Genomic DNA, 67,576 nt, shown 5'->3' with positions numbered 1-67,576 from the left:
AGTAAAACACAGCAGCAAACCTCCAATCAATTATAGGCTACCAACTGATCAGACCATGCTCAAATAAAGCAAACACCTAGCTGTAACCAATCAAGCTGTCTCTGCACCTCACTTCCATTTTCTGTTCATTTGCTGTCAGCCCATATCAGGGAGCAGAGTTCTTTCAACTTCTGCTGGTTCTGAGAGCTGCCCTATTGACAAGTCATTCTTCGCTCAATTAAATTTGGTTAAATTTAACTTATCTAAAGATTTACTTTCAACACTGCACATATACTGTTAGAGACAAGCAGCCTCTCTCTTCAAGCATTGGAATAAATGACTTCCTTATGGTGACTCTGGAGTTTGCAAATGCATTGGTGTGCCTTGGCCTGCAAGCCCTGGCTCGTTAGCACTGATATGCTGCTGTCATAGGAAGCCCAAGGTGTGGCCAACTACGACTTTCCTGTGTAGTCTAGGGTTGCCATTTGTGCTTAATCCAATCCATATCTACTCTCTACAAGCCCTCAGTGTCCCAGATCCTTGTCCACAAACCTGGAGGACCAAGCTGGGGATGGCTGTCCAAGCATGGATCAGCCTGCTTTGCAGACTGCTTTGCAGGGAAATGTTTTGGAACAAACTGTACAGACTTAGTCATGCAAAATGTTATTGTATTGAAGAGGTCAGAATTCAGAGCACACTTGGCTGATCCAGCAACTGAATTTTACTACTACTGACTCTGATGAACAGAAAACAACTCTGCCACCTGTACACAGGCAGTCAACTCTTTCTACCAGAAGAGGAATGGACAGTAAGAGAAGGCAGAACAGGGGGAAGAAATCAAATGGATTTAACTAGATCATCATATAAAAACTGCAAATGTCCTATCATTTTTCAGAAAGATTCAATGTCTGCTTTCAAAGGATTTTACTATATGTATTTTCTTTACACAAGTACATTTTAAAATTTAAGTCCGAGTGATTTCAATTCTGTAAATTTTGAAATTTCACTGAGTAAGAAAAATACTGACTACTGACCCTCAAGAGGCAAGTCTACACAAATAGGCAAATTTGTAAGTTTACTGTTGGGGCTCTGAAAATGATACCCCAAAGTTTGGGGCTTTCATGCAGAGTGCTTTGAACTAAGGGAGAACCAAAAAGCCTCCCTAAACTTCTGCCCTGCTGTCTCTCACCCTTGTTTCAAAAGCACAGGGAAGGGTGGTCTCTGAACTTGCCTCATCTGCCTAAAGATAGGTCTTCCAAAAAGGTACTCAATTGTCATGAGTTTCCTCCCCAGGAATCTCATTAATTAGGAAAAATTAACTGTATCACAGGAGGAGAACAGACTGAAGGTAATTGCCAAGCCCAGACATCATCACAAACTATCACCTGTTCTTCTGAGGGGTGCTCCAAGACAACATTTATTACTCTGGAGACTGTTTATCTGCATAACAAGACAACTTTTATTCACCATGCATTTCCTCTCCCTTCCCTCCCATAATTTGTGTCATGCCCCACCCCCAAATTAAGCTCCAAGCCCCAATTCCTTTCTGTAGCTCAGGATGCTATATAAACTTTAATCATCTAGCCCTTCTTTGAGTCTCATCTTTTGTGAGATTCCCATGCCTATGCACATAATTAAAATTGTTTTTTCCTGTTAATCTATCTACTGTCTATTTACTTCCCAGACTCAATGATCAAACCTTAAGAGGGTAGAGAGAAAGGTTTTCTCCCTTACATTACATTCCACCTAAGATCCACAAAAAGAGAAAATTTTACTTTTAGATAATGAAAAAGCTACCCAAAATATACAAACCCTCATATTTGACTTTACTCTTCTTACTCTGCAAACTGAAGCCACCACTAGCTACTACAATTTGACCACCAAGGTATACATTTTTCTAACAGCCGTAATGAGGTATAGTTCACATACTCTACAAGTGACTCTTTTATGGTGTCTAATTCAACAGGTTTTATACACTTACAGAGTTGTGCACCCATCACCACAATAAATTCTGGAATATTTTCAATACCCCAAAAAGAAACACAGCACCCCTTCACCATCAACACCTGATATGGTTTGCATATTTGTCCCTCCAAATCTCATGTTGAAATTTGATCCCCAATGTTGGAAGTGGGAGCTGATGAGAGCTGTTTGGGTCATGGGAGTGGAACCCTCATGAATGGCTTGAGCCATCCTCTTGGTGATGAGTGAGTTCTTGCTCTATTAGTTTACGTGACAGCTAATTGTTTAAAGGAGCCTGGGACCTCTCCCCTCTCTCTCACTTCCTCTCTTGCCATATGATATGTCAGCTCCCTCTTTGCATTCCACCATAATTGTAAGCTCCCTGAGGCCTCACCAGAAGCAGAGCAGATGCTGACACCATGCTTCCTGGACAGCCACAGAACTGTGAGCTAAATAAACCTCTCTTCTTTACAAACTACTCAGCCTTAGGTATTCCTTTATAGTAATGCAAAACAGACTAACACAAATCACAATCCCAGTATCCCTCCTTCTCTGCATGGTCCTAGGCAACCACAATCTACTTTCTGTCTCTGTGGGTTTGTCTATTCTGGACATTTTATATAAATTGAATTATATAATATGTGGTCCTTTGTGACTTTCTTCTTTTACTTAGCATAATATTTTCAAGGTTCATACATGTTGCAGCATGTATCAGTACTTCATTCCTTTTGTTCCTGAGCAATATTTGATTGCATTGATATGCCACATTTTATTTACCCATTTATCAATTGATGGACATTTGGGTTGTTTCCAGTTTTTTACTATTATGGCTAATGCTGCTATGAATATTCATATACATAAGCATAATTTTAAATTTAAGTAATTCTTGTCTAAGGCTTAGGATACATCCCCCCCAAAAAATGAGAATGAAGCAAGGTTTTGCAGAGCAGCAAAGCAGAACTTTACTGTATCAGTGACTGCCACTCTTAAGTCACCTTTTCCCATGCAAGATAGTCCTTAACAGCCTGATTTAGGAACATCAAAAGAGGTCCATCTAAAAATGTTGTGTTAAGCAGATTCAAACACATTTTGTTTTGGTTTTGTTTTGTTTTGTTTTGTTTTGTTTGAGACCGAGTTTCACTCTTGTTGCCCAGGCTGGAACGCAATGGCATGATCTCAGCTCACTGCAACCTCCACCTCCCGGGTTCAAGTGATTCTCCTGCCTCATGTTGAATACAGTGAGTTCTAAATTTCTCTTCAAAGAATCGGTATGTCAGTATGTTCAGTTCTTTGTTCTCCATTTTAAAGTTTAACTTCCTCTTTCTCCTCGCCCATAGTTTCAGTAAACAACTTTTTCCACCAGTTCTAATCAGCAGTTCACATCTGTTCCCCTGGTCACCTGCTCCGTCCTGAGTCACCCCTGGTCATCTGTTCCATCTGAGTCATCCCTGGTCACCTGCTCTGACCTGAATCATCCTGAGTTCTCTTTTCTGTAACTGCCTTTCCCACCAAACTACTCACCCCACCACTCCGACTTGTTCCCCTTCTCTCTTTAAAATAGCCAATCAGAATTATCTTAGACTGTGTGGTCCAACCCTAGCCAATAGGGGAATGACATAGCAGTAGGGGCTACCTGTGTCAGGAATAAAAAGCCCTTCCCCTCCCTTGTTCAGGTGTGCTCTCACCATTGCTCCATCCACGAGTCACACTCTTCTATAGAAGTAAAATTGCCTTGCTGAGAAAATTAAATTTATGTTTGAGTGCTATTTCTTTTGTGGCACCAAAAGTTTGTTTATAACACTCAGCTTCCCAAGTAGCTGGAATTACAGGCATGCACCACCGTGCCCAGCTAATTTTGTATTTTTAGTAGAGATAAGGTTTCATCATGTTGGTCACGCTGGTCTCGAACTCCTGACCTCAAGTGATCCGCCTGCCTTGACCTCCCAAAGTGCTGGAATTACAGACATGAGCCACTACACCCAGCCTCAAACACACATATTTATTGCATGTCTAATGTAGCAGAGAAAAAATAATTTTTTTTCTACTTTTCATGATTTTTAGCTGATACAACTAAAATTCCTATAACAAAAGACAGATTAACCACAGAAAAACAAACATGTATGTCTCATTTATACCACGGGAGATACACAGGGAAAATGAGTAATTCTCTAAGAGGTGGTTTAAATTCCATCTACTGAAACAAAAAAAAAGGGAGCGGGGTGGGGAAGGTCCAGTTTTGCCAACATGGCCAGGCAAAACACCATAAAACAGCATTAGGTTTGTTATGCAGATTTAAGTCAGTGTCTTCTCCATTGGTATGAATGTATAATGATGTACGGTCATCCTTCTCTTCCTGGTGCAGAGAGGAAAACACCCTTAAATTGGAGATTTCCTTTGTAAATGCAAATTTTCCTTACAAAAGGGTAATTTCTACTCTTGTTTTCAGAGCTTCTCCTAGGTCTATTTCTTAAAATAATTAGATCAACATAATCCTTATGCTAAAGGAGCATATTTGGGGTGATATATTCTAGTCCAGTACACTCATATATTGGGGTGATGTGTCTTGAACCTCATCACTAATAAATAAAAAGTGCTATTTGTAGTGGGTAAATAATTGTAAAATATTTTTTAAAAAATTTCTATATATTTTTTGTACCTCTTGGTCTTCCTCTGCATCCCTACTCCCATTCAGTCATTCATTGCCTCAAGGAATAGATAACTCAAAGAATAGCAGAGAACAAAGGCTTTTGGATTTGTTATTGAACTGAACTTGGGTCTGCTCATTTGGCACAGCAAAGCCAAATGCTGACATCAAGATTTGCTGTGAGATACTGCAGCTGTAGGTAAACAGCAGCGACAAAAACAAAATAAATTATTCATTAATTATAAAAAAAGATATTCAATGAGAGAAAGAAAAGGATTTATTGTAGGATACCAAGCAAGGAGAATTGGTCAGATAATGCTTGAGGCCCAAACTCCCCATGGCTTATCAGCAAGAGATTTTAAGGGCAGGGGTACATTTCTGGAAAGCAGAAGTTATAGGCAAAATTGTAAATCAATACATGGAGGTTATACATTGGTTTGGCTCAAAAAGGCAGGATATGTTGAAGCCAGGGCTTATAGGTCATAAATAGATTCAGTGATTCTTTGATTTGCAATTGGTTAAGAAAATAAAGCTGTGTCTTAAAAACTTGGGGTCCACAGAAAGGAATGTTCAGGTTTGGACTGTGTGCATGACTTTCTTCAGGCCCCTCAGGAAGAAAATTAGAACAAGGAATGGCAGTCAGAGTTCAGTCTGTGTGACAGCCTATGTAACATTTTCCATCTGTTGGGAGTCTGGGTTTCTGAAAAATAACTCAGGGACATATGTCAAGATGTTATCTTTAGTTTTTATAGGGAACCAAATATCTGTGTCTCTAACTTACTTGGGTGGCTATTGTTTTAAGTTATTATTACCTTTTTGCTTATCAGGTTGCTCATTTATTTCTCAAGGCTAGCCAAGTGCCTGGAATTTCCCTTGAGAGGACTCAAAATTTTCCTTTATTTCCATGCTTGGGGGAGGGGGCAGTGGGGCAAAAGGGCCCTGAAAGAGGCCTCCTGCTCTCAGATTTTGAATCTCAGAAACCAGGCAATAAATTTAAGAACATACGTAATGAGTTAGATCAAAGTGATGCATTATATCAAAGTTCTCTATCCTTCCCCACCAATTAAATTAAATTCTTCCAGAATTGAGGAAGAGAGAATGTATGAGGGAAAAGTGAGCCCAGAAAGGAACCCCTGGAGAACAACATGAAGGTTTATGGGATTACAGAGCAAAGTAATTGTGTGTCTCTCTTCCCTGGCAGAGCCTAAAAGAGGTGCCACAACCTCAGAGAAGAAATGACTGCAGGGTGTGCCTAGACAGAGGGAACCTAAACAGCCTTGCAAGAGTTTCCCCTTAACTCAGCACAGAGTGATGACAAAAAGATGACTTTATGCTGCTAAGAGTGGCTCTGAAGTACCACAGGGTTTTAGCTCCACTTAATGTCCTAGGGTTGAGGGAAGCACAGGAATTCTATGCATTCAGCAGAAGTATAGATGTAACAAGGAACATTCATCGACCTGACTTAGAACAAGGGATGATGTAGCAGTGACCTATGTGGATCAGTGGCCAAGGTCCAGGGCAGATTTTGGAGATCTTAGCAGATGCCAGCATGACTAGTGATATGGTTTGGCTCTGTGTCCCCACCCATATCTCATCTTGTAGCTCCCATAATTCCTATGTGTCATGGGAGGGACCTGGTGGGAGATGATTGAATCATGGAGTGGCTCATTCCCATGTTGTTCTCTTGATAGTGAATGAGTCCATGAGATCTGATGGTTTTAAAAATGTGAGTTTCTCTGCACAAGCTCTCTTTGCCTGCTTTCATCCACGTAAGATGTGGCTTGTTCCTCCTTGCCTTCTGCCATGAATGTGAGGCCTCCCCAGCCATGTGGAACTGTAAGACCAATAAACCTCTTTCTTTTGTAAATTGTCCAGTCTCAGGTATGTCATTATCAGCAGTGTGAAAATGGACTAATATAGTGAATCGGCACCAGGAGTGGGGTTCTTATAAAAAGATAACCAAAAGTGTGGCAGTGACTTTGGAACTGGGTAGTAGGCAGAGGCTGGAACAGTTTGGAGGGCTTAGAAGAAGACAGAAAAATGTGGGAAAGCTTGGAACTCCCTAGAGACTTGTTGAATGGCTTTGCCCAAAATGCTGATAGTGATATGGACAATAGAGTCCAGGCTGAGGTGGACTCAGATGGAAATGAGGAACTTGTTGGGAACTGGAGTAAAGGTGACTCTTCTTATATTATAGCAAAGAGACTGGTAGCATTTTGACCCTGTCCTAGAGATCTGTAGAACTTTTAACTTGAGAGAGATGATTTGGGGTATCTGGTGGAAGAAATTTCTAAGCAGCAAAGCATTCAAGAGGTGACTTGGGTGCTGTTAAAGGCATTCAGTTTTATAAGGGAAGCAGAGCATAAAAGTTCAGAAAATTTGCAGCCTGACAATGATAGAAAAGAAAATCCCATTTTCTGAGGAGAAATTCAAGCTGGCTGCAGAAATTTGCATAAGTAACAAGGAGCCAAATGTTAATCCCCAAGATAATGAAGAAAATGTCTCCAAGGCATGTCAGAGGTCTTCACAGCATCCCCTCCCATCACAGGCCGGGAGGCCTAGGAGGAAAAGATAGTTTCATGGGCCAGGCCCAGGGTCCCCATGCTGTGTGCAGCCTAGGGACTTGGGGCCCTGTGTCCCAACCACTCCAGCCATGGCTGAAAGGGGCTAATGTACAGCTCAGTCTGTGGCTTCAGAGGGTCCACGCCTCAAGCCTTGGCAGCTTCCACATGATGTTGAGCCTGCAAGTGCACAGAAGTCAAGAACTGAGGTTTGGGAACCTGTGCCTGGATTTCAGAAAATGTATGAAAATGCCTGGATGCCCAGGCAGAAGTTTGCTGCAGGAGTGGAGTCCTCATGGAGAACCTCTGCTAGGGCAGTGCGGAAGGGGATTATGGGGTGGGACCCACCGCACAGAGTTCCTACTGGGGCACAACCTAGTGAAGCTGTGAGAAAAAGGCCACCATCCTCCAGACCGCAGAATGGTAGATCCACTGACAGCTTGCACTGTGCACCTGGAAAAGCTGCAGACACTCAATGCCAGATTGTGAAGGCAGCCGGGAGAGAGGCTGTACCTTGCAAAGTCACAGGGGCAGAGCTGCCCAAGACCTCGGGAACCTACTTCAGCGTGACCTGAATGTGAGACATGGAGTCGAAGGAGATCATTCTGGAGCTTTAAGATTTGACTGCTCTGCTGGATTTTAGAATTGCATGGGGCCTGTAGCCCCTTTGTTTTGGCCAATTTCTCTTATTTGGAATGGCTGTATTTATGCAATGCCTGTACCCCCATTTTATCTAAGAAGTAACTAACTTGCTTCTGATTTCACAAGTTCATAAGTGGAAGACACTTGACTTGCCTTGGATGAGACTTTGTTCTGTGAACTTTTGAGTTAATGCTGAAATGAGTTGAGACTTTGGGGGACTAATGGGAAGGCATGATGGTTTTGAAATATGAAGATATGAGATTTGGAATGGGTCGGGGGCAGAATGATATTGTTAGGTTCTGTGTCCCTACCCAGATTTCATCTTGTAGCTCCTATAATTTCTACTTGTTGTGGGAAGGACCCAGTAGGAGATGATTGAATCATGGGGCAGGTCTTCCCCATACTGTTCTCTTGATAGTGAATGGGTCTCACAAGATCTGATAGTTTTAAAAATGAGAGTTTCTCTGCAAAAGCCTTCTTTGCCTGCTGCCATCCATGTAAGATGTGACTTGCTCCTCCTTGCCTTCCACCCTGATTGTGAGGCCTCCTCAGCCATGTGGAACTGTAAGTCCATAAACCTTTCTTTTTTTTTTTTTTTTGAGATGGAGTTTCTCTCTTGTTGCCCAGGCTGGAGCGCAATGGTGCGATCTTGGCTCACTGCAACCTCCACCTCCCGGGTTCAAGCAATTCTCCTGCCTCAGCCTCCCAAGTAGCTGGTATTACAGGCAAGCACCACCACACCCAGCTAATTTTTTCTATTTATAGTAGAGACGGGGTTTCTCCATGTTGGTCAGGCTGGTCTCAAACTCCTGACCTCAGGTGATCCACCCACTTCAGCTTCCCAAAGTGCTGGGATTACAGGCATGAGCCACCGCACTCGGCTCATAAACCTCTTTCTTTTGTAAATTGCCCAGTCTCGGGTATGTCTTTACCAGCAGCTTGAAAACAGACTAATACACTAGGTGACTACTAAAGACCAGATACCTCTTCATCTCAATTCCATATACCCAATGTCTTGGCATGATGTAAGACCCCAGTGCTTAGACCCAACACTGGGAAAAAGACAGGAAACCTCATATTGACCAAGATTAAGTTCCTGCTACTCAGAAAAATAAGGGATCTTAAAATAAATTTTCTAATAGAAAAATACAATCTTATTTCTGAATTAACAGTCTGAGATTTGTACATGTGAATTTTTTAAGAGTAATTTCAAGATCCCAGGAACTTGGCTCCAATGTTGTCCAAGTTCTGATTCCCCAGATCCTAAGATTTCACTTCTTTTCTAGAGATGGCCTAACTCTTCTCATATGACCTCAAAATCTTGCTTATCTTCCTGTGCTTGGGTGTGACCTCACCTCTCCCTCCTCCCTACTATGTTATGTCCTCCTATAATATACACCCCATACTCAAAATTATTCTTTTAATACATGTAATTTTAATGGCTGTGAGCTCCATGAGGGAAGGAACCATATATGTCTTATTCACCTGGCACATAACACAATGTCATATATGTAATAAGCTGTCTATAAATGGCTGTACAACTTTTTCCTACAAAAACACAAAAGAGCATAAGAATATGTCTAGAAGGATGTCCTCTGCAGCATTGCTGGTAATAGTAAAAATTAGATTCAAACTAAGAGTCCATCAATGGGGAGAGAGTAAATAAATTAGGGTAATTAGCTGTGATATGGAATAATATGTGTGCGCAGAACAATCAGGGAAAGAAAAACTCTTTATAACAAAGTCAAGTTAGATATTTTCCTGAATTATATCCTGCCTTAGATAATCAATTCCATCACCCTTCTCTCCATGTCATGCAGATAACTGAGTTGACCATTATCCTTTGAGAGAGTCAAATTCAAAACTTGAAATTCCTCATATTGTGGTGAGTCCTTAGAAAGACATATATGATTTAAGGAGATTATAGGCATTTATCAGGATATCCACTGGTTATCACCATGATTATCATCTTTACCATCATCAGTGACATTTATTGAATGCTCACTATGTGCCAGGTACCACGTAAACACTCGATATATGTTATCTTGTTTTGAATTCACATAACAACCCTCTAAAGTAGGTATTTTTATACCAACTTTTTAAAGAATGGATTCAGGGATTGTGGCAAACAGACTGTACCATAACCCTCAATGTTTCTACCTTCTGCTGTTCACACATTTGTGTAATCCCCTCTCCTGAGTGTAGGTGGGACCTGTCACTTGACTCTAAGAGAATATGGCAAACGTGATGAGATGTCACTTCCATAATTATTTCACGTAATACAAGACAACTCCATTTCAGCAGACTGGAGTCAGAAACTCTCTTGAGGTAGGAAAGCAGCCATATTAGAGGTTCATGTGGCAAGGATCCTTGCTCATGTGGCAAGGATCATGGGAACCTCAGGGCAGCTAAAACTGACAACAAGGCACAGGCTTCAGACATACGTTCAGTCACATGATCTCAAGGAACTGAAGTCTGCCAACAATCCACAGGAGTCTGGAAGCAGATTCTTGCCCAGTCAAGCTTTCAGATGGACACAAGCCTGGCCGACACCTTGATTGCAGGCTTGTGAGACCCTGAACAGAGGATCCAGCTAAGCTGATCCTGACTGATGAAGCTACAAGATAATAAATGTGTGATTATAAGACACCAGCTATGTGGTAACTGGTTATGCAGCAATAGAAAACTAATACAGGAAGGTGAAGTTTCTAGCCCTAAATCCCACACGAGTCTGGGACTAGATATCCATCCCAGGTCTGTTCGCCTCAAAGCCCATGTTCAACAGGGCATCCATGCCCTGCCCTCTTGCTCCCAGATGGTACTTTCAAGATTGTTCTAGGTATGAGCCTGCATCCTAAAACATGACTCAGCTGAATTCCCCTCATCAACTCAAATCAAAGGATCTTCCCTCATCTGTATCACCTAGCAGATTCCACTATCTTTTCATATATATTGAGCTTCCTGATAGAGGAACAATAATACGGGTTCACCGTGGGCACTATCGGAGAAGTTTTAGTAACCTGTGGCCCTGGTAGGACCTCCTTGAAGATATGGGGCTTCCATACATGTTCACAGCACCCCACTGTGGGGTTGGATGTGTGACTGCTTAGTTAGTTACTCAGTGAACTGGATGGCAGCCAGCAAATTGTAGCACTTGGCTTTAAATGATTTGCTGCTCGACAGCACCAGCATAACACCTACCAGTGTCCTATTAACCAGGATGGACGATAATCTCAAGCTCCCAGAATTCCCAGAGAATAACAATTTATGATAAATAATTATGGCATTTAGATATGGTGCTGTGCCTTTCCATTTTTTTTTTTTTTTTTTTTTTGAGAAGGAGTCCCGCCTTGCCACCCAGGCCGGAGTGCAGTGGCGCGATCTCGGCTCATTGCAATCTCCACCTCCCAGGTTCACGCCATTCTCCTGCCTCAGCCTCCCAAGTAGCTGGGACTATAGGCACATGCCATCACACCCGGCTAATTTTTTTTTGTATTTTTAGTAGAGACGGGGTTTCACCGTGTTAGCCAGGACGGTCTCGATCTCCTGACCTCATGAACTGCCCACCTCGGCCTCCCAAAGTGCCAGGATTACAGGCTGAGCCACCGCACCTGGCCTGTGCCCTTCTATTATTCTCTTGTGAAAGCATTTGTAAACTACATGAATCAATTGACTATTACACTAAAGGCAGAATGCATTTAAGAGATGAATGAAAATATCCCTCATACATCACGGAGACATAAAACTATAGTAGTTCACCCATCCAACATTACATCAGTAACCAGAATTTTAAAATTTTCTCTTGTAATAAGCTGTCATAAAAATATTTTCCTTATATCAATATATCCTCCTAAATGGTAGACTGAAAAATCAATAAGCCAGGATGCAAAAAGAAAAGGGAAATAAATATGTGTTATATATTTGTCATTACTCTCAACACAGAGGGAAGCATTTAAAGAAGCAAATGTTATTAAAACAGTGACATTAAATAAGTACCTGTTTTATGGCTTGTCTGTTTATACATTCATTTGTTAATTCAACTCAGGTTGATCATATATCTATCAAGTTCAAAGGCTTACTATGTACCTGGGAAGAATACAAAAAAAAATAGACATACAGTCTTTGCTTCCTGAGGCTTTCAACTATATGCATCTAACAATAACCATTTGGACTAATTTAAGCACAGAGAGCCACTGAGACATACCTATCCATTTTTGCACATATATTTTATCAGTACACATAGGCATAGAAAAAAGCCCAGAGGGATGTATATCACAATGTAAACCATTGTTACCTGTGGGTGGTGAGATTACATGTAATGAAAAAAAAATTGTATTTCTTAAACAAATAGAAATTGCCCATAAAAATAAAAATAATCATGTATAGCTATTAAAGATTGTTAAGGCTCGGAACACTATACTCCAAAGCATGACACTTTGGCATGCTGAGTACTTTGAACTGTAAAAGATGGGAAGGACCCTGGAAGCAAGAAGTTCCCTTTGGCCTTCTCCACACTCCTTTCTCCTTCTCCCGTTTTCCTCCCAAGCAGGTCATGGGAATGAGGATCCCTCTTCTCCAAAGCGGGTCATAGAAACTAGAACCCCTCTCTCCCGAAGCAAGCCATAAAACCTCGAGAGGTCATTCTCTGACCTACCTCCTCTGAAAATAGGTCATAAGACCCTCATTCCAGAAGGGTCTTGCCCCACACCCAGCAGGGAAAAAATCCTGTATGAAGAGGCCAAGAAGAATCCAAACAAACAGGCCTTGCTGGGGTCCCCTGTTTATTACCGTTAGAGCATAGCCTTTTTGTCCGATCACATTTCTACATGGCTGTCCATTCTTCATTGAACCTAAGCATAAAAATACAATTTTCCCTGGGTCTTTGGGCCTTCATTTCTGAAGGCTCTTGTGTCACATGAAACTTGATTGAGTTTGTTATGCTTTTCTCTTGCTAACCTGTATTTCCTATAGAAATGTTGGCTGTGGACCTCAAAATGAGTGAGGAAAAGTTATTACACCTTTTTGCTCCAAGATCTTTTAAACCATCAGGTCTGACATTAATTAAACAGGTCTACCAAATCCACCAAAACAATGATGCAAATTTTTCTTTGAGCAAAGAACCAACTAACGGAAAATAAAGAATATTTAGTCCACATTCTTTTTTTATTATTATTATAAGTTATGGGGTACATGTGCAGAACTTCCAGGTTTATTACATAGGCATACACACGCCATGGTGGTTTGCTGCACCCATCAGCCTGACATCTACATTAGGTATTTCTCCTAATGTATCCCTCCCCTAGCCTTCCACCCTCTGACAGGCCCCAGTGTGTGATGTTCCCCTCCCTGTGTCTATGTGTCCACATATACCCTCCCAAGACTAAACAAGGAAGAAGTCAAATCCCTAGACAGGCCAATAACAAGTTCTGAAATTGAGGCAGTAATTAATAGCCTACCAAGCAAAAAAGTTCAGGACCAGATGGATTCACACCCAAATTCTACCAGAGGTACAAAGAGGAGGTGGTACCGTTCCTTCTGAAACTATTCCAAACTATAGAAAAAGAGGGAATCCTCCCTAACTCATTTTATGAGGCCAGCATCACCCTGATACCAAAACCTGGCAGAAACACACCAAAAAAAGAAAATTTCAGCCCAGTATCCCTGATGAACGTCGATGTGAAAATCCTCAATAAAATACTGGCAAACCGAATCCAGCAGCACATCAAAAAGCTTATCCACCATGATCAAGTCGGCTTCATCCCTGGGATGCAAGGCAGGTTCAACATATGCAAATCAATAAACATAATCCATCACATAAACAGAACCAAGGACAAAAACACGTGATTATCTCAATAGATGCAGAAAAGGCCTTTGACAAAATTCAACAACCCTTCATGCTAAAAACTCTCAACAAACTAGGTATTGATGGAATGTATCTCAAAATAATAAGAGCTATTTATGACAAACCCACAGCTCATATCGTACTGAATGGGAAAAAACTGGAGGCATTCCCTTTGAAAACTGGCACAAGACAAGGATGCCCTCTCTCACCACTCCTATTCAACATAGTATTGGAAGTTCTGGCCCAGGCAATCAGGCAAGAGAAAGAAATAAAGGGTATTCAAACAGGAAGAGAGGAAGTCAAATTGTTTCTGTTTTCAGATAACATGACTGTCTATTTAGAAAACCCCATCTTCTCAGTCCAAAATCTCCTTAAGCTGATAAGCAACTTCAGCAAAGTCTCAGGATACAAAATCGATGTGCAAAAATCGCAAGCATTCCTATACACCAATAATAGTCAAACAGAGAGCCAAATCATGAGTGAACTCCCATTCACAATTGCTACAAAGAGAATAAAATACCTAGGAATACAACTTACAAGGGATGTGAAGGCCCTCTTCAAGGAGAACTACAAACCACTGCTCAAGGAAATAAGAGAGGACACAAACAAATGGAAAAACATTCCATGCTCATGGATAGGAAGAATCAGTCTCATGAAAATGGCCATACTGCCCAAAGTAATTTATAGATTCAATGCTACCCCCATCAAGCTACGATTGACTTTCTTCACAGAATTAGAAAAAACTACTTTAAATTTCATATGAAATCAAAAGAGAGCCTACATAGCCAAGACAATCCTAAGCAAAAAGAACAAAACTGGATGCATCACGCTACCTGACTTCAAACTATACTACAAGGCTACAGTAACCAAAACAGCGTGGTACTGGTACCAAAACAGATATACAGACTACCATCAGAGAATACTAGAAACACCTCTGTGTAAATAAACTAGAAAATCTAGAAGAAATAGATAAATTTCTGGACATGTACACCCTTCCAAGTCTAAACCAGGAAGTAGTCCACATTCTTTTAAAAAAAAACATGTCTTCTTAAAATTAAGCATTATCTGCAATAGTGCTTAAGAGCTCCTTCATTATTTTCCCCTCAGGGGATGTTTAGGCTTATATTTTTGCTTTTGTTTTTTGCTTTGACTAAAATTTCAAAAGCTTTATAGCAGTATGTGTCCTGAAAGATCAGATTGCAACAAAGCACCTTTGAATCAGTTTGCAAGATGAGCCACAGGAATGCTGGAGGGAGGGGTTCGGGGCATCAGGAGCTGGAGGAAACTTCTGGCAGCAGAATTTAACCACGAACAGAGTACACGCTGCAGCCCCCATTAGGTACTGGGGGAGAAATAACGAGTGAAAGTGTACAAATGCAAAATGCTCTGTAAATGACTATTTCTTGGTTGTCCATGTGTGAAATAGCTAGAAGGGGATGTTCTTGCTGGAACACTGTGGAGAGGAGAAATGGAAGGGGGCCTTTGATCTATCTTCCTATGTGTGCAGACCTCTGCTGTGCCCCTGCTGGCATAGGCCATGCATGCCCAAGCTGGACACTTAATCCTGGGTCTGGCCTCTGGGCAGGAGGGTTGGGTGGAATCACAGGGGGCTTTTTCATTGTGGGCATAGGTGGGTGAGAAACATTTTTCATATGCTGACTTTGATATATTGAGTTTCTATTCTTCAAATCACATCACTTACCCAGTGGTAAAGCTGGAAGGGCTAAGTTTGTGGTGCACACAGTCTTGCAGCTGCATGCTCCCATAGGGCAGGGGTCATATCTGTCTTCTTTACCATGGAAGATGTGGCACCTCACACGTGGCCTGGTATAGCACAGGGGCTCAATAGGTAGCTGGAAGATGATGCTACAAGGGAGTGAAGAAATGCATACTTTCTCCTGGTCACATTGAACATCTCTCATCTCCTAATGGGTCTTGTCCTTTCTACTTTTGCCCTTTGATAACCCATTCTCACACAAGAACCAGAATGATCCTTTTAAAAACAAATCAGGTTCTAAAATTAGCTTACAGTGATGGTTGTACAGCTCTCTAAATACACTAAAAACCATTGAACTGCATACATCAAATGGGTAAATTTGTGATATGTAAATTCTATCTCAATAAGGCTGTTAAAAAAAATTAGATTGTCATTCTATGCTTAACACCCTTCATTGGTTCCTGACACTTCACGTAGAATTCGCCAGACTGCTTGTGGTGATGTACAACATCCTACCTTTCCCACGGGCTCTGCCTGCCTCTCCAACCTCACCTCGCACCAGGCCACAGCTTACTTCCCACTCTTACCTGAATCTGCCTAGCTTGATCCTGCCTTCCACAATATTCTTCTCCATACTTTTGTACTTTTTTCGTTTCTTCCTTTTATTTGTCCCTTAAGATTTCCACATCCTCTCTCTGCACATTCCAAATGGTGGCTTTCATTCAGATCTCAGCTCAAATTCCATCTTCCCACCTTAGGTCATGTAATGTGAATCACCATCATTTTCTCTCATATTATTATATTTTTATAGGACCTCTATTTGAAATTATCTTGTTTCTTCATTGTTTCCCTCACTCAAATATAAGCTCCGTGAGGGTAGAAAAATCTTGTGTTTAACCCTTGAAGAACAGTGCCTCAGATATAGTAGGAACTAATAAATATACATTAAATGTTGACTGCCTGCTTCCTGCATGGTTTATTCTGCCAAACTTGTCAGAAAAAACAAACAAACAAACAAACAAAACCCATGAATGTTTACACCTTAGCATATATTTACAAGAAAAAAAAGGTTTTAAAACTCATTGCTTTTGAATGACTTTTCATTTTTACATGGCATGGCAAAATAAGCAAGCTTCTATCTGGGAACAATTGATTTCCAAAGTTAGAAGATTAAAATCATGTAAATATTTCACCATAAAAAAGGTATTATAATGCTGTTAAGGTTCAGTCATAGTCACTTTAAGGATGGGGGTGGAGGGAGAGGGACAGCTGGACTTCCAGTCCAGACCAATACTAAATGGAATTTGCAGACGTAAAAGCAGCTGGATACTTACCAAAAGATCTAGGTCTTCAGAGGTTTCCTTATTCTCCTTTCCTTGATTATTTAGAAATCTTAGGAAAACCAAGATAGTATTTGTAAAATTATCAAGAAAAGTCTTCCTTTTAAGATTTCACTTTTGGTAACTATATTTCAGGAATGATAGGGCTCGATGATAGCCACATGCTCTGTGCTACTTTTAACATCTGACATTCACATAAGCCTTTGCTGCTTCCAAGTCCTTCCATGGGAACTGTCTCATTTGACTTTGCCACAGCCTATGGGAAAGGCAGACAGGTGCAGAATTTTTTTAAGTAGAAGGAAGCAAAAGTTCAATGAGTTGAAGTGACTTGCCCAAGGTCCTGTTGCCAATAAAGAGGGATTTTAGTCACATGTTTTTCTGACAAACCACTGGCTCTTTCAAAAGCCTTATTTAGGAAGCTACAGCAGTTCTCCTCACAGATTATCCAACAAGAAGTGATAGCAATCAGTGCTCCAGAGAATTAAGAACTGGGAATAAAAGTAAGAGGGATTTGTATTCAATTAAATAATTGATTTACCTCTAGATTCCTGAAAAGTCATCAGTTTGGCCTTTAGTGTAACAAATTATACACATACACTAATGTGTGTTCATCATAGCCATATTGGTTTATGGGAACATCATTAAAGCTTAGCAGTCTTTGTTTTTGATATTTTTAAGGTTTTGTTTCTACTGTTTACAAATGTTCTTAAAAGCTGTTAAGTTCAGCTTTTAAAGCTTTTTGGAAGCAAACCAGCATTTTAATGAGTAACAGTTCATATCAGGAAATATCCTTATGTTTGCATTTAAGTGCTTGCTTACTTCCAAAGTGTTTTTACGAAATTATTAATGTGGGAGGCGTGCAAGATTTTAAACACTTTACATGGAAGCTCATTGACATTACTAGATAGATAACTGACACCATTTTTAGCCCTACAGGATGCTTCGTATTGATTTCAGTTCTTATAAGGCACTAATTTCTCAGAAGTCTTTGCTAAATCTATGAAACTAATTACAAAAAGATTCTCTTAAGATTTAAACACTAAGCACTCTGAAGAGATGCCTGCAATCCCACGATCACTGCAGCATTATTTACAATAGCCAAGATATAGAAAAAAACAAAGTACTTATCAAGGGATGAATGGATTTTTAAAATATGGTGTATATATATATGGATACTATTCAGCCTTAAAAAACTCAGGAAATTCTGTCATTTGTGACATGGATGAAGCTAAAGGACATTATGCTAAATGAAATAAGCCAGGTACAGAGAGACACAATACTATCTCACTTATACGTAGAATCTAAAAGGTCAAACTCACAGAAGCAGAGAGTAAAAGCGGTTACCAGAGGTTGGGGAGGGCGGTGGTGGTGGATGGGGAAAGAGGAGATGTTGGTCAAAGGGTACAAAGTTTCAGTTAAATAAGAGGAATACATTCTGGTGATCTATTGCACAGCATAGTGACTACAGTTAATAATAATGTATACTTCAAAACAGCTAAAAAAGAGGATTTAAAATGTTTTCACTACCAGGAAATGATAAATATTTGAGGTGAATATGCTAATTAGCCTGATTCAATCATTCCACATTGGATATATGTATCAAAACACTATATTGTACCCCATAAACAATTGTCAATTAAAAATTTAAAATATTCAGATGTCTCACCAAGACTCACGTAGCAAAACTAAATCTTTACATAAATATCTAAGCATTTAATCTTCACAGACATTTCTTGGGCTAGTTCATAAGAAGATTGAATTTTGATGTAAAATACTTCATTGGAGACCATAACAGTTTGTCCCTTGAGAGAGCTCTGTTGAGTACTTGGGATGAGAAAACTCAACAGTTTATTATTCATGTTTTATTACCATTCTGACCACCCAATTGTTATTAATACCTAAAAACCAAGCAATAACCTAAAATGCAACTAATCTGCATTTTTTTGCATATCCTTTTTTCCCAGTCCCTGTCCTGTAGTTCCTCTTCCTCTCAAGGAACTATTTTACTTTCCATGAATAAAGAATAAGTTTCAATTGCTTACTGTAACAACCTGTTTTTCCATTCCTTACCTTTTACACTGAAGAGCTGCTATAGGTATCATTAGTCCAATAACTGATTTCCGTAACAAAGACCTGAGGGGAAACTAGAAACTTCCCTCTGAATCAAAGATTTACTGATGTTCTGTAGTTTTTAGGCTAAATATACTTCGTATAATACTGTTTTGATGCTTAACACATGTATCTGGTAAAAATAATTTGTGGTTTCACCAAAATATGCATCCAAATTAAGTGATCTATTGATTCAATTGTGTGTGCCACACACATAGATATATAGAGATGGAGCTGTTCAATAAGCCATGAGATGCAGAAGACAAATGAAAACTCCCACACTCCATAATGGTATTAATCACATACAGCACGTTATCTCAACAAGCTCAATGACAATGTTCTCCAGAGTGGCTTAATTAAGCACAGCAGCTAAGAAGCTTTGGTTTGGGCACCACCTAATGGCAGAAAATGTTTTTGTAAAATTCTACTTTGCTCCCTGTGATTTGCTAACTTTTGTATTTTAGTTTATACTGATTTAGAAAATGTCTGCCCGTTCTTGACCTATGTTAATAGTTTAAGTGTTCCATTTTCTTGAGAAGATTAAGTCCTTCCCATGCGTACTTTGGAATAAGTTGTCTTTTACAGTGGGAAAAATGTACCAATGAAAAATGAATACTCTAAAATTTCTGTTCTATCCTTAAATATTTAAATTTTACTTCATAATTAAGAAATATATTTTAATTGAATCACTTTAGAGTCCTCAAACTCTTCTTCACTGTATATCCTCATAAACTGTCACAAAGAAAATAGTATATATTTCTGAAAAAAAGGTACTTATTAGAATTAAGTAATTTTATGTATCTGATAGCTGCTAAAACTACTCCTGAATGTATAAATAGTGATATACACACCTTTAACATCACCATACACATTTAAGTTTTTGCAAGAGATCCTTGCCTGAATATAATGTTCATTTTGTCATTCAACAGAGGTAAAATATATGTGGTAATATAGAACAGATAACGAATGTTTTAAGAAAAGATATTTATTATTTACACCACTGAAATTAGTCCTGTAAGAACAATATACACCATGTTTCTTTAAAAGGATCAATTCCTTTCAAATACAAGAACTGTATAAAGCAATATTGTCAACACAAAACAGTGGTCACATTACGTATCTGCAGGCTTAAGCATTGCAAATAATATTTTTTTTAATCTTATGGCTAGATATTTTCACTGAAACAGTGTTAGCACTTAGACAAGATATAGCTGGAACAGAACAAAAACTTTTTGTTCATGCTTTTTAGGAATGAATCAGTGATATGTCCCTTTTAAAAATTTATTGCCTTTAACTGCTTTTATGACAATGGTTTTAGGAAGATTCTACTTAGCCACCAAAAAGAGACTCATTCTTGTTCCTTAGTTTTTATTCTTCAGTCTTCTGTTTCTCATACTAAGACACAGCTGTGTCAAGACTGACGTTTTCCAGCTTTACTTGGACATGTACACACATACAGGCCTAACTCAGACCGCTCAGAATTTAGAAATGTAACTAGTGGCATACAGAAGAGAAATTGTGTCTATGACAAAGAAATAAAAAATTCTTGGTAATTTTAAGCATAGCAAACTAGGTTCTTTAATTAAAAAGTTTTTTTTTGTTTTTTTTTTGTTTGTTTTTAAAGGGAAAAGTACTAGTTTCAACATGGGTTTGGTTTTAGATTTAGTCAGACAATAACACAATGAGACAAAAACACAAAACATAACTTGTTTCCAAAGTCACAAAATGACATTGTTGAGTATACATTTTTCTCCACTTTGTGTGTGTGTGTGTGTGTGTGTGTGTGTGTGTGTGTGTGTGGTGGGAGGGTGGGGTGGTCAGTAACCAACGCTGGAGAAAATATTTTTCAAGCATAACAGAATATTCATATAGGGGACAAGCATTTTTTAGCATATTGCTATCATCTTCAAAAAATATAAAATTAAATTTACAAAAAACTGGAAGACCAAGTATAAGCAGTATGGTATTTGCTTCAGTGTCCAGCACTATCATAATGATTTCTAGCATAAAAGCAAGAAGTTCTTGGATCTTAAGTATCTTCAATAACTGCCAGTATAACTTGTAACTACTGTCCTTGCTTCTTTGAGAGATATCTGCAAGAAATAAAATAAAGATGTCAAAGCTGTATCACGCTAAATTCATGAAGATAACCTAACTTTGTTCCCAAAGGAGTCTGTTCTAATAACAAAACATTTCAAGATGAGTATTCTTAATAGTCACTTACATCTACTGATTATGTGCACGCACAGTTCTAAGTACATGTATTAATTCATTTAGTCTTCACAACAGCTCTGAGGAGTTACTATTAGAATTATTCCTATTTTACAGGCACAAAGAGGTTAAGCAATTTGCCCAAATTCACACAGCTAGAAAGTGGAAGAGCCTAGATTCAAAACAAGGCTCCAGAGCTCATACTCATTGACTACCACTCCATACTGCCTTACTTCCAATGTGAAAGTCACTATATTAACTAGTATTGTAACTTCCAAATACAGATCAAACTCCATAAAGATCTTATTTTTGTTACATCAAGACAGTGGGCAAAAGATGCTAAAGGTCTTTGATCAAGAGTGTAAAAGATATAAGACATTAATTTACTAAGCAAACAAGTGTTTTTCATATTGTTTAATAGAAATCTAACACTAAATTAAAAACTTGATCTCTATTTCTAACATTTACAAACTACTGTAATTGGTGGTGTGGGGATGGGGAAAGAGTTCCTAAAATCAGCAAACTTGGACATGTTTTGCTGGTACAATTTGCTCACTTTGTGGCACTGCACTAAGTATTTACTATCTCCATGACTCAGTTACATCATTTGCAATTTAAAGATGGGGGTAAAAATGTCTGCTTTATCTTCCTATTAGGATTATAGACTCTTAGAAGACTTGTGTCAAACTGATCTGAAAAGTCAAAAGTGGAATCTGAAAAGCCAAAGTGTTATTATTACACAAATAGTTTCTTTTGGTGCTGTATTACTGGAACCAGATCCTCAAAGATCTAATTCCCCCCCAAATACTGTAATACATAGTAATACCTTCCACTTCTCTGGGGACTTTTCTCTGTCTCAAAACCTTGATGTTTATAGGCAACGTCTATATAGATTTATGCATACATTTGGGTTTAGATAAAAGACTGAAAGACTATATACCAAGATGGTAACAGTGGTTATCTTTAAAAAGGAAAATTATGAGTAATTGTTTTTTTAGTGGGATAAACTTTTCTAATTTCTCTGCTACACACAAGTTACTTGTAATTTTTAATACTATTTATGAAATTTTTACATGTGTTTTATTTTATCCTGACATTAAGTTACAGTATGAGAAGAGGGATTATATTCCATGTGATTCATAAAGGAGTAGCTTACCTAACATCACAAAATAATTTACAGGCAGCATCACCAACATATGCTAGTCTCTTAAGTTCTCTCTTCTAGAAGTATTAAAGAGTTTACAAGAGGTATGTTTATGAACAAGTTAGAGGTTAAGATGAAAGGGGAAAATACTTTTGGGGGTAGGTCACTGGATTAGAAAATGTTTTTAGAAGTCACCTATTTTAAATAAAAATTAAGACAGCTATATATATACTGGGGTCACTGATGAAAAATGATAATTTTTTCTTCATTGATGTAAAGAGAAAATAAATAAGCAATTAAAACTTACCTTTCCCAATATTTGTGATTTAGATCCAAAAAGTCATCTAATTTTGCTATCTCCTTGAGGTACTGAGTTAATTTTAAAAGTTCTTTGTCTTTATCACGATTTAGGTGCGCTTTCATAAAAGGCCTTATCTATTAGGAAACAAACATTACTCAACACATCACAATGTGATAAGGAAAACTAACAAATCTATACTATCATTTCAGTTAGAGTTAATGAGGTTAAAATATCACCAAGAACATAAATACTAAAAATTACTTTTATATTAGCCTAAATAGAAAGTCATGTATGTTTACAAATTACAAACTCTTCTACCTATTTTACCTAACATTATCTTTTCAATCTGAACATGACAACACCAGCTTTCTTATTGCACTTGAATCCATACATAGCTACTCTACTTTGCAAAACTACTTAGCCTTTCCCGCCTCGTATCACTCTAGTTGCTTCTAATTAATTTCATTCACATTATTTTATTCATAAAAATTTAACCCAAATACCAGCTTGATCTAACAGTACAGTGAGATAAATTTTAACAATTATGATTTTTATTTTATTTTTCTATTAAATTTTTATATAGCTGAGATATCATTATACATTTATATAACCTGTTTCCTCCTACATTTTATCATAAGCATTTTTCTTTATCATTAAATTCTCCCTTAAAATCATTTTTAATTATGCAAGAGTTTTCCATAAAAAGAACTGCCATATTTTCCAAATGTTTAAGGCTGATCTATTTTATGATGAAAAAGAGTTTAAAAAGCATTATTTCAAACCACACATGTCAGAATAATAGACCGAGGTAGGGGGCTGCAATTAGTAAGGAATATCATATCTTGACTTGAGTGGCGGTGCTATGAATGCATATGTTTATATGCAATCTTCATCTAGATTTGTGCATAAATCTATGCTTAAAAAAGACTAGAGGACTATAAATCAAGATGGTAATAGTGTTTATCTTTGGAAAGGAAAATCATGAGTAATTTTAGTGGAATAAAATTTTTTACAAGAATTATCTTTACAGTTTGTTAAACTATAAATTTATGCACTTTTCCTTATTTTATAGCTTCAATAAAGAATTCTGCTGTTTTGTAAAAGACACCTGCTCAAATATCTTTATACAACTCAAGATAGTCTTTCAATAATTTTAAATTAATTTTAGATAATATGATATGACTAAGATTTACTTCAAAATATTAAGGAGAGGGAAGTAGGGTATAGAGCAAACAATAACCATCCATGAATTAATAAGCTAATTTAAACTGAATGATATCTACATGGGGGTTTAAGCAATTTTATATAGTTCTGTTTACATTTGAATTTTTCTGTTATCATTAAAAAAAAATCATACATATTCCTAAAGCACACATGTAAGGACTGATTTCATCATACTTAGCAAAGTATTAGTATATTCTTTTGATCTGGAGAAAATGCAAATTGGTCATTAGTTTTTTTTTTTTTTTTTGGTCATTAGTTATTAATTTTACACAGTTAACACTGAAAAATGAAGGATATTTAATCATTGTCACTTACTGAGAAGCAAGAACAATGAGTGAGCCCAAAGGAGTCTACTACCATACCTATTAAGTGTAGGGAAGGGTTTAAGTATTTTTTATATACTTTTCTTCTCTCATTGGAAAAACACCACCAGTCTGAAATGGACAGAAGAAAATTTTCCCAGGTGTTCTACTCTCATCAGAACAGCTTGGTGCCAGTGACCTCCACACTGTTAGCTGGCTCCCATACTGCTTGAAGGGCACCAGTCAGAGCTGTCAAAGGGAATCTCCTCAGAAATCAGCATTTGTGGGAGATCCCACTTCCAAAAAGGTAGTGCAGCAGTGCTGTTTCCCAGCAGCAGTGAATGTGGGGGCTGAAGACGACGCTTTACAGGGCCTTGCTTAGGTCCTGGGGATGGGAGTAAACAGAGTCATGATATGAGGATGTAGTGAAATGAGTTTCTGCATAATCCTGGGTGATATGGTAATGTTTTAAAGTATTCCTTCATTCACTTCCTAAGGACTGAAAGGCAACAAATTAACTTTTAAACAATTAATATATAATGTACCAAAGTGTCCAAATTTAAACAGCAGGAAATTACAGGGTTGGTGGGTAGTAAATAAGATTTTCAACCCAAGGCTCTGCTAAGTTATTTTTACTTTCCAAACATTTGCTCTTAAGCACTATTAAACAACAAAACTAAAATATTCTAATGATTCTGGTTCTAAAATTTTAAATAAACAAATTAAGGGTGAAAATCTATGCACCTAACTGACTTCACTTGCTCCAGTATAACCACTGTTTACTGTACATTTTTAAAAACTGATCTAAGTGATCACTAAAAGGACAGGAAACCATCATCTTGTCTCAGGTCAAGGAAGCATTTTTAGAAACTTAAGACTGTCTAGATTAGCTGAATTCTCCTATATCATAATTTCCTTGTACAGACAATAAAAATGGAGTTTTCAGCCGATAAGCTGCTTTATCCATGACCAAGATTCACATTCTTTTAGTGTAATTCTAAATTCATATTCACAGTACCTTCCATGTACTTCAAACCTTATGACTGACAAGCTTATGTTTAATAGAAGTTAACTATTTTAAAAATAAGCAGTCTTATTTTTAAGATCTACATGAAATCTTTGAGATTTCTACCAAGTGCATTATGAAAGCATGATAACAAAACACAGCATCTGAGGATATTTCTCCATTTTAGAACTCTTTCTGGGCTGGGCGCAGTGGCTCATGCCTGTAATCCCGCACTTTGAGAGGCCGAGATAGGTGGATCACTTGAGCGCAGGACCTCGAGACCAGCCTAGGCAACGTGGCGAAACCTTGTCTCTACCAAAAATACAAAAATTAGCCAGGTGTGGTAACGTGCGCCTGTAGTCCCAGTTACTCGGGAGGCTGACATGTGAGGATCACTGGAGCAAGGGAAGTCGAGGCTGCAATGAGCTGTGATCATGCCACTGCACTCCAGCCTGGGTGACAGAGCAAGACCCTGTCAAAAAACCCCACCTGTTTCTATGCCGACGTGGGCAGATCTTTAATCTTAATCTTAACCTTTAATCTTTAACCTTAAAAGAGGTTTTCATGAAGTGTTATCTTGGGTAGATTAATTTTATAAAAAAGAGGTTTTCAATAAAAGACACACAAGGACTGCCTGTGGAGTGTCTAAATCTACCTCTGGAATTAGAATTTAGGGGATGGGGACATACGTATTTTTAGGAATTCCTTCAGTGGGTCTACTGAGTACAGTCTTTTAAAAACCCTACTGTAAAGTAACATAAAGAACTAGACATTTACAATAACATCTCTCCCTGCATCAAGAGATGAATGGAGCTCAAATGTTGGTTAGGAAAACAAAGTTTCTTTTAAACAAACACGAAACTAATGATTGTATTTTTTTTTTAAAGTTAAACGTCTCCTCCAAAATTATTCCTTGACCATCATGGGATCACCTCCTTGCAAGAACAGGTAATAACCAGTAGTTTCACAAACAATTAGGTTTACATCAACCACATTTCTTCTCAAGACTCAAGAATACATTTTTGTACCTTATACCTGGTGCAGTACATATAAGAAAAGCACTTCTCTCCAAGTCTTAAACAGAAACCATTAAGGACAACATAACTACTTTTCTTCCAAGTCAACAGTTTTTATACTTACGGCAATTCACTATCTAGATTAGTATTCTTTCCCTAAAATATCCTCATTGTAAACAAAAAATCAAATCAACAGTCTGTAAGAAAGGTTTAAAAAATGTACTTTAAGTTTTTCTCTCTTGTCTTTTAAAACTACCAAGGACCAAGCTAGTAGAAAAGTTTAGGACTGAGAATGAAAACATCTCAGTGTCAGGACTGCCACTTCGAATGGAGACTCCATATGCAATAGCGCCATAGTATAGAGCTATCTTTTCCATTTTCATATTGCGCCAACATGTAATCAACTATGGGTACCAGAAACTTTTAAGTTTCAAATTTCACTCTTACCAATTTTACAGTTACCAGGATGAAATGTCACATAAGACTGCATGCAATTGCATGCTAAGATTGTCACTGACCTAGGAACCAAGTCACTAGAGTCTAACCCAAATTCTGTCATTAGCCAGTTACATATACAATCTTGGGCAAGTCAGGAACTTCTTCAACCTCAGACTGTTTCCAAAGTTAAGAAGTAGGCAAGAGATGACTGTGGTTCCTTCTAGCTCTGGCAATGTCTAATTCTAAGATCTGTACTTGCTGTCTAGGAATTTTCAAAAACGTCTTTAGTTTCAGTTTAAAAAGAAAAAACAAAGTACCCTTACTGCCATTTCTCAAGCTAACCAGAATGTTTAAGATGCCAAGATTTGTATACCTAAAAAAATAACTAATGATTTCACTTTGGATGCTAAAAGTCAATGTTGGGAAGCCCATGTTGCTCCCACAGAGCTAATTAAAAATAAAACACTTGGGCCGGGCACAGTGGCTCATGCCTGTAATCCCAGCACTTGTGGGAGGTCGAGGTGGGCAGATCACGAGGACAGGAGCCTGAGATCAGCCTGGTCAACATGGTGAAACCCTGTCTCTACTAAAAATACAAAAATTAGCTGGGTGTGGTGGTGCGTGCCTGTAATCCTAGCTACTCAGGAGGCTGAGGCAGGAGAATCACTTGAACCCAGGAGGTGGAGGTTGCAGTGAACCGAGATCGCACCACCACACTCCAGCCTGGGCGACAGAGTGAGATCCCGTCTCAAAAATAAATAAATAAATAAACAAACAAATACTTGGATGAACTAGCTAACTATGGAGATATCAATGCAAAAAAGACAAAGTTCAATTTCTATATGAATTGTTCTTAAACTTTTCTTGCCTATGACATAAGAATACAGTACTTCCAAAAATATATGAAATTCAACAGTGCTTACTACAAAAGTTCTACCACACAGTCCAGATTACATGAGCACATAACAAGTAAAAGTATGTCTTACCTTTAGTCCATTCTGTGGGTTCATTAGAAAATTTCTCCCTATGTCATCAAACATAATGGTGTTTTTCTTGCTGTAAAACTCCGAAAACTTTCCCCATATAACACCAAGAGGCTTTACCTTAGAATAAAAGTTTACATTTAACTCAAATTTTATGAATATTTCATCCTGTCTTAAAAGCAGGAATACTGCAAACTGCCCTACAGAACAATGCCAAAGCGTTCCTTTCCCCCTGTAAGACAGGTGTGAGCTAATCATTAAATGCAACCCACTTTAAAGCACAATGCATTTTGCAATATGAAACTTCTGAAAGGTTTGTTCATGTCCAACTGAACTAAACCCATTATAAAACTTTCCATAATTTTAACGTTAAGATTTTGGGTAAAATAAATTAATTATTTAATTTTTTAAAAATCCAAAGTAATTGTTTAGATGTCTGCTATGCAGTCACATGACTTCCTTGGTTAACACATTCCTTCTCAGAGCCTGGGAGTCGCATGGAGTCTGCTTTCAAAACTAGAACACCCTAGTCAAAAAAAAAAAAATTTATTTGGCTCTTTCAATTGATAATTTGAATATTTTATAGAGGAAAAACTCGTTTTGTCTTTAACTCAGTGGCACAGGTGCATAATTTCTAGGGAATTTGATTGCTTAACTTCGGAAGCACCATATTTTACAAATTCTTACTCTTATTTCTGAATTCTTAAACTGAAGCTTCAAAGAAATAATTTCTTTATATAGTCTTACCTGTTGGTATTTGTGTAAAGTCTCTGTAAGACCACACAGGAAATAACACTGATTGTGGCTAGGTACCAGGTGAAAGATGACTTTTCATTATGTACTTTAGTATTTTTTTAGTCATGCAAATGTATTACACATTCAGAAAATTTTTTAAATTAATTTTTAGAAAATTACTTTTGCTGAAGACAGAAGTCTTACGGTATTATGAGAACAGAATGTAATAATATATGAGATTAAGTGGTAAGAAATAAATAGTGATAAAAGTTGTAACTTAAAAATTTTTTTTCCTCCTATAATTTAATTTGGAGAAAGCTTTTTCCTTCCTATTGTCCTGCCTATTACAAAAAATGTTAATGAAATATTTTAATTTACTAAAATTTTACTTTCCTGATTTTTTTTTTCTGCTACTGATCTTGTTTACTACCGAAATAGAAACCGGCCCCTACTCCCCCCACGAAATGAAGACAAATATATAAGAATTAATACAATAAGTCATATTTTACAGATTTTTAGCTAACAAAAGCCTCAAGAAATATAACAACAGAGGTCATTTTTTATGATATCCAGAATAAAAATCCTACATCCTCTTAAAAAGTGCTGTCATTTGGTAATTAGGTCAAGCACCTATGTTCCCCAAAACACAAACTACTTTGCTCTCAATTAGAAAAGTAATATTGCTAACTACAGAAAAACATGAAAATACTGAAAAGCACAAAGGAAAATTTTAAATCATCAATAATCTAGTCAGTACCAAGGGCAACAACTCAATATTCTGCTATATTGACTCTAGGCATTTTTATAAACAAGAGCAGCCTCAGAGAGTTGACAGGTTCTTTGTTAAATTAAGGGTAATCCTGAACCAAACAAAGGTTAAGAACTATTTTCTAACGGCTTACGACAGTGTTCTCTAAAATACTTCTTTCACTTAAATGTGTCATGAAAATTTCTAAATCATTACATATCCTACTACATCAAATGACGAGCTACAGTCCCTTATATGGGTAGCAGTAATTTATATATCCAATGCCCTATTGCTGGATATTGAGGATTTTTATTCCTTTAATTTTTCACTGTTATAAAACATGTTTAACATTTCCCTAAGTATTTCCCTATGTATTATTTTACTTTAGTATATAGTAAGTTATCTTTTTCTCGATACATGCAGTATTTCCTTTACAGAACAAGTCCCCATGCCCTTAAATCATTCTATTTACAGTTTTGATAATTTTAATACTGTCTCCCCTAAGGTTTCCTCGTATCCTAAGTTCTCCTCAATTCCTATTAGTTTGGGTGCTTTTATTTTATTTTTACTTTATTTTGTTGAGACAGAGTCTTGCTCTGTCACCCAGGCTGGAGTGCAGTGGCTCAATCTCAGCTCACTGCAACCACCACCCCCTGGGTTTGAGCAATTCTCCTGCCTCAGCCTCCTGAGTAGCTGGGATTACAGGCATGCATTATCCAGCCCAGCTAACGGTTTGGGTGCTTTCAAATGGTATGGACTGTGTCTCACTCATCTCTTTATTCCCAACAGTGCCTATCACAGGGCCTTCCAGACAGTAGATACTTAATAGTATGAGTAGTTACTTGATGAGTAAAATAACTGGTTAGCCAAACCCTTTTCTCTGATTGTTCTTGTTGCTATTCTTCAGCATCATCCCAAAGTACATGCATCATGATGCATCTGCTTTTATTACCAGTTTCATACAGGGCAGGGTGAGTGTTTTCGCTTGTTTCTAGTATCTTCCTTGATAATATTCAGTATTTTTCTCACCTACTCTGCCCAGTAACATTGTGCTGTCATCAACACAGGTCAATTACCCACAATCACAAGTTCCTTTCTTGACAGTCCTACTTCAAGATCCTTAATTTTATCATTAAAATTCAAATCTTTTAACCTTGGCTGGGCACAGTGGCTCACGCCCATAATCCCAGCACTTTGGGAGGCCGAGGCAGGCAGATCACGAGGTCAGGAGATCGAGACCATCCTGGCTAACAACAGTGAAACTCCGTCTCTACTGAAAATACGAAAAAATTAGCCGGGCGTGGTGGCAGGTGCCTCTAGTCCCAGCTACTCGGGAGGCTGAGGCAGGAGAATGGCGTGAACCCGGGAGGTGGAGCTTGCATGAGCGAGATTGCGCCACTGCACTCCAGCCTGGGTGACACAGTGAGACTCCATCTCAAAAAAAAAAAAAAAAAAAAAAAATCTTTTAACCTTAAATACATTTTCCTATGTCAAAACTCAACCACTTCATTATTCACTCAGATGAATCTCTACACTCTTTATTTACTCCATCGGTATAAACATAAAAAGTACACTGGAAAATAACCATGGTGTCATTAAATAGAAATAAAATGACTTCTTACGTCTATTAATCCTCTCCTTGGAGTATGTACTGTTATCATAGCAGCACTATCCAACATGAAAGTAATCTTATAATTTGCATTTGTGCTCACTCCCAGCTCCTATAAACACAAATATTCGTGAGGTTAAAACATAGTAATGTGGAAAATTTCAGATTTTCTGAATATTCTAGCTGCAATTTCTCATAATGCCAACTTTCTACACCACTGGCCACTACATCTTGCTAAACAACTAGAAAGTATTTTAGTTTCACTTAGCTAAGTCAATAAATGGTAAACCAAGGAAAATAGAAATAGATTACTTCCTAATTTACCATTTTAGGAGAATACTGACTCTTTAAGTATTGCGCACTAGAGCAAAAGAAGGAAAATAAAGTATTATTGTAAAATGAGGAAGAATGTGGGGGAGGGGACAAGCTTAGTTATACTTTTTCTTAAAAAAGACTCAGGGATTCAGTACAATCCACTTATTAAACACACTTTAAAAACACCTCTACTCCCAATAATGGCATTTATCTATCTACTAAGTGCCCTCCAGTAAGAATAAAATTAATTCAGTTCTAGAACTTTTAACAAGACAAATGCAGTTTGAAAATATTTTTAAATGGATTGCTTTCTAACACTTACTTTCATTTTAGCTTCAATCCACTTCATATTTGTTGCAGCTAAAACACGAGGAATGATAATACAATACATATGAAAAGCTTGAATTTCTTTAAAAAAAATCTGTATAAGTAAGTTTTCTAAGCAAAACTAAAAGTTTAAATGCATCAGAATTAACAGTCCCTAGCATATTTATGGTAATTTTCTTTTAAATATTGATAAAAGTAAACTTACTGCAGTGTGTCTTCAAGACAGAATAAATTTTAAACAACTTTTATCTGTAAGATACAGGTAATCCATGCTCAAAAGAACTCTGAACCTAGGAAATTTATAAATCAAGACCTAAACTCTCTTTTTAAATCAGCCCTGACACTCTATCAATTCCAAACTTAAACTTGGGTGCCTGGATCACTTTTTTCCATGTTCCTACTTCTAGGCAATGCACAGGTATACATAGTGTCAATATAAGCATATTGTTATGTGTCAAAAGTTTATGTTGAAAACCAGCTAGTCAGGTTCAGTGAAAATCTGCATTTTGTCAGTCTCAGCAAATTAAAGCTCACTGAGTCTAGCAGCTTCTAACAAGAAATGAGACAAATTCATGAAGTATACCTGCATCATGTATCTGCTCATTGTCAGACATTAACCAGCTTTGAGATCATTAACACTAAAATTAAATCCTCATCTTTATGTGCTCTCCTGGTTTACTGGACTAAACTATACAGGTATAACCAAGTAAAATGTTTAAAAAGAGAAAAAGCAATTTAATTATTTGAAGTGTGTGTGTGTGTGTGTGTGTGTGATTTTTAAAAGCAAATGAGGAACCTGAGTTCTCAAAATAAAAAATCTTCAGCATGCACACATACAAAAAAACAGAAGAATCACCTTACACGTACAAAACTGGTCAGTTGAGCTAAAATTTTAAAGACTATTGTATCTCCAATGAAAATAATCATAAGATAGAAAAAAAATTTAATCCAGTACTTACTTTGTATCTGTAATTATCAGATGAAAAACAAAAAGACCCACAGCTAATAAAAAGTTTCTAATTATTAAGTAACTATATGTCAGACATAATACTAGTTGCTATATTGATACTTCTATTCTTACAACTAACCTGTAATATGTATTTAGATATCTTCATTTCTCAAATGAGGGAACTAAGGCTCAGAAAGATTAAGTGACCTGTCCAGTGTCACACAGTAAGAACAGAGCCAGAATTAAAATCCTAGTCTATTTAGCTCCAGAGTGAAGTACTCTTTTCAATGAACTACCACGAAATATCACAGTTTATAAAAATAATTTAAATATACTATTGTAAAAGGTTCTCAAATTTTATAAGTCTAGTTTAATAACATTTAAAGGATAAACTTTTTTCTCAAATATCATCTTAGATGTCAAAGTTGCTAAACAAACCAGCAAGCTTTCTTCACCTTATCTTACTAAACCAGAAAATTATATACTTTGACAATAATTTTAATCTTAACAGCTGTGAACTCACATGGAACTCACATATCACAAACAACGGAAGTACTCGGATTATAAGGAAAAATACAAAATGAATTTACAGACTGCAACAACTACATAATTTCTCTCAAAGACCTAGTACAATGAAATGTAGCACCTTTACTTGATGGGACTTCATTTAATTCAGTCAGGATAACTCTTCTCTGCTTACGACATTGCCAAGAGGCAACTTTAAATATTTGTGGGGAGGAGGGATGTAAATCAATGCATTGCTTCATTTTCCAAGAAAATCTTGCTACCAGAAAACGTTAATTGAACTGAATAGTGTGCTTACTATTACAGTAGATTTACTTCTCGGAGCAAACTCAGTATCTTATCACAGACCTGTACATTCTTGAAATGGTCCACAGACCACAATTTCAATGTCACTGGCTTTAGTCCACATATTAATTTTTCCTTAAGTAATTCAAGTTGCCTTTATTTCCAGAGAACTATATCACTGTGATTTTGTTTTAAACACCTTTTTCCAAGTATTTTAAAACTGGAGTCAGGAAAAAAGGAGAAAACAAAAATATTCTGAAGCATCAAGAATTTCACAGCAAAGATCAGAAGGAAAGGCTGGGCACATTGGCTTATGCCTGTAATCCAGCACTTTGGGAGGCCAAGGCCGGAGGATCACTTGAGCCCAGGAGTTCAAGACCAGCCTGGGCAACACAGCAAGACCCTAAAGATATGTGCCTAGTTTAAAAAAAAAAAAATCAGAAGGAAAAACTTCAAATCAAGGTGGGGTCATTGGGAAAATTAGTCATTTTTATTCTTACACTATAATGTACTCATGTCCTATAGTTAAATTAACTATGTCACTGGTATTTGGCCAATATATGTTTAAGTTTATATTGTGATACATGCTTCATTTTAGAAATTTGCTAAAAAATGAAAACTATTTCATATTTAAACACAGGTCATTTTAAGTCACATTTTATACAGCACAATAATATAAGGAACAAGCTATTTCCACGGAAATCTAAACAAAAAAATACAGCTTACACCAAATAACAATGTCATAATCTTCATAGGCAGATGTTAGAAATTCATGAAGATATGGCCGCATTAATTCCACCCCAGTCTCTGCACAAGACCTGTGGTCTAAAAGAAAATTGATCATAAATAATTATTAGTTTACCATCATGAACAAGTACCTAATACCAATTATTATTAAATGTAATATATTACGAAATGCAAACATAAACATTTCATTGCAAACTGCTTCAGACTGAATTACGCTGGCTGACAAAAAGATGTCTTTCAAAACATACAATTTAAAATCCTTAAGATCCAATTTTAGTCGATCAATTTTGTTCAATTTGCAAAAAGCAATACTGAAAATTCAGGCTTAAGTAGTAAACTGAAAATTTTTTTCTCACCTAGTCTCTAAAGTTTAGATGTTATTTTTTAATAATGAAAAACAAACTATGTCCACTTATACTCACCTTTAGTCATCTACCTTGCAGATATAATCACATTTCATCAAAATGACAGGCCAATTAACCAATTAATTAAATTTTTAAAAACTACATTAACTTATGTTTTAGGTTTAGGGTTAGAAATAAATTCCAATATCAGAAGTTAACTATTTCTTGCCAACATTAGACATAAAAGGAACATCTTTCTTTTTCAATGAACACAAAACATTTTTTTCTTTCTTTTTTTTTTTTGAGACAGGGTCTTACTCTGTCACCCAGGTTGGAGTGCAGTGGCACTCCATAGCTCACTGCAGTCTTAATCCAGGCTCAAGTGATCCTCCCACCTCAGCCTCCTAAAGTAGCTGGGACTAGGTGCATACCACCACATCCAGCGAGTATTTTTAGTTTTTAGTAGAGATGAGGTCTTGCTCTGTTGCCCAGGTTGATTTCCAACTCCTGAGCTCAAGCAATCCTCCCACCTCAGCCTTCCAAAGTGCCAGGATACATATGTGAGCCACTGCACCTAGCCTACATGAGAAATTTTAAATTCAAGAATCTGCTTGAATATAACTAAACAGAAAACTAGTGATAAAATATCAAACATAATTTTTAAAATATTCCTTATAAAAATTATTTATAATCAACAGGGAATAACATGGTTAAATGATGATGCATCCATAAACTAGAATATTTTCTGGCCAAAAAAATAAAAAAATATATATATACACACACACACACATATATATATCATTCATAATAAACAATGTTTTACTGAGAAGATGTTCAATGTGTTATTAAATAAAAGAATTAGAGGAGATCCATACAAACAGTCTAGAAGATATATATCAAATTACTAAGAGTGGTCATCTTTGGGTATCAGGATTACAGATGACTTTTTTTTTTGCTTATCTGTATTTTTTACAATGAGCAATTTACTTTTGTAATAAGAAAAGTTTTCAAGTATTTCACGAGAACCATGAGTTGCTAAGAAAAAAAAAAAAAAGAAAAGAAAAAAAAGAGTTGTTGTGGGTAATAGAAAATGAAAAGCATTCTTAACTGACTTACCAAATAATGTATAATCAACATCTAGTACCAAAAGCTTTTTCCCTTCCCTGGGAGGATTCAAAATTTCCACTTTGTACTCTTTCACTCTGCGAGAAATTTTCAGTAGGTTTTCTTCCCTAATGGAAAACATATAATTAGATAAAATATTCACTTGTTCTCACATGACAACTGATTACTTCTAAAGCGAAAAGCACTTACCTATTTTCTACTTCAACTACTTCATCTTCAATATCAAAGTCATTAACAACATCATCATTGTCAGGGGGTGGACCTAAGACATCTTCCTATTAAGATGGAAAAAGTTTTGTTCTACCATATTATCCTTAATATAACAAATACATGCATAGCATAAAAATAAAATGAGAGATACAATTTGAGTTCCAGAGTCTTTTAAGCCCATACTGGAAAATTTCCACAATTAATAATTTGTTATGTATGTTTCCTGGGCAGATTTACCATATTAAATTTGATCATTTGTGCTACTACTATACTTACACAGTTAATACCACATTCATGGTGCGGGTTTTATTTTTCATTGATTGCTAGACTGACAATTTTACCACAATTAAAACTATAATACCACAGTGTAGTATAAATCATAATATCTTCAAATGGACAAATGGTAACAAAAAGTAAACATTTACCAAGCTCTCCTCACGAGTTCCCATCATCATGATTTTAGTATTTGGTTTCAGTTTGAGAGCTCCAAGCTTAACATCATTTTCTGCAGGTTTGCCTACAATACAAGCAAATGACTGTTTTCTCACTAAAGTTCAGGTGCTGGTTTCACTATTCCATTATATAAAACCCTAACATTAAAAGGTTTGGTACAGATGTCACAGCAATTTTTGTTGTTTTGTTTTTTTCCTACATTAACAAATTGTTTCTGCTGAATTAGTCATATCTAAGACATGAAGAAGTCAAAATTAATACAAGGGTTATTTTCTCCCCAATTCTATGTTAGACGAACACCTTTATTCAACTACCTAAACAAAATTAATTCATGTTTTATTCTGTTGTTCAAGACGAATATTACTGTTTTCCAGGAAGCCTTAAAAATTGAGTGCCTAAGAAAACTGCAGATTTACTGTTACTCAAAACTCACTCTTCAATATGATAATCACAAAACACCATAAAAAAACCCTTTTAAACTGGATATGAATGTTGCCTGTAATTTTTAAATGTCGTCTTTACTTTTGAAACAGAAAAGATAATTTGGGAAGAGTACAAGGCCCTCGGTATAACGAAACACTGTGCTAAAAGGTAGCTATCAGAAAATAAATGAGTTTCATCCGGGACTTCTGTGCCAAAGGTTTAACAAGCAAATACTGACTGTCTAAAACATCAAAAGTAATCTTAATAATCATGGTATTTTCGAGGACACTTTAATATTCTTACTTTTACCACTAAAACAATTTTAAGAATATTTCTACCAGAGAAATCTCGAGAGGGAAAGACTTACTAAACTACAAATAGCAAGTATAAATTATTAAACAATTATATTCAAAATAATTATTAAAATTCATAATACTAAAAATTCAATGCAAAAAATCTGAAGAGGGGAGAGAATTACCTTTAACTTTGAGTCCAAGTAACTTTTGGCGTTCTGGAAGAACTCCTGTAAGGGTCTTGAGAAACTGTTTGAGATCAAGCACAGTATCATCTTCTGAAAGTGTAGTCACTGAATACTCCTGTCCACCCCATTTTACAATGATAGGGAGAGCCATTCTTGAAACATATGAGGAAGCAGCTTTCCTTCAGAAAAAAAAAATACCTGGAAAGGAAGACAAAAAGTGAACAAGTTAAAACAGATACTGTCTATTGAAGCTAAACTTTTAAGTTTTATGTGTACAGTTTAAGCCCTATTTTACAACTTATGATAGAGAGGATTTTTGTCCATACAGGAGTGCTACCAGAACACCAAAAGATACTAGGACTCAAAGTTAAATTCCCCCACACTCCTAATTTTTGGCTTAGAGTTACTACTTTCTAATACTCTGAGTCTCACTGTTCAACTGGAAATGTGCAATTATGAGCTACCATTCCTCCTGCTCTATTTGGTCAGGTTGATGCTACAAGCAAGTCCTTCCCTGACAGACCATCCATGTTCATTTAACATTTGAAAGGTAGTGTGGTGTAGTTAAGAACACAGATTCTAGAGCCAGATGACCTGGGTTCAGATCCCAGATCTCTCCCATTTAGCTATCTGACTTTGAGAAGTTACTTGACTCTCAGTGCCTAGGTTTCCTCATCTGTAAAATAGGGATGATGATACTACCTACTTCTTAGGGCTTTTATGAGGATTAACTTAATTAACATTTACAAGGTACATAGTGCCTGGCACCTAGTAAACACTACATAAATTAAGTATTGGTTAAACAAAAATCTTTTTAAACTAAAAGCTTACTAGGTTCTAGGCAGGCACTGTGCTAAATAAATAGTAGCCATTCTTTGTTTCATATTTTATGAATTGAAGTTTTTACACAATCTCATTAGAGAAAGTAATTTGGTAAGTTTTCCCTCTTTTACAATTAAGGAAACAGGAGTTTTGAAAGGCTATACAATCTGTACATAGACACATAGCTAGTTACAGAACAGGTCTTCTGACTAAATCTTATGTTTCTTCTCCTCCACAATTGTAGCTCTTCAGTTGAACATACAAGAGTTAAGGCATCAAAGATCAGTGTATTAGTCTGTTTTCACACTGTCAATAAAGACGTACCCAAGACTGGGAAGAGAAAGAGGTTTAATTGGACTTTACAGTTCCAGAATGGCTGGGGAGGCCTCAGAATCATGGTGGAAGGCAAAAAGCACTTCTTACATGGCAGTGGCAAGACAGAATGAGGAAGAAGCAAAAGCGGAAACCCCTGATAAACCCATCAGATCTCATGAGACTTACTCACTGCCAAGAGAATAGCGTGGGAAAGACCACCCCCCAAGATTCAATTACCTTCCCCTGGGTCCCTCTCATAACACATAGGAATTATGGGAGATACAATTCAAGTTGAGATTTTGGTGGGCACACAGCCAAACTGTACCATTCTGCCCCTGGCCCCTCCAAATCTCATGTCCTCACATTTCAAAACCAATCATGCCTTCCCAACAGTCCCCCAAAGTCTGAATTCATTTCAGCATTCACAGTCCAAAGTCTCATCTAAGACAAGTTAAGTCCTTTCTGCCTATGAGCCTGTAAAATCAAAAGAAAGCTATTTACTTCCTAGGTATAATGGGGGTACAGGTATTGAGTAAATATAGCCATTCCAAATGGGAGAAATTGGCCAAAACAAAGGGGTTACAGGGCCCATGCAAGTCCGAAATCCAGTGGGGCAGTCAAATGTTAAAGCTCCGAAATGATCTCCTTTGACTCCAGATCTCACATCCAGGTCACGCTGATGCAAGAGGTGGGTTCCTATGGTCTTGGACAGCTCCACCCCTGTGGCTTTGCAATGTACACCCTCCCTCCCAGCTGCTTTCACGGGCTGGCATTGAGTGTCTGTGGATTTTCCAGGCACACGGTACAAGCTGTCGTCAGATCTGCCATTCTGGGGTCTGGAGGGTGGTGGCCCTCTTCTCTCAGCTCCACTAGGCAGTGCCCCAGTAGGGACTCTGTATGGGGGCTCTGACCCCACAATTCCCTTCCACACTGTCCTAGCAGAGGTTCCCCATGAGGGCCCCACCCCTGCAGCAAACTTTTGCCAGGGCGTCCAAGAGTTTCCATATATCTTCTGAAATCTAGGCACAGGTTCCCAAACCTCAATTCTTGACTTCTGTGTACCCACAGGCTCAACACCATATGGAAGCTACCAAGGCTTGAGGCTTCCACCCTCTGAAGCCACAGCCCAAGCTGTACGTTGGCCCCTTTTAGCCATGGCTGGAGTGGTTGGGATATAGGACACCAAGTCCCTAGGCTGCACACAGTGCGGGGACCCTGGGCCGGGCCCACGAAACCTTTTTTCCTTCCTGGGCCTCCAGGCCTGTGCTGGAAGAGGCTGCCATGAAGGTCTTTGACATAGCCTGGAGACATTTTCCCCACGGTCTAGGGGATTAACATTAGGCTCCTTGATACTTACGCAGATTTCTGCAGCCAGCTTGAATTTCTCCACAGAAAATGGGTTTTTCTTTTCTACTGCATAGTCAGGTGCTAATTTTCCAAACTTCTATGCTCTGCTTCCCTTATAAAACTGAGTGCCTTTAACAGTACCCAAATCACCTCTTCAGTGCTTTGCTGCTTAGAAATTTCTTCTGCCAGATACCCTAAATCATCTTTCTGAAGTTCAAAGTTCCACAAATCTCTACAGCAGGGGCAAAATGTCGCCAGTACCTTTGCTAATACATAACAAGAGTCACTTTTACTCCAGTTCCCAACAAGTTCCTCATTTCCATCTGAGACCACCTCAGCCTGGACCTTATGGTTCATATAGCTATCAGAATTTTGGGCAAAGCCATTCAACAAGTCTCTAGGAAGTTCCAAACTTTCCCACATTTTCCTGTCTTCTTCTGAGCCCTCCAAACTGTTCCAACCTCTGCCTGTTACCCAGTTCCAAAGTTGCTTCCACGTTTTCGGGTATCTTTTCAGCAATGCCCCACTCTACTAGTACCAATTTACCGTATTAGTCTGTTTTCATGCTGCTAAGACATACCCGAGGCTGGCCACAGTGGCTCATGCCTGTAATCCCAGAACTTTGGGAGGCTGAGGCAGGTGGATCACCTTAGGTCAGGAGTTCAAGACCAGCCTGGCCAATGTGGTGAAACCCCATCTCTACTAAAAATACAAAAAAAAATTAGCCAGGCGTGGTGGTGGGCGCCTGTAATCCCAGCTACTTACAGTTCCACAATGGCTAGGGAGGCCTCAGAATCATGGCAGAAGGTAAAAAGCACTTCTTACATGGCAGTGGCAAGAGAGAATGAGGAAGACAGAAAAGCGGAAACCCCTGATAAATCCATCAGATCTCATGAGACTTATTCACTTATTCACAAGAATAGCATGGGAAAAACCGGCCCCCATGATTCAATTACCTCCCACTGGGTCCCTCCCACAACAAGTGGGAATTCTGGGAGATACAATTCAAGTTGAGATTTTGGTAGGGACACAGCCAAACCATATCAATCAGAAAATACAAAACCCATGGGTACAGATCTAAGCACACAAAGATTATATAGTGGCTGCCACTCATGTAAATAACCAAACATATGTCTCTTCCTGCATAAAGCTTTCTACTTTTCACTAAACTCATTCCTCCCACAGTCCAGAGAACTGGATTTTCTAATCTCAAGGTATTGGTATTTCCAATGCTTTCACTTATTTGATGAAATATTTGATTGCACTCTTCATGCAACTATTAGGACCAGCTGCAAGAAAGAGGGCAAATTTTTAATCTCCACTTCCAAAAATAATTTAAAAACAGTGTCTCCTACTAAAAGGCCAATTAGAAGAGAGAGCCATAAATTCATATTTATATTTACTCATATATGAATACAAATATGAACTATAAATGTATATTTACTCCTATGTTTACAATGTGTTCTACTGAAAATGTAAAGCAAGTGTCTTAATTTAGGGTAACATATTCCATTTTAGACAGAACTATAACAAATGTTATATTCTTCAATTAAAAGTGGACCTTTTGAGTTAAACTGAAATACAGTTTAAATATTTTCTGTAAGACATAAGAATAAAAGGGAATCCTACGAGAGCTAGAAAGGCAACCAGCACTAATATCGCATATATTGTGATGAGTAGTAATGCAGAGTTTGGAGTGAGATCATCTGAGTTCCAGGTGACCCTGGACAAGTGATTGCTCTTCTAGACTAGTGGTTTTCAAAGCGTGGTCCCTGGGCCAACCAACAGCATTGACCTCACTTGGTAATTTGGTAGAAATGTAATTGGGGTGGAGAGAAGGGACCCAGGAATCTGTGTTTTAATAAGGTCAGTCCTACTCACCTCTGATGAATGCTCAAATTTGAGAGTCAGTACTACAGGCTCTTCAATGTTTTCAGCCTTAAAAAAAATGTGCCAGAGGGCATGGGCTCTATATGGTTAATAAAGCAGCATAAAAACGTTACGAAGCACGTATCCCACAAGTGGAAATTCCAAGTTGGCAAATGCCTTAAAGGGCCAAGCGAAACAAACACCATAAAAATTGTAAATGCATATGTCTTTAAGATTTGTTTAAAAGTTACTGAACCTTATTTCATCATTAAGACCATTCACACCAATGAAGCAGTGTGATATAAATGCATGAGCTATTTTGCTTTCACATTTAACCTTCTTTCTTAGTATTTTGTATCATTTCAGATCCCATCAGATTTATAAGCTGAAAAATGATTTGGGGTGTGGGGAGGAGTGAAGTTGGCAAACCCAGACAAGCAAGCAAAGAATACACTTCCATATGGTCAACCTAGGGTCAAGAATAGCTGTTTAGGTTGGAGTTCTACCTAACATACTGTGTTGACTTTGCCTAGTCAATCTACCTCTTGGCCTCAGTCTTCTCAACAAGATGAGGCTACTAATATTCGCTGGACAGGAGTAGTGTTAAGGTATGAAGTAACACCTGTGACAGCACTTTGTAAACTGTAAAACACAATACAAATGGTGTTCATGATGGAATAAAAACATGCTAAACAATTATCTCATTGAATCTTCACAATCCTGAACCAACAGCTGTTGTCCTCATTATACAAATGAGAATCCTGAAAAGAAATTAAACTTGCCCGGGACCACAAACCTAAAAGGTGGCAAATGAAGAAATTTTAAAGTATAGCAGTAAAAGTAACACTTTGGGAATTAACGGGAGGTTAACTTTCAACAATCCCAGCAAAAGATAACCGTGAAGCACTAAGAACTCCCGGCGAGAACCGCACACCAGCAACAACTGCGAGGTGGTGCAGGGTCGGGGGCTGTGCTAACTGACTTAGGGTAGCATCAGGAGGCAGGTGGAGGCTCCAGAACCAAAAAGGCCGGGATGCCTTCAACAAGGAGGGTGAGGGGAGGGATGGACAAGCCTGAGAAGACGGAGGAATGAAGTTTGGGGACGCAAAACCCACTGGGAAACAGAAAGCCCTCCAAATAGGCTAGACTGCTGGATGGGAGGACAGCGGCCCCCGCGACTAAGCGGGCCGGGGCTAGGGGCCTGGGCGTCAGACTAGGACGGACACTATCCCCAGCCCGCCGCAGTGCAAGCCACGCCGCGCGCGCGGCAAAGCCACTGTCCCCGAGCCCCAACAGCGTCTCCAAGGGCAGCGCGCCAGGGTGCCCCGCAACCCCTCACCTGGAGCGCGGTGGAACCTGCGGCAGCGGACGCAGAAACCGGCCGCTGAGAGACCCAAAGGGACCGGAAGTGAAGGGCGGGACCGGAACCGGCTGAAAAACCGGAAGTGGGTGGTTTGAAACGGAAATATGTTGGGGACGGAACAGCTGCTTCCTTTGAATCTCTTCGGGTGCTAATCAAATGGCCGCTGTAAGGGATCTCCACAAAGCCACGAAGAAGCCAGGCCTTTCCGAGACTGTAACCGCTGTGCAGATAGCCCCGATCCCTGGGTGGCCGCTCTCTCGTTCTGCGCGTGCGCTCGTTCTGGGCCGGGAGCGGATGGGTGCTGAGGTGTGTGACGTCTCTAGTAGTGTCGGAACTGGGTGTGCTGCCTTTTCCAGTTGTACTGAGGTCTTCGTGAGATTCAGGGCTAGGACTCGTGTGGCTGTATCATGTTCCGAATGAAGCTTAAAGGGTGATCTTTGAGAACTGAAGACTTGAGACCCCTCCATGGGCCCAGGGGCTGCCAACACTAATAATTTCAGAGACTTAGAATCTGAGGAGAATCTCCAATCTAAGGGGAAACGGAAGAGGGTCAGGAAAGAGAAGGGGCAAGCTTAAGTGACTCAGAATCCAGGAAGCAAGTCTCATAGGAGAGCTGCGATCGAGGTTACCATACAGTATCCAATCGTCTCAACCTTCCCATCCATACTTCCATGCTGTCTTTCCTCTGAATGCAAGGAAAGCCGGTTACACAAACGCTGACAAAAGAATGTCAGACTTGAATGGAAATTCGGAGCAGTACCCATCTGGTCCATACAGCTAACTCCCAGTGAGCACGACGGCAATGTAACTAATTCATGTTTCCCTCTTGGCAGTGAGGGAAAGGCAGCAAAGAGCCAAGTTTTTTATCTTAACAGTTCTTTAGTTAAGAGGCACACACTATTTTGCATTCTTCCCTACTTTTGATAATTTTTGGCTGCACTAGTAATGCATGAGTATCTGCTCATTTAAAAAACTCAAACTTTTTCAGTGAAAAGTATGCCCTTTTCTTCAGAAAGTCTTAATTAAAAAAAAAAAAATTATTGCCCAGACCAACATTTTCAAGCATTTTCTCAAATCGTTTTCTTGGAATAGCTGCATAGTTTTGGGTCTTACATTGAAGTTTGGTGCTCATATGTGGGAGCTAAAAAAAAGTTGACTCCATGGAGATAGAGAGTAAAATTGTGGTTACCAGAGGCTGGGAAGGATAAGGAGGGAAAAGGAGATGAAGAGAAGTTAAAAGGAGCGAAAATATGGTTAGGCAGAAGGAATAAGTTGTAGCGTTCCACAGCACAGTAGGGTGACTATAGTAATCAATAATTTATTTTGTATTTCAAAATAGAGGAGGAAGGTTGGGATAGTCTCAACACAAATGATAAATGTTGGCCGGGCACAGTGTGGCTCACGCCTGTAATCCCAGCACTTTGGGAGGCCAAGACAGGCAGATGACTAGAGGTCAGGAGTTCAAGACCAGCCTGGCCAACATGGTGAAACCCCGTCTTTACTAAAAATAAAAAAAATTAGCTAGGTGTGGTGGCATGTGCCTGTAACCCCAGCTACTCCGGAGGCTGAGGCATGAGAATCACTTGAGCCTGGGAGGTGGAGGTTGCAGTGAGCCAAGATCATGCCACTGCACTCCATCCTGGGTGATAGAGCAAGACTATCTCAAAAAAAAAGAAAAGAAGAAGAACTTTTGCCTCCTGTTGCTCCCCGGAGCCTCTCTTCTAATGTGTGGAGGATAATATACTTGTCCTTCATTCATGCATCTCTGTAGCAGCTAAAGATGCCTGGGAATTCCTCCATAGATTGTCAGGTCTGAGAGTCTAAATAATATATGGAAACAATTTCACAACATCAGATGATAAACTGTTAATGTTACTATGACCACATTTACTGTGGAAGATAAAAGGACATTCCTGCACCTAGCCCAGAAATCCCCCACTACTCTGCTTTTATCTCCATCTCCCCCAGACTTTTTGCTCCCCTTTTCTCTCTCTGGCCATTTTCTTTCCCTAGCAAGTGTGTTCTCTTGCCCAGCTCAGATCTACTCCCCTCAAAAAGCTTTCCCTCTCTTCCCAGTTGGAAGACAATCCTCTTCAAAAATTTAGTTCCCTCTAGAAGTTTGTCTCTCTCTTCTAATACCCACTCCTTTGCCTTTATCTTGCCTGCAATAAGAGAGCTGAAAATATTTAGAATCTGCCCCACATGACAGAATACAGGTTCTTAATGAAGCATGCCCAGTTACTGCCCTTCTCTATTCAGCATGCTTTCCCCAAACTACTACTTAAAAACTCCATTCTCTTCAAACCTCAGAACTTCCAATATACTCCTTTGCTCTAGGCAGATGACATTGTCCCATATTTTGGCAATTCTTCAAACCTCTAAATCTACAAACTAAGGTATATTTTCAGTCATCCTCACTCTTGCTTATTTCAGTTGAGGCAGTTCGCTTCTATTTGAAGCCAACCCTTTAACTTGTTCTCTGGCTTCTTCCTTCTAAGGAAGCTTTCTATAAATCCAGGATTCCCTTCTCTTGCTCTTGTATTTTTAACCTCTTTCTACTGGCTCATTCCCATCAATAATAAACATGCCATGGTATCTTGCCCTCATAGCCATCACTCTTTCCTTTCACAGATGGATATTCAGAACATTGTTTACAGTTGTCTGAACTTGACATAATCTATAATTGTATACTTCTTGGAAATATTCTTTATTTAGTGACATTCTCTCCCACTATATTATAAGCATATTAGTTTTCACACTGCTATAAAGATGCTACCTGAGACTGGATAATTTCTAAATAAAAGAGGCTTAATTGACTCACAGTTCCACAGGGCTAGGGAGGCCTCAGGAAACTTACAATCATGGAAGAAGGTGAAGAAGAAGCAAGGCATGTCTTACATGGCAGTAGGAGAGAAAGAGAGCATGCACGCAGGGGAACCTGCCACTTTTAAACCATCAGATCTCATGAGAGCTCCTCACTATCACGAGAACAGCATGGAGGAAACCACCCCCATGATCCAGTCACCTCCCAGCAAGCCCCTCCCTCAGCACGTGGGGATTATAAATTGAGATGAGATTTGGGTGGGGACACAAAGACAAACCGTATCAGTAAATTTTGTTAAGGAACAGACAATTTATTCACCTTTCCATTCTCAGAACCTAGCATGATATTGGCTAACGTAGATGCTCAATAAATATATGCTGAATGAATGAATAATGAATGTTAAGTAATAAGAGCTTATGATGTAACAGTTGTCCTTTGGTATTGGTAGGGGATTGGTTCTAGGGCCCCCAATAAATAACAAAATCTAAGGCTGCTCCAGTCCCTGACATAAAATAGCATAGTATTTGCATATAACCTATACACATCCTGTCATACACTTTAAATCATCTCTCAATTACTTATAATATCTAATACAATGGAAATCCTATGTAAATAGTTGGTATACTGTATTGCTTTTACTTCCATTATTTTTTATTGTTGTCTTATTATCTTTGGGTTTTTCCCCTAATACTTTAAACCCGAGGTTGGTTGAATCCGTAGTTTTGGAACCTGTGGATCCAGAGGGCCAGCTGTACATATTACGCTTGTAACACTACATATCAATGAATGATTACAATTTGTATATAACTCTGGAGGTACAGGAAAGTTCTGAAATGCACACTAAAATCGTGATAGATCATAGCTCTATAGGATGTATTCAGTAAATATTTGTTAGGTGAATTAATGAAATTATCTGTGGCATCATAGAACAGGCAATTTTCATCTTGTTTATATTTTTATGTACATCTGAATTTTTTACAATGATTTTACATTACTTTTATTTCCTTTTTATATGAGAAGTTCATAAAGGCATTCTTTTAAAAAATATTCAAATAACACAGATATATTCATAACTCTGCTAACTTTTTGTAGTGCCTATCATTGCTTTTCTAGACTTTATACACACACATACACACATATGTATAGTTTATGTTATTTTTTTTTTTATCTTGCTCCGTTACTCAGGCTGGAGTGCAGCTGCACCATCATGGCTCACTGCAGCCTTGACGTGCTGGGCTCAGGTGATCCACATCAGCATTTCGAGTAGCTTAAACTACAGGTATGCGCCAACACATCCAGCTAATTTTGTGTGTGTGTGTTTTTTCTAGGGCAGAGTTTTGCCATGTTGCCCACGCTGGTCTCGAACTCTTGAACTCAAACAATTCACCCATCTTGGCCTCTCAAAGTGCTGGGAATTACAGGTGTAAGCCACCATGCCTTTTATGAGACTTTTATGAGACTTTTTAAACTCCATTTTTAGATAATTGTAGATTCTGAATCTACAATTATCTAAACCTACAATTATTTAAAGTCTACAATTATTTAAAAATACGATTATTTAAAAATAATTATAAATATATTATAATTATAATGATATTTATAATTATAATATATTTATAATTATAAATACATTACTTTACTTTATAATTATAATTTTTAATTATTATAAACTTCTGCAAAAAGAAAAGTCATTTGTACCCTTCACTCAGTTTTCCCCAGTGAATTACATCTTACATAACTATAGTACATCAAAACCAGCAAATTGACATTGATGCAATGAGTGTACATATAGCTCTATGCCATTTTATCACATGCAGATTCATGTAATTACCACTATGATCAACACAAAGAACTATTCCATCACCACAAACATAGCACTTGTGTTACCTCTTTGTACTCACATCCATCCACATTCCTCGGACCACTCCTAATCACTGGCCACTAATCTGTTTTCCACCTCTATAATTGTGTCATTTCCAGAATGTTATGTAAATGGAATCATACAGTATAAGTGTTTTGAGATCAGCCTCTTCATTCATCATAAGGCCCTTGAGATCCAGTCAAGCTATTTTGTGTATCAATAGTTCATTTCTTTTTATGGCTGAGTAGGATTCCCTGTGTGGATGTACGACAATTTGTCTAGCCATTCACTTATTGGGCATTTTAGTTGTTTCTGAGTTTTGCCTTTTAGAAATAAAGTAGACTGTTTGTTTATAAGGTAATTCGTAATCTGTTGAGACTTAAGCCTTCCAACCCATATTTTGTTTTCTGTTTGTTGCTTCTATTTTTAGTTTTTCTATTTTTTCTTGTTTTTCTATTGATTTCTTGAATATTATTTTAGAATTCTATTTTGATTTGTCTGCAATGTTTTTGAGTGTATCTCTTTGTATAATTTTTTTTTAGTTTATCTCTGTAAATTTTGTAGTGGTTGCTCTAGGTATTACATTATATTTACATAACTTAAAACAGTCAATTAGCGATAACATGTTACTAGTTCAAGTGAAGTGTAAGGGGATTTGTTAGAGGGATTGGCTCACACAATTGTGGAGGCTGAGAAATCTCTCGACAGGTCGTCTGCAGACTGGAGGCTCTGGGATGCTGGTAGTGTGGCGGGGTCTAAGCTCCAAGGCTGCAGAACCAGGGAAGTCAGTGATGTAACTCCGAGTCCAAGGACAAAGGTCTGAGAACCCAGTTGGTTGGGGAGGGAGGGTGACTTTTGTGTAAGTCCTAGAGTTCAAAGGCTGGGGAGCCTGGAGTTGTTTTCCTAGGACAAGAAAGGAAAAATGCATCCCAGTTCTGGCAGATAGAGTGACACATTCACCTTTTCTCTGTTTTTGTTCTTTCTGAACCCCTAGCAGATTGGATGGTGCCTGCCCACATTGCGGGTGGATCTCCCCCAGCTAGTCCACTCAGACCCACACACTAATCTTTGCTGGAAGCATCTTCACAGACACACCCAAAAATAATGCTTTACCAGGTTTCTAGGTATTCCTTAATCAAGTCAGATTGACATCTAAAATTAACCATCACAGTAGGTCTGCCAGCAACAAAAGCTCTTAGTCTTCCTTCATTTGAGAATGTCTTGATTTCCGCTTTATTCCTGACGCATATTTTCACTGCATACAGAATTCTGTGCTGGCTGTTCTTTTCTTTTGGCACTTGAAAAATGTGCTTCTTTCTTCTAGCCTCCAATGTCTTAGATGAGAAATCCTGTGACTTTCTAATTGTTTTCTACTCTACTCATAAGCCATTGTTTCCCTTTTGCTGCTTTCAATATTTTTATCTTTTGTCTTTAGTTTTCAAAAGTTTGACTAATGATGTGTCATGATGGGGATTTATTTGTGTTTATCTTGTTTGGGGTTCACTCAGCTTCTTTAACCTGTAAGCTTATGTCTTTAGCCAAATTTGGGCAATTTTCAAACATGAATTCTTTAAACACTTTTTGAGGTCTACCCTCTTTCTCCTCTCCTTCCAGGGCTCTGACAGTGCAAATGTTAGATATTTTGGTATAGTCTACAGGTCCCTGAACCTCAGTTCATTTTTTTTCAGTCCATTTTTTTCTCCATTGTTCAGATTAGATAACTTCTCTTGTTCTATCTTCAGGCTCATTCTTTCTTCTGTCCCCTCCATTCTTCCATCCACTGATTTTTTTGGGGATATTGTATTTTTCAGTTCTAAAATCTCCATCTATTTTTCTTCATACCTTCTATTCCTTTGCTAACACTTTTTATTCATTTTGAGCATGTTCTTAGTTGTTCATTGAAGCATTTTTATGATGACTGCTTTAAAATGCTTCATGTAGGCTAGGATAACATCATTCCAACATCTGTATCATCTTGGTGCTGAATCTTATTTAAATTTTCTGTTTCAGCAGGCTTCCTCTGACACTGAATTGTTAGGAGAAGGGAGATGCCACCTCCAACCTCTCTGACTAGGGAGAGAGTCAAAGCTCTCCATGAGGCCTCCTTTGACAACCTAGGTTGGTGGGGAAGGTATCTCATTACTGCTGAGCAGGGTTGGGAGTTCAGGCTCCCCACTAGGCCTCCACTGATACCACCCTGGTTGGGAGGGAGAGGGATGCCTCATTACTGCCCCATGTAACTGAACCTAGGTTCAGCTGCTCACTGCTTGAAAGCCAGACATGAAAAATGATGGTTGGTGGAAGGAAAAGCAGATTTATTCAGATAGCCAGCTAACTGAGATGATGGTGGACCATCATTCTAAAGTACCATCTTAAGACAAATTTTAGGCTCTTTTTGTGTAAGGGTAAGGGGACGAGGAGGGAGTTGAAATCAAGAGATGACCAATAACCACAGACATCTGGGCACCAGTGAGGGTCCACAGTGGTTGGGAACTTCTTTGTCATGTGAAAATGTTCCTATAAATCTTTAACAAAATATAGTTAGCCGTTTACATACTTCTCCTTTAATCCTAGAGTTCATTTTTAAAACTACATGATTGCTGTTTTTGCATATTATCTCAGTGTTCTAAAATTATCCTAGCCTACATGCAGGAATGAGTAAAGGCCCCTTAAAAAAATGGATTAGTTATGTTAGTTCTTTTGCTGTTTCACTGTTATATCCTCATGTGGCCTCCAATGACACTTTGGAGGGTGTGTGGGGGACTCATTACCACTGGAAGATGGTGAAAGTTGGGCTTCCCACTCAGCCTTCTCTGAAACCAGCCTGGTGGGGGTTTAGAGGACCCTGTAGTCCATCAAGGGTGAAAGATGGCAGTGTGTCAGAGGTCTCCAAGAACACTCCCAGGTTCAGCGTTTCATTAGGAGGACTCACAGGACTCAGCGTGTAGTTCCTGTCACAAATAAAATGAGCAAAAGGAATAGCCTCATGGAATGAAGTCTGGAGGAAACCAGGCCCAAGATTCTAAGGATTCTCTCCCAGGGAAATTATACAGAGCACACTTAATTTTGTTAACAGGGAACTGTGACAACAGGCATGAATTGTGTCTACAAAGGAAGATTATTAGAGAATCAGTGCCCTAGGTTTTGGGGACAGTTGATTATTGTATTAGTCCCTTTCACTGCTGCTATAAAGAACTGCCCAAGACTGGGTAGTTTATAAAGGAAAGAGGTGTAATTGACTCACAGTTCCACATGTCTGGGTTGGCCTCAGGAAACTTACAATCATGGCAGAAGGTAAAGGGGAAGCAAAGACTTTCTTCACATGGCAGCAGGAGAGTATGTGCAAGCAGGGGAAATTCAGACACTTAGAAAATCATCAGATCTCATGAGAACTCACTCACAATCACGAGAGCAGCATGGGGGAAACCACTCTGATGATCCAATCACCTCCTACCAGGACCCTCCCTTGACATGTGGGAATTATGGGAATTACAATTCAAGATAAGATTTGGATGGGGGCACAGACAAACTATGTCATCATGTAATACCCACTGTCTTGCACCTATCAAAACTGCAGACTCTCAGAAGGAAAGCAGCTGTGCAGCAGAAGCTACATTGTTTGCCAACAGTCTAGTCTCAGTGAGCCATTCTTATCATTTGGGGAAAGTTTCATATCTGTGTAGGAACTGTAAGATGTTCCCAGATGCCAGCCAAAGACCAATTTTGCAAGCAAGAATTTCTAAGGATAGCAGGCTTAGGCCTCCCATGGTAACTTTTCTGCATATGTGGTTATTAACTAAATGTTTTCTGCCTTACCAGGTTGTTCCTTTCCTGGTCATTTGTCTAGAGACAGCAGGCTTAGGGTAGGGATGGGGGAGTGTTACAGGAACCCCCTGGCATTTCTAGGTTGCCTGTATTGCCAGTACGTAGTCTGGGATATATGAAACAAAAAGAAATCCCAAGGAATTTGCTAGCGTGTCTTTTAAGGTAAATAGCCAATCTGCCTTATTTCTACTTTCCAGAGTCCCCTTATATTTATTTTACATATACTGTCCTGGATTTTTAGCTATACTTAGCAGACGAATAGGGAGACGTGCAACTGGAACTTTCTTGGAACTGGAAATCTCTGTATTACTTTTACAATGAGAAAAAAAGGCATTTTTTTGTTTTCTTTTGAAAACAAAACATATCTATATATGATACAGCAAACAAAACAAAACAAAATAAATGAATAAATATGATATAGCAAGCTTAACCTAAATATAGGGTTGAAAAGTTACCAACAGGAGTGAAAAACATTATCATGACTTGATTCCACTTATTCTAACAGTAAAATGCATTTTCTCTCATTTATAAAAATAACGTACTCGGCTGGGCGCGGTGGCTGACGCCTGTAATCCCAGCAGTTTGGGAGTCTGAGGTGGGTAGATCACCTGAGGTCAGGAATTTGAAACCAGCCTGGCCAACATGGTGAACCCCATCTCTACAAAAAATACAAAAAATTAGCTGGGCGTGGTGGCAGGCACTTGTAATCCCAGCTACTCAGGAGGCTGAGGCAGGAGAATAGCTTGAACCCAGGAGGGAGAGGTTGCAGTGAGCCAAGATTGTGCCATTGCACTACAGCCTGGGCAACAAGAGCGAAACTCCATCTCAAAAATACAAAATAATAATAATAATAATATGTGCTCATTATAAAAAACTGATTCTACTTTTCTTTGACACAGGTTAATATATTAGTTTTCTTTATTTAGTAAACAAAATGAAAATTTCAAAGTTAGTAAAGATTGCAGGGTGGCAGAATATCTACATTCATTTAATTTCATTATCATTTATAGAGAAGAATATAGAGTAGAAATTTTCCCACAGTCGAAGGGTGGAACAGACCTTCCATAGATGTCTCATGCACAGTTTTAATAGGAACAATAAAATGTGTGCTTCTCTTTTATATCCAAAGTCATGTGCATTAGAGATAGTATCTTCTTACTTATGGAATAATAATTACAATGTCCCAACCCACAAATTCTAGGCTAATGAAACTATTTCTGAGATGAAAATTTTAGCATAATATATTGCTGCCTAATCAACATTCACTTTGAAATCTTAAAAAAGAACATCAAATTGTTATGTTGTGGTATTTAACATTATGAAGTAATTTCATTTATTTGTTTTTTTACATCCACAGTGACTCATAAGTGAATAAATTAATATCTCCCATGCCTCAAAAAATATCAATGAAATGTTTAGACAGTTACAATCTAAACATTTACAACACAACAAGGCGAGCTTTGATTACCAATAAGCTATCTGTAATGACTAGGCTACCTTGTTTTATTCATTATGCTTCCAATCTTCAGGAGACATTTCTTTAACAATGTGTTTATTTCCAAAGAGCATTAGACAGGGTTCTAGAAGCAGCCTTGCCTAAAATTGCCCTCCTGACCTTGAGGCAATCAATTTCCCCTGACCTCAATTCCCATTTGTAAAAATGAGTTTATTGAATAGCCAAAAGACAAAAAGATAAATACGTTCTGTGTTTCAGAGCCTCTATGGTTTAATAGTTCTCAGACAACAGCCTATGGGCCTGGGCTAGATTTTGACAGTTTCCATCAATCTTCCGTTTGCAAAATGAGAAACATAAGAATCACGTAATCCATAAAACCAAATGGAAAATTCATGTTCTTCCTCTTTATTGACAGCTATTATTACTTCCCTGATATCTGCATATATCTCTTCTGGAACTTTCAGAGCTTCATCATTCATACTTAAATAAATTTTATAGAAAATTTACATTTAGTATGTAGAATTTTATTGAAAACATCAAAGTAGTATTTTTTTTCTTGCTACTGTATAAATATTACCTCAAGTGACTTGTTTTGAAATATTATTTATGGTTTTAAATAACAGAAACTTAAACATGCTAGCTTGAGCCTAAAGGGAGTTGGGGAGAGGAAGCAGGAGAGCAGTATTAGAAAGAGCACAGTACCAGACACAGTTATGCCTGTCGTTGAACCAGGAGTCAAGGTGAGTTCAAGATCCTCAACAATAAATTCTAGATCCATAGACCTTCTCTCAAGAACACTGCCATTCATATGACTCTGACTCCTAGTTTCTGTATTGCTCAGCTCCAAATTCCAAAATCCTGAGATAGAATCTTATTGGCCTCACTTAGGCCACATGTCCTTCTCTGAACCAATCAGTTCTGCCTAAGGGATCAGGTTCTGCCTGAGCTTGTCCCTGTGTACTGGGGAGGGTTCTTAGGGATGAGACCCTCTCTGTAGGCCTATTAGCCACTCCTGAAGTTATTCTACACTGACAGTTAACAGTGTTAATTACTTTCCTAAGAAGTCTCAATATTACTTTTCCTTATCTCAATATTCTAGTTAATTTATTATTCATTCACCCACTCTATTTTTTAATGATAGTCACATTTTATCCATAAGAAAATCACTCATTTTTTTCCTCTCCATTCATATCTTAGCTCTTTGGATTTACATTAATTTTAAATTCTACCACCTGGAAACGTATTTTCTGCTGTCACTGCTACTAGCAAATGTAAAAAGTATTAAATAGTTCCAAATTAGTTTATGACTCTCCAATCTTGAAATGCTCCATATTTTAAATCAACAGTGATTTCTACATTAATTTTTTTCTTAAAATTACTCTTTCTGAGGTTGGGTGTGGTGGCTTACTCCTGGAATCCCAGCACTTTGGGAGGCTAAGACAGAAGGATCACTTCAGGCCAGGAGTTTGAGACCAGCCTGGCCAACAAAGTGAGACCCTGTCTCTACTAAAAATAGAAAAACTTAGTCAGGAGTGATGGCACATGCCTGTAGTCCCAGCTACTCAGGAGACTGAGCTGTGAGAATCACCTGAGCCCAGGAGTTCAAGGCTGCAGTGAGCCGTGAGCATGCCACTACACTCCAGCCTGGGTGACAGAATGGGACCCTGACTCTAAGAAAAAATTAATCTCTCTGAATCTGATTGCATTTTAATAATACCAATTTTGATGTAATTCACAATTATTATTATTATTATTTTTATTTTTATTTTGAGATGGAGTCTTACTCTGTTGCCAGGCTGGAGTGCAGTGGCACGATCTCGGGTCACTGCAACCTTTGCCTCCTAGGTTCAAGAGATTCTCCTGCCTCAGCTTCCCGAGTAGCTGGGACTACAGGTGTGCGCGACCATGCCCAGCTAATTTTTTTTGTATTTTTAGTACAGACGGAGTTTCATCATGTTGGCCAGGCTGGTCTCGATCTCCTGACCTCGTGATCCACCTGCCTTGGCCTTCCCAAAGTTCTGGGATTACAGGCATGAGCCACCATGCCCAGCCGTATTATTATGATTTTAAACATGGTGAATCTAAACTATAACTTTTTTGTCCTCATGACTTTCCCATAATAATATTCCCAATAAGCTATTATTAATGCATGTAAATATAATAGACGTGATATTTTATTTAATTCTCACAACCTTATGGGTATAAAATTAAAACTTTTTGCCTCAAAACAAAAAATGGGCAAACTATAGATTCTGTGTTTTACTTATGGTTTGAGAAAATCACTGGCAGCAATCTGTTTAAAATCAGATTTTGTTGCTCGGTGCTCTGCCTCTGATGTTGGCTTAACTCAGTTTCTGCATCCTCAGCAAAGCTGGGGGATGAAAGCCTAAGACTCCAGTTAACAACCACAGATGTATCATTGTCCTTGCTTTGTAGATGTATTTATTTTTATTTTCAGTCAATGGTCAACATACCTGCAATCTGTCACTATTTCCTCCAGATTTCTTCTGTAACAACTGATATAGGAATGATGCTTTTATGACCCTGGAAAACGTAACTTTAAACATTAACTAGCTACCTGCTTGCTTTGTATTGTTTTTGTTTGTGTGTGTTTTAATAAACTGCTCTAGTGATCCTTCCATTTTTCAACTATATCCCACTTCCAGTTCTGTTCTGTCTCGGAATAGGCTCACTCTTTGATCATTTTGCTGGTACCCTTGCTATTATTACTGAACATTGGCACATGCCAACATCAGTATGTCTAAGAAATGCTCTTAACCCTTTAAAGCAGGGGTCCCCAACCACTGGGCCACAGAAGGGAAGTGGGCCGCACAGCAGGAGGTGAGCATGGCGCAGGAGCATTACCAACTGAGCTCTGTCCCATCTCAGATCAGTGGTGGCATTAGATTCTCATAGGAGCGGGAGCAGGAACCCTATTGTGAACTGCGCATGCGAGGGATCTAGGTTGGGCACTCCTTAATGAGAATCTGAGATGGAACAATTTCATCCCGAAACCATCTCCCCACCCCCACCCCTGTTCCGAGGAAAAATTGTCTTCCAAGTAATGTGATCCCTGGTGCCAAAAAGGTTGGGGACCGCTGCTTTAAAGTATTGTCTTTAAGCCCATTGTGCAGATAAGGAAACTGAGACATGGTGATGTTAACTGTTTAAGGTCATACCTCAGGTTTGTGGAGGATTTAACACCCAGGCAGGTTGATTCTAGAGCAACATTGTCCAAGATAAATATAATGCAAGCCACATATGTGTAATTTTAAATTTTCTAATAACCACAAAAAAAGTAAGAAAAGGAGAGATTGTTTAATAATATTTGGGTGATAATGATATGTCAGTACAAGTTCATTGATTGTAACAAACGTACCACTCCAATGGGGGATGTTGGTAGTAGGGGAGGCTGTTCCTGAATGGGGTAGTGGGTATATGGGAAATCTCTGTATCACCCAGGCTGGGGTGCAGTGGTGCGATCTCGGCTCACTGTAACCTCCCCCTCCCTGGGTTCAAGCAATTCTCCTGCCTCAGCCTCCCAAGTAGCTGGGATTACAGGCACGTGCCACTATCGCCCACCTAATTTTTGTATTTTTAGTAGAGAGGGAGTTTTGCCATGTTGGCCAAGCTGGTCTCGAACTCCTGGCCTCAAGTGATGTGCCCGCCTCTGCCTCCCAAAGTGCTGGGATTACAGATGTGAGCCACTGCACCCAGCCATCTATGTACCTTTCAGTTTTGCTGTGAACCTAAAACTGCTCTTAAAAAAATAGTCTGTAACAAGTGCTATCTCAGTCTTTGTTTCTAGAATTCCTAAAAACACCTAGTCCTTGAGAATATTCTTTCATAATATTCTGTGGGTTTTTGTGCTTGCCTGAGGTTAACAGTTGAACAGATGATTTATCTTAACAGCTGATTCATTCTGCACTCTGCCCCACCCTCCCACAATCAGCAGTTTGCCTATATTTGCAAGTGTTTGTCCTGATGGCATATATACATAGAATTGTGATGGGGAGAACGAGAACTGAACCCTCACCATCACCATGCAGAAATTATTTTTTGTGATCTAGAGTACTCTACATTTCCTTCAGTCATCATAGTCTTTTTTGGATATCAACAAATCACACTTCGATTCTGTCTTCTAATTGTTGACTAGATTGAGTGAAGGGAGAGAGGGAGAAAAGTTTGGAGGATGATGTCGATTGGCCAACCAGTCCTTCTGAGTTTTAATATGATGTACACAAGATAAAATCAGGACATATGCTAACATTTGAAATTATCTTTCCCAGCTGAAAGAGAATTAATGAAGAACCATTTGTGGGTACAAATCAGCTCTCCCACTTCTTGGTGTGTTTCTTTGGGCAGGTTACTTAACCTATTTTTGGTTTATTTCTCATATTAGTAAAATAGGCATAATGGTATTCCTCTCACAAGGTCATTGCCCAGAACATGGTAATTGCTCAATAAATGAATTTTAGAGTCTGTATTTCATACTTGTGATTTACAAAACAACCCATGGGCCTACTACTAATTGAATCAAATACATAGATTATTATGTTTCTGAAAAACAAATGCCTGGAAAGGTAATTAAATTTGCTCAAATCTAACTTAACCTAATTCTTGAAAAATTCTTGAAAAAAGGGATTAATTTCCAATAATCACATGACATTGCACCGATCCAGCAAAACCCCTCCAGGCAGTCGTAGAATCTCGAGTCATTCAAAACACAGTGTTTAATACATTGTGCCCAGTACCTTCTGTTTCTTCCATTCTTTTTTCTTGGAAAAGAAAAGATTACTGCTCTTGTTGATCACCTTGATTTTTAGATCTTGCTTAACATCCTCTCTTATAGTGCTTGGGTTCAGTTCTTACCTATGTGACTGCTCTTAATGTGCCAGTATTCAAAGGATGAGGCATCCCCTGCCTGTCTGAATGCAAAAGTAGAGTTCTGATGGGGGAAAACAGAAAGAGAGAGATTTCACAGACGTTTCTTTATACTAAATCATGTTAAATCCATTGTGTACTTTATACTCACAATGCATCTCAGTCCATGCTAGCCATATTTCAAATGCTCAATAGCCACATGTAGCTAGTGGCTGCTGAACTGGACAGCTCTGGAATCTGTACTTTTAACCCTTTATTCTGTTTCCCTTTTATTCTTCTATGCTGTATATTTCTTCACTATAATTTTTATAAAATTTATTTTCAATTTCTACAACTTTTGTATCACAATTGGACCTTGAAATAATCCAAAACGTGGCCACAGGAAATTTTAAAAATCAGGCCACCCCCCAAAATATAGTTTTAAGCACACACTCCAAACTTTCTGAAAACTATTTTATTCATCGTTTGTGGAGAAATATATAGTCATTGGTCCTTTTTCATCTTTAAAATATCACTTAAAATCAGTTTAATTAGTATATCTGGGTTCAAAATGAAATTTAATTCACTCAACATTTCTTGGGCACCTGCAGGGACACAAACTGTAGTAGTTGCTAATATTAAGACAAAGATCCCTCAAAAGAAGGCATGTATATGTTAGAAACAGACCGTGAATGTGAAAAAAAATTGTTACCTGCTTTTTTCTATTGCCCTCCACAGTGAAATCTCAATCTTAGCTATCAGTGTGCAATACTACCTCACAGAAGACTTAAAGTAGATTATAGATAGATTTTCCCCCTTTATTTTAAAGGTATGTTTTGCCTTTTTTTTTTTTTTTTTTGTAATTTGATACAGGGTCTTGCTCTGTTCCCACAGGCTGGAGTGCAGTGGCAAAATTATAGCTCACTGCAGCCTCGACATTCGGGGCTCAAGCTATCCTCCTTCCTCAGCCTCCTGAGTAGATGGGATCACAGGCATGCACCACTACACTCAGCTAATATTTTGGGTTTTTTGTAGAGACAGGGTCTCACTTTGTTGCCCAGGGTGGTCTTGAACTCCTGAGCTCAAGCAATCTTTCCACCTTGGCCTCCCAAAGTGCTGGGATTACGGGTGTGAGCCACCATGCCCAGCCATGTTTTGCCTTTAATAGGTGTAAGATTTTGATCCCTAAAAGAAAACCCAGGTCCCTAACGATCCATAGCATGGTTGACAGAAGAAAAGAATGTAGTTTTCTCCTAGATTGCCTCTTTTAAGTCACCCAGGAAAGGAAATTATTTTAAGACAGCTCTTTTTAAACTGACATTTGTTTAGATAAATATATTAATTATTTAGAGTAAATTCAGCCCCAGCTATACAGAAATAAACTGAATTTCAAATGTCTCCATGTGTTTACACAACTGCTCTTACTACAACTACAGTTTGAGTTACTGGGGACTTGTTAAACATCAGCAATTGAAATGCTGTCTTCATACTATCTAGAGATTGAAGAAAATAAAATTCACTTGAAAATAAATTCATAAATACTATCTTAAAAATGATAGTTCTATTGAACTTCCATTTGAGCAATTGTGTAATCACATAACTACTACAGAGAAACTAAAGAAGAGAAATTGAAAAATACTTTAGAAGATAAAACTATTGCCATTTTTCTGGACTAACAGAAGAGACTTGTTAAATAGCAATGTTGAAAAGAATGTACTTTATGCAGAAATCAAATAAAATGGAGGCAATTTACTAACAAAACTTCCATTTATATGATGTGTGTTTGTAAAACACTCTCCTGAGAATTATAATTCTATCATGTTCCCATTTGAGTACTTACATAATCACTTAAGAGCAATAAAACTAAAAGAGAAAATATTCAAAAATATCTTAGAAGACAAAGTTTTTGCTGTGTTTCTGAATTATTTTAGTGGACTTAACAACAAAAATAGTATAATTACATACAAATAGAATAAAATGGAAACAATTTGCTTAAAAATTCACATATAGGTAATCTACAGTTATAAAACAGTATCATAAGAATTGTAATTCTCTCTAGCTTTCATTTGAAGCAAGGAACAATCACTTAATAGCAATGAAACTGACAAAATATCAAAATTGCTTACGAAGACAGCAAAAATGCATTTTATGATTCTGATCTTTGGAAGTAGGCTTCTTGGGAGGCAGGATCAATTCTGAAGGTGCATTGCTTCTGTTTTCAAGTTGTGTGAACAGAAGACAAAATCCAGCACTCGTGAAGACATGTTTCTTGTGGCCAGAGAAGGACGTGCTGGGCCGTGGCCATCCCCAAGGAAAGAATCCTTGAGGAGGTCCATGATGGCTTTCCAGAGAAGAGAGCATGACAGAAGGTTTGCTTCTCAGGATCATTCCCCTGGGACACATCTGTGCCATCTGACAGGAGGATGAGGTAGAAGAACAGAGCCTGGGCAGCTGCTACTTGTCCAGGTGGAAGGGTTGAGTCTGGTGTAATTAAATGACCAAGATCATGTGCATTGTCTTTCCTATTGGTCTCCACTTCTGAAGGTGCATGTCTCTCAACATCATCAAAAGAAGGTCTTGAGCATTGAATATCATTGAAAGAAGGCAGCAAAGGAGCACCAGGAGAAACTCTCCCTTTGTTGTGGAGGAATTTATGTGTCCTGATGGAGTTGGCCTGATGGAGGAATCTGGTCCACACTAGGCACAGATCCTGGAACCCTGAGGCATCCCAACCTAATGCTCCGCTGTCTTGGTATCAGGGGATCCTAGTATCTCCCACGCACCTGCCAAATTTTCCTTTTGGAATATCAGGGACATAGAGATACTTTTTAAAAAGCTGAAACTTAAGTTCTTCCTAAATCATTATTTCCCTGAGTTGTGGATTTTATTTTCTTGAGTTATCAAAGTTTTTCTCAGCCAATAGAGCTCTCAACCAACTATCAAGAGCTTTTTTTTCCTCATGATAATTGATAGAATCCAGTGGCTTTTTCTAATTTTTCTAGAAGAATTTTAATTTGGGCTGGGTGTGGTAGCTCACACCTATAATCCCAACACTTTGGGATGCCAAGACAGGAGGATCTCTTGAGGCCAGAAGTTTGAGACCAGCCTGGGCAACACAGGGAGACCCTGTCTCCACAAAAAATAATTTAAAAGAATATTAGCTATGTATAGTGGTGCATGCTTGTGGTCCCAGCTACTTGGGAGGCTGAGGTGGGAGGATCATTTGAGCCCAGGAGGTTGAGGCTGCAGTGAGCTGTGATCATGCCACTGCACTCCAGCCTGAGCAACAGAGAGAGAGAGGCCCTGCTAAAAAAGAGAGAGAGAGAGACAGACAGAGAGAGAAAGAATTTTGGCTAGGATTCTGAAGATGTCTAGCACTTCAGATGCATGACTGATTTTTTCATCTGCTTTGGAAAGATTCTTCTCTTTCCATAGTAAATCTCTTTAAATTGAATCTTGCATAATCATTTTATTTTATTGATGCAGTTTAGTAATGACTAAGTTTCTGCTGAAGCTCTGAAATCTCACTTTCATACTGGATTTTTCAGACTGCAATGAAGCTAGTACATTTCTGAGACTTTTAACATTATCCATAAGTGCATTTGTTATTTTGACTTCTTCAATAATTTAGTGTAGATTTTATTGCTTTTTCCTTCAAGAGTTTTTAAAGATACATTTACCATAGCCATATAAATCCAGCTTCTTCAGAACTTCATTTTAATAACATAGATGTTAATCTTCATGACCTTGGATTAGGCAGTGGTTTCTTAAATATTACACTAGAGGCACAAGAAAAGAAAAAGAAAAAACTTGGACTTCATCAAATGTAAAAACTTTTATGCATCAAAGGACATTATTAAGAAAGTGAAAAGACAACCCACAGAATGGGAGAACATATCTGCAAATCAGAAATCTAATAAAGGTTTATTTAGTACCCAGAATATATAAAGAACTCTTACAACAACATAAAGACAACCCAATTAAAAATGAATAAAGGAGATGAATGCACATTTATCCAAAGAAAATATAAAAATAGCCAATAAGCACATAAAAAGATGCTCAACATCATCAGTTGTTAGGGAAATGCAAATCCAACCACAGTGAGACGCCACCTCACACCCTCTATGATGGCTATAACAATAATTTTGTTTTTAATGCGAAATAAGTATTGGTAAGGAAACCTCAAACTTGAACCCTCAAAACCTGCTGTGGGAATGTAAAATAGTACAGCCACTGTAAAAAAAAAAAAAGTTTCCTAAAAATGTTTCAGACAGAGTTACTACAGTGTATGACCCAGAAATTACCCACCTGGGAATATATCAAGAGAATCGAACCATATGTTCAAATAAAATCTTATACATGAATGTTCGTAGTAGGCATAGTTTATAATGGGCAGAAAGAGGAAACAAGCTACATATCCATGAGTGGATAAATGGGATGAACAAAATATGGCAGACCCATACATTGGAATGTCATTCAGCCATAAAATGGAATGAAGTGCTGATACTTGCTACAATATGGATGAAACTTGAAAACACTATGCTAAGTTAAAGAACCCACACGAAAGGCCACATAATGTTTCAATTTATATAAAATGTCTAGAATAGGCAAATCTATAGAGGCAAAACATAGATTAGTGGTTATCAGGTGGAAGTGGGGGCAGGAATTGGGAGTGACTGCTTAATGTGTATGGAGTTTCTTTTTGGGGTGACAAAAATCTTCTGAAGTTAGATAGTAGTGATGGTTGCACAACATTGTGAATGTACTAAAAGCCACTGGTTTGTATACTTCACAGTGTTTTTAAATGAATTTTATCTCAATAAAAAACTTTATTAATCCTCAACACAATCTCCATTGTCTGAGGCATTATTAATATCTCCAATTCCCAGATCTCATTCTCCTATGTAAGAACAGCAGCTCAGTCTTTCATCTTCTGCAAGTTTTTTTCAGTTTATTCACTTTATTCACTCTTTTTTATCTTAGCTTCTTGTGAAAGCAGATTTATGCTTTTATGAAAATATGCTTTCATCCAGGCCATCTTTTATTGCCACCTTAAGTTTTTTTTTTAATTTATCTGATATATTTTAAAGGATGCTTTCGTTGCAGCTACTTGAACTTGGATGTTCAATGCATTTTCTGAAGACCAGGTCTCTCTCATAATCTCTTTTAACCCAGAGTAAAGAATTGGATATTTCCAGATTTTTTGCTTATGGCCACCAGTTTTTGTATACATTATCATTTGTTCTCAAGTCTGGCTTCCATTAAAGCAGAGTGAAATCTTTCAAATTCTATTCGAATGAGGCTAAGCTTGAAAAAATAAAATGATGTTGTTCCTCCAGGAAGGCAGAAAATCCAATAGTCAGTACTTTATGTTTATGTGGATAAAGTTCTATTTTAATAATCAAAAATCTGACTATGACTGAAAATACCTTTCTATCCCATAGCAATTGGTGGGGGGTGCTAAGGTTTGAGAAGCACTGCTCTAAACTGTTTCTCACGCTTCAGGTATCAGCTGACGTGCACTTCCTCAGGAAGGCTTTTGTAATCCACAGTCTTGAGTCAGGCCCTTAATTATGAACTTCAAATAAGCTCCATCCTTTCCTTCAAATATTTATCATAGTTTATCGTTACATGCTCACCTCCACCCAGAAGTAGCTATTATCCTAAATTTTGTGTTAAGCCTATGTTTTCCTTAGACCTTACCACACATGTAGGTAGCTCTAAACAAACTATTATTTGATTTTGTCTGTTTTTTAAACTACATCTATTAAGTCACATCATATGTGACTTTCTGTGACTTACTACTTGGCTTTCACTCTGTGTTGTGAAATTCATCCATTTATTATGTGTAGTTGCAGTGTATTCATTTTCACTGCTGTATAAAATTCCATGATATGGATAGATGACACTTTTGTAATCCATTTTAATGTCAATAGAAATTTCAATTGTGTCAATGTTTTTTGCTGTTAGGAACGATTATGGGCTATTGTGCAATGGAGTTTCTTATTGTGTCTCTTGCTTCACATATACAAAGAATTTTTTTTTAGTTTAACGTTAGGGGTAGAATTGCTTGGTATATGACACATGCTTACTTGACTTTACTAGGTGATGACAAATTGCTTTTCAAAGTTGTTGTAGCAAATCACACCCCCACCAGGAGTGTGTGAGTTTACAATGCTCTACATTCTTGTCAAAACTTGGTATTGTCTTATTTTTACGTTTATGCCAGTCTGGTGGATTTAAACAGTTTCTCATTGTGGTTTTAGTTTGCATTTATCTGATTACTAATGAGATTGAATCTTGTTTCCTATGTTTCTCGGCATTTGGATTTCCTCTTCTGTGAAGAGCCTTTTGCTCATTTTCTACTGAGTTATTTGTCTTTTTCCTTATTGATTTGTAGGAATTATTCATAGACTCTAGATACTAATTTTTGTGCATTATATATATTATATGACTATCTTCTCCCAGTTATGGCTTCTCTTTTCATTCTTTTTACCATGTCTTTTATTGAAAAGAAGTTGTTAATTCTTATGATTTATTACCTTTTGCTTTACGGGTGGTTCTTCTTGTACTTTGTATAAGAAAACCTTTCCTAACCTAAGGTCATAAAGATATTCCAGCCTGGCATGGTGGCACACACCTGTAATCCCAACACTTTGGGAGGCTGAGGCGGGCAGATCACCTGAGGTGAGGAGTTCAAGACCAGCCTGGCCAACATGGTGAAACCCTGTCTCTACTAAAAATACAAAAAAATTAGCTCACATTGCGGCAGATGCCTGTAATCCTAGCTACTTGGGAGGCTGAGGCAGGAGAATCACTTGAAACCAGGAGGCGGAGGTTGCAGTGAGCCAGGATTGCGCTATTGCACTGCAGCCTGGGCAACAAGAGTGAAACTCCATCTCAAAATTTAAAAAATAATAATTTTCATATTTTCTCCTGAAAGTCTTAAGGTTTACATTTGGAACTTCAGTGTTTGATCCACATGAAATTGAATTTTGAATATGGTGTGAGGCAGGAATTCATTTTCATATGAGTCTTTTCTGGTGTAAAGCAAGCCTGGGGGTAAGCGATTCAACCATTCTACTCTGTGGTATATTTTCTAGAAAGACACTCTTGGGCAGATGAAGGAGAAATGTATGAACAAGTTCATGGAAACATTACTCATAATAGCAAAACACTGGAAATGTCCCCAAATGTCCATGAATAATACAGTGGACAAATACTGGGTTTGTGCCAAAGTAATTATGGTATTTGCCATTACTTTCAGTAATAATAATAATAATAATAATAATAATAATAAATTGGTATATGTGCCTACAATGCAATACCATACAGCACTAAAAATGAAAAATCTATAGCCACACGTGACAAAACAAATCCTTCCAAAACACCTAATTTTGAGTAAATAACCAGATTGTAGAAGAACTCATAAAGCAAGATTCCATGTATGTAACATTTAAAAGTAGAAAAAATTGAACAACATAGTAGTTAGAGATATATATGTGCTTAAACTATAAAGAAAAGCAAGAGATTGGTTAATAAAAACTTAAGAGCAGTGACTGCCAATGGCAGGGAGGGCGGTGCCTGAAGTCAGGAATGGACACACAGGGTGCTTCAGAGCTAGGAGACGGGACATGTCTCCTCTTTCTTTCTAGTTCCAACTATTCCATAATATCGCTCCCAGTGCTGACTTCCTGAAGCCCAGGTCTAATTATGCAACATTAGTGACCTTCTTACCCTCCAATCATCCTGTAAGTTTATTGGAGTTCCTAGAATTCTTTCCTTGGCTCTCTTTTTATCTCATGTTACAGGGCGATCTTAGTGGGTGATTTCATCCATCCCCATGACTGTCAACTGCCACTGAAGTGGCAATGACTCACACATTTGTCTTTCCTAAACTCCAGACCTACATATATAGCTACTGAGTAGATATTTCCGCTTGCATGTTCCACAGTGTCTCAGACTCAGTATGCCTGGTGTTTTTACAAAAAGGGGAAATTTGCACACATAGGGAGAAGACCATGTGAAGATGGAGGCGGAGATTAGGTGATGCAGCAGAAACCAAGGAGCACCTAGAGAGCCAGCAAACCACCAGAGCTTGCTGAGAGGCCTTCAGAAGGAACCAATCCTGCTGATACCTTGATCTTGAACTTTTAGCCTCCAGAGCTGTGAGGCCATACATTCCTGTTGTTCAAGCTCCCCAGTTTGTGGTACTGTGTTCCAGCAGCCCTAGAAAGTGAATGCTATATGCACGCTTGCCATCCCAATTTTCACACCCAGTAACTGATCCTATAAAAATAATTGCACAAGTGAGCAAAGGAGTTATCATAAGGATATTGACAACAGCAGTGTGTATCATTTACAACAGAGAAAACAACCTAAATGTCTTACAGTGAAAGAAAAGTTCATAAATGATAGTACATTCACACAATGGAAAGTCATGTAGCTTTTCAAAATGATGTTGTCAGTATAAAGCTTGAGAGGGAAAGACATTCACAATAAGTTGCTTAAAGGGGACTACAAAAGAGTATGTATATATATACTGTTAGCCATTTTTTGCAACTTATATATATGTGTGTGTGTGTGTGTGTGTGCGTTATAAATGCACAGGAAAAAGTCTGAAAGTATATCAACATATTTACAGTGGTAGAATTTCAGGTAATTTACATTTTCCTCTCTTTGCTTCTCCATATTTTCTTAAGAGATGTGGTTTAAAAATTAGCCTGTGAGGGTTCCTTGTTTTCCCTCTCCCCATTGCCCCTTTTAAGATTGACTGAGTTCTCACGCCTGTAATCCCAGCACTTTGGGAGGCCGAGGCGGGCGGATCACGAGGTCAGGAGATCGAGACCATCCTGGCTAACACGGTGAAACCCCGTCTCTACTAAAAATACAAAAAATTAGCCGGGCGTGGTAGTGGGCACCTGTAGTCCCAGCTACTCGGGAGGCTGAGGCAGGAGAATGGCGTGAACCCGGGAGGTAGAGCTTGCAGTGAGCCGAGATCGCGCCACTGCACTCCAGCCTGGGCGACAAAGCAAGACTCCGTCTCAAAAAAAAAAAAAAAAAAAAAAAAAAAAAAAGATTGACTGAGTAGATTCACAATCCTTCCATACCTTGGGAAGGAGGAAGAAAGAATAGGAAAAAAGGGGAAAGGACAGGAGAAAAGAAAACATAAATGATCTATTAAAGAACTAGGGGATAAAAAAGATTGTTTGTTTGTTTGTTTATAAGAGATGGGGTCTTGCTCTGTCACCCATGCAGTGGCACCTTCTTAGCTCACTGCAGCTTTACTCCTGTGCTCAAATGATCCTCTCACCTCAGACTTCCAAGTGGCTAGGACTATAGTGGTGCCCCATCATGCCTGGCTAATTTTTTTTTGTAGTGGTGGGGTCTTGCTATGTTGGCCAGGCTAGTCTAGAACTCCTGGCCTCAAGGGATCCTCTTGCCTCAACTTCCCAAAGTATTAGGAATACAGGCCAGCGTGCCCAGCCAGATTCATGAATTTAGGAAGCAAAATATAGTGTGAACTGTAGGAGAAAAAGGTTTGGGGAGGTAGAGTTGTGAATGAGAGGCTCTAAAGCAATACAGGGTGTGAGAGAATTGTGGAAGAGAGAAGAGAGCATAGGAAGAGTATTCTCGGGGTTACAAATGGGATCCTTTTAAACAATTTCCAAGTAATGCACATGAAAGCTCAGAATTTCATGTTTTATCATTTTTAGCTGTTGGGATTATACTTCTTTGAATGCAGCATCAACATCATACAGAGAAAGGATTCAATGAGTCCAGGATTTATAAAGTCATTTTTCTACCATTAGCATATGGGTTCCAGTTTGCAAACTGAAGTACACAAGAAATATTACTTTATTTTTCTCTATCTTCATTTTTATTTGTTGTTATTGTTCCTCCCAGTGGCAGAAACTTGGCCTCAGGCCACTAAGTTTTCTGCTTGAGATAACATTCAAGAGGAGGTAGGGGTGGGCAGAGGCTTAGTTAATGAGGTTCATGTAGAATGCATCCGGGCCAGAGGTCTTAGGACAACGGTATCTTTTAAGATGGCCATCATCCTAGCTGACCTTAAGATCTGCATGATCCCATCTGTCAACACAAGTCCCTGTCTTTTCTAGTCTGGTGAGTCTCTTTGCTGGGCCAATTCTGTTTTTGAGGTAAGGGAAACACTCACTAGGCCCCTCAGCCACACTGGGCCATGACTACCGTATTCCTCACCACACTGTGCTGTGGGAAAACTCTGGGGTCTTGTCACCTGCAGGGCTCAATATGTAACTTAGGCAGGGGCCCACAGATCCACTTACACCATCAGATGGTTAATATTGTCAAAT

General features: G+C 38.2%; 1 protein-coding gene and 1 long non-coding RNA gene across 2 annotated transcripts in view; both read right to left on the bottom strand.

Moving 5' to 3' along the window:
* Positions 1-19,765: 19,765 nt before the first annotated feature.
* UBLCP1 (ubiquitin like domain containing CTD phosphatase 1) lies at positions 19,766-43,458 on the bottom strand. The gene is made up of 11 exons (XM_004042920.5): positions 42,390-43,458; positions 36,695-36,895; positions 35,766-35,857; positions 35,320-35,405; positions 35,122-35,237; positions 33,641-33,739; positions 31,151-31,188; positions 30,527-30,625; positions 27,425-27,541; positions 22,459-22,586; positions 19,766-20,889 (listed from the first exon to the last, which is right to left on the bottom strand). Exons 2-11 carry the CDS (start codon positions 36,846-36,848, stop codon positions 20,862-20,864), a joined length of 957 nt encoding a protein of 318 aa, XP_004042968.1. The 5' UTR covers positions 36,849-36,895; positions 42,390-43,458; the 3' UTR covers positions 19,766-20,861.
* Positions 43,459-60,551: 17,093 nt separating this feature from the next.
* LOC109027051 (uncharacterized) overlaps positions 60,552-67,576 on the bottom strand; it is a 17,694-nt gene continuing 10,669 nt past the window's right edge. The window contains exon 3 of the long non-coding RNA XR_002006172.3: positions 60,552-61,021. This is a non-coding gene — a long non-coding RNA (uncharacterized lncRNA). The remainder of the gene's footprint in view (positions 61,022-67,576) is intronic.

Source organism: Gorilla gorilla, chromosome 4 (assembly GCF_029281585.2).
Source record: "Gorilla gorilla gorilla isolate KB3781 chromosome 4, NHGRI_mGorGor1-v2.1_pri, whole genome shotgun sequence".
NCBI classification, from domain to species: domain Eukaryota; kingdom Metazoa; phylum Chordata; class Mammalia; order Primates; family Hominidae; genus Gorilla; species Gorilla gorilla.
The sequence above is the reverse complement of the archived record's forward strand: the minus strand, read 5'-3'. Positions and strand labels throughout refer to the sequence as shown.

Coding starts and splice junctions, on each gene's coding strand:
- UBLCP1 (XM_004042920.5), bottom strand. CDS start 36,848: ATGGCTCTCCCTATCATTGTAAAATGGGGTGGACAGGAGTATTCAGTG. Junction 35,406..35,765: donor GAACTCGTGAGGAGAGCTTG/GTAAATGTTTAC, acceptor CCATCTTAATAG/GAAGATGTCTTAGGTCCACC. Junction 20,890..22,458: donor AATCACAAATATTGGGAAAG/GTAAGTTTTAAT, acceptor TATTTCTTGCAG/ATATCTCTCAAAGAAGCAAG.